We start from the raw sequence: 71,425 nt of genomic DNA, 5'->3' as shown, positions 1-71,425 counted from the left end.
CCTTCCTCCATCAGGACCCAGGGACTTAAACTCGGGTCATCAGAACACCTTATCATTTTCACAAACTTAAAACTAAGTCAAATATTGTGGCTTGGACCTATAATCTGAGTACTTGAGAAGCTAAGGCAGGAGGATTTCTGTAAGTGTAAGCGTCAGGCCAGCCAGCCTAAGCTACAGTGTGAGACTTTGCCTCGGGACTATCTAAATAAAAATTAACATATCCTAGTTGGGACAGGGCAGAACAATTAATATATCCTAGAGAGAGGGCAGAATTAACTTTACACGTGCCCACACGTGCCCACCCTGGGAACACGAGATTGCCTCCTTACGTGCCAACCTTGAAAAGAACTCAAGCTGCTTTCATGAAAATTATCTCATTTATCTTCACAAAAACACCGAACAATTAGACGAGGGCGGAGGGGGTGGAGATGGGAATCTGGGTTCGTTAGAGGGTTGGTACATCATGTGAATCAGGAATAAGATGTTTTCTCTGGCTAAGGGGTGGCAAGGGCACAAGGGACGCCGTTAGGAGAGAGTGTTAGATTCAACAACAGAGGAAAGGATTTAAATCAGAATGCAGCAAAAGCTGGGCCTGGCGCCGGCAGCAGGGCCTGGCGTGCGGGTCTGCAGTCCTAGTTACTGCAAGGCTGAGGCAGGAAGATCATGAGATCAGTTTCTATGTGGCCTACATAGTGAATGCACTGCTCCTCCTCGGGACAATTTAGTGAGCCCCTACCTCAAAAATAAAACCGGAAAAGAGGGCCGGGCGACAGAGGATGGGGGTCACACACCAGAAATCTCAGCACCCGGGAGGTAAAGGGGAAGAATCGTGAGTTTCAGGCTAGCCCGAGTTACAGTGATTCTGTCTCTAAAAATAGCCCGGTATGGTAGCACACACCTTTAATCCCAGCACTCATGAAGTAGAAGTGTGTGAATCTCTATTTTTAAGATCAGCCTAGTCCGCATAGTAAGTTCTGACCAGTCAGGGCTACAAAAGGAAACAAATTGGGCGTGGTAGTGCACACCTGTAATTCCAGTATGTTGTAAGTAGAGGCGGGGATTCAAAATCATCCTTGGCAGTCAGAAATGGGTGTCCCCTGAGAGATTCTGCCAGAGCCCTGCTGATACAGATGAGGATGCTTGCAGCCAACCATTGGACTGAGCATGGGGACCCCAACGGAGGAGTTAGAGAAAAGACTGAAGGACCTGAAGTTCAAAGACCAGCCCAAGCTACTCATGAGGCCCTGACACCACCCCCACAAAGAAAAAGAAAGAAGGAAAGAAAGGAAGGAAAGAAACATGTAATCAAAGCCAGCCCCAGTGACCGCAGGCCTGCAGTGACAACTACTCCAGAGGCTGAGGCTGGACGATGGAAAAGTTCATGGTCTGCTTAAGTACAAAATGAATTCAAGCTCAACATGGATAGCTTAGTAGAACCCCGTCTCAAAATAAAGAGGAGAAAGATGGGGCTGGAGAGACGGCCCAGCAGGTAGGAGCATTTGCTGCTTTTCCAGAGGACTCAGTTCCCAGCACGGGGCAGCTCCCAAGCCTGTGTAACCGCAGCTCCCCGGCATCTTTGACTCTGACCTCCAAACCCATGCGCACCCATGTTCACATAGTCACATGCAGATACACACCCCTACCTTTACTTAAGGTATACAAGTGTTTTATCCACACATATGCGGCATACCCCACATATACCTGGCACCCACAGAGGCCAGAAGAGGGTGTTGAGTCCGCTGGGAGTGGGATCACAGATGGTCGTGAGCTGCCATACGGGTGCTGGGAATTGAACCTGAGCCTTTGGAAGAACAGTCAATGTTCTTAACCACGGAGCCATCTATCTCTCCACCCCTACCTACTTATCATTTTAAAAAGTAATCTTATAAGAAGTTTTAAGTCAGCTGGGTATGGTGGCTCGCACCTTTAATCCTGGCACTATAAACCCTGTCTTGAAAAAGCAACCAAGAAAAAGTTTTAAATTAAAAGAGGAATGTGGTAGAGGGCTTGCCTAGCATCCCCAAGGTCCTGGGTTCCATTCCCTGTAAATAATAATAATAAAAAGGAGGAGGAGGGGAGGAGGAGGGAAGGGAGGGTAGGGGAGGAGGAGGGGGAAAGGGGAAGAGGAGGGGGAGAGAGGGGAGGAAAAGGAGGAAAGGAAGGAAGGATAGAAAGAAAAGGAAGAGGTAGATTGAAATGGTTTCCAAATGACATTTTTAACATTTCATATTTTCCACAGGTATATGTATGTTGGCGTATAAAATATAAGGGAAGGCCTGAGGAAGACAATGGAGTGCTAAGAATTTTGACTTCCTAGGATGGTAAAAGGGTAGGATTGTTAAAGGGGACTTTAGCCTCTCCATGTCTTAAATTTTTACAAGGCAGTTAAGTGGTTGCTTTCAATGTTTAACTGCCTCCAGGAGAAGAAAAGCTGATATCCTTGTCCAGGGAGTTCCTGACTTCTCACAGACTTGCTCAAATACAGTTCAGTGTGATCTATGCAGCAACCGACCATTTTTAATTGTATCTTCTATCTACCCATCTATCAACCATCTATCAATCAATCATCTATCAAATATCTATCTACCAATCATCCATTTGTCTATCATCTATGTGCGTGTGTGTGTGCGTGTGTGTGTTCATAAGCCTGTGGTCAGATTCCATTCAGTGTTAACGCATGGAGCTTAATAAGCATACTGGGGATATACAGGCCGATACTTAGGAAAGGCCTTAGTCGGCCTGGTTTTGAGTAGGAAGTGTCTGCCACCTTGCCCTCAGTGTCCCTAGCATCTCCAGCTCAGAGCATGTGTCACCACATGACACACCACCATTCGGAACTCAATACACAAGAAAATGTGTACTTGGGCCAGGGATCTACGGGATTGCACACCTTTTTAAGCAAAAGCATAAGTGAGCAGAGTGTGACGCCACACACAAACGTAATTCCTGGTGCTCAGGAGGCAGAGGCTGGAGGATCAGGTGTTCAAATCTATCCTTGGACACAAAGCAAATTCCAGGTCAGCCTACATGAGACCATGTCTCCAAATCCCCAACCTTGAAGGAAACCTTGGGGAGAGAGAGAGAGAGAGAGAGAGAGAGAGAGAGAGCGCTTGCTAGAGAAATGGGCGTGGGTCCAGGATTCAGGGCTATAGATCTCAGTCTACTTATAGCACTGGTAAGTGGGGGGCAGGGGAGCATGGTGTGAGGAGGGGGAGGGGAAGGCTGCTCTTGACAGCTGTTTGTTTGAACCTGCCTAGGCAGCTCCCTCAACATTTGTTTAAACAGCAAGCTAGGAACTGGAATGGGGGGAGGTGACTGAGGAAATCTTGGGAGAGAGGAAAACATCTTTTTTTCACCCTCAGTGTGTGCCTTAGTTTGGGTTTCTCTTGCTGTGAAGGGACAGGACAACCACAGCAACTCTCTTAAAAAACTAGTAATAATCTATTTCTTTTTATTTTATCGGCATTAGTGTTTGGCCGGCATGCGTGTCTGTGTGAGGGCGTCAGATCTTCAAGTTCCAGACAGTTGTGAGGTGCCATGTGGGTGCCTGGAATTGAACCCTGGTCCTCTGAAAGAGCTAACCACTGAGTCATCTCTCCATCTCTCCAACCATGGCAACTCCTAGTACGGCAAACATTTAACCGGTACTGGCTTAGAGTTCCAGAAGGTTGGTTATTTATTACTGTGGGCAGAAGCATTGCAGCACACAGGCAGATACTGTGTCCAGTGAGAGGCAGCTGAGAAGTCACATCTGGATCAGCAGGCAGCTGGAGAGTGTGGACAATGGGTCCGCCTTGAGCTTCTGAAACCTCGAAGCCCAGCCCTCAATGGCACATGTGCTCCAGCAAGGCCACACTTACCAATAGCATCATTCCCTATTGGCCTATAGAGGCCGTTCTTATTCAAACCACCGCAATTTGGAATCCCGAAGCTTAAAATCCCAGAGGGTCACATTTCTTCAAAACAATGGGACTGTTTTCACATGGGCCAAATTTCTCCATATGTGACTCCCTGAACCCAACTACTTTTAGTCTCCTCATAGCCAGAGGAGAAGCCAGAGAAGAATGAGAGGCCATTTTGAAAGTAGCTCTGGTTTCTTAACGTTGCTGTGATAAGCCACTCTCATCAAAAGCTACTTGGGGAGAAAACTTCTGGGTCACAGCCTATTACTGAGGGAAGTCTGGGCAGGGATCTGGAGCAGGCACCACAGGAGAATGCTGATTGATGGCTCACTCAAAGGCCTCAGCACAGCCAGCATTCTTACACTGCTGGATCACCTACTAAGCCCCATGGCTGGCTGGGCCCTATAAAGACACACACAGGCCAATCTGAGGCTATTCTTCAATTGAGATTCCCTTTTCCCAGTCGACTTTTATCTGTCAAGTTTACACCTAAAAACTAAACAGGATAAAAGTCAAAGTTGGGGGTAAAAGTAAAAGGAGATCATAAAAGAGACAAGCACACTAGTTCACTGACGTTGAAAAGGAAAACATTTGGAAAAGTGAGACAGTCAAGCTCTTTGAGAGGGCAAGGAGGATGGGGATGAGATCAGTTTACCAGGTAGGTGTGTAGGCAGCTGGGTTTGTCCACTCTTTTTTGTTGTTTTGGGGATTTTTTGTCTTGTTTTGTTTTGTTGTTTTTGTTGAGACAGAGTTTCACAGTGTAGCCCTGGCTGTCCTGTAACTCACTCTGTAGACCAGGCTGGACTGGAACTTACAGAGATCCACCCACAGTGACTACCATCAACCTCAGGCTGTCCACCCTTTCTTAACGTCTTGCTGTGAACAGAGGGCAAATACACCAGCAGCTTAACAGTGATAAACTTGAGACGAGGAAGGCAGGGTTTGCCTAGGGGAAAGTAAGCCTAAGACACCAGCTGGCTGGGAGTTTGGTGTTTGTGACAGGATACACCACACCCTCTACCACCCCACCTTAAAGCCTCTGCTTCTTCACTTTGAGTCAGTCCATCTCCTACTGCTTTTGTGGTCTCCCAGAAAACGTGAACTTCAGAAGGACCCTCTTTAAAAGGCAGAAACCAGCAGAAAATAAGGGGGAAGTGGACACAAAGTTTCATTCCTAACCAAGAAACTATAAACTGATACCTGCTGGGACAGGAGAAGCCGGTGTGCTCCAACAGATCAACACTAGGTACTTCTCTCCACTCCAGCAAAGGAGGAGTTAGCCAACACAGAACAGACTCCATGGGGTTTTTACGTGTTTTTTTTACTTTGCCTTGTTTTGTTTTATTTTGGTTTTGTTGTTGTTTTCGTAGTCTTTTTTTTTTTTTTTTTTTTTTTTTTTCGAGCTGGGGACTGAACCCAGGGCCTTGTGCTTATAGGCAAGAGCTCTACCACTGAGCTAAATCCCCAATCCTGTTTTCGTAGTCTTTTTTTTTTTTTTTTTTTTTTTTTTTTTGGTTCTTTTTTTTAGGAGCTGGGGACCGAACCCAGGGCCTTGCGCTTCCTAGGCAAGCACTCTACCACTGAGCTAAATCCCCAACCCCCTGTTTTCGTAGTCTTAATGTTATTTTGCTTGGATGTTTTATTTTTTGAGATAGAGAAAGAAAACGAACAGGATGAGTGAAGAGGTGGGAGGAGTTGGGGCATAGGAAAGAACATGATCAAAACATATTGCATGAAATGAATTAATTAAAGATCTTATTCGCTAAGGAAAATGGCTGTTAACAGAAGTGCATAGTATTCTGCTTGCTTTAAACGTTGACATTTGAAATAGTGACTCTGAAAACAGACAAAAACAAACAAACAAAAACCAAAACAAAACCTGAAACCAAGGACGTAAACTCATAATGGTAGTTGCCAAGTGACCAGGTTAATGTGCCCATTTAAATTATACTATGGGCTGGGGATATAGCGCTAAGTGGTACAGTATTTGTCTAGCATGCACAAGGTCCTGGGTTCAATCCCCAGCAGCTTAGAATAAATTAAATAAAAAAATACTATGTAGGCAACACTGTACAGTCAGACCTTGATAGAAATTTGAGAGTGCTTTCCAATTGGCTGGGAAGACGCAGAAGCCTAGACCTTGAAAGTTGGGAAAGCATGCGTACCATCCAATCCAATGTTCTTTATAACTAAGAAAAGCAAAGGTCGGAGAGGAAGTGAGTGATCCAAGACGCACACCTAGTTTGGGGGTTGTAAAAGCAAACATAGGGTGTGTACATCAGAGCTTATATGTCACCTCATGAGATCCTGGGAGCTGGATTCTCTGATAGGCTAAGAAATTAGCATCAGTTCGTGTAGACACTTGAGGGCAGAACTGAGACTTGATGGTAAATCGTCTGGCTCCAAATTTTGCTTGTGTGCTTAATTACTACTTTTAATTCCCCGAGTGGCTTTTTCTCTGCCATCCCAGAAAGTAGCAGCAAGACATTGGAGTTAGGAGGAGTGATGGTTCAAATCTGCTTGCCCATTCTGTGAAGAGTTAGGCAAATTGTCCTTTCTACGGCTTTGGTTTCTTCCACAGTTAAGCAAGGGTAATGTACCTCGCACACAGATGCAGGAACAGTATAAAACTACCTGCGAGTGACTCAGGCTTGTGACCAGCTCGCCTACACAGTTCCACATCAATCCAGGAGACCAGCAACCTTGGCCTTGGGTCCCAGTTTTAAGTCACAGAGAAGACACACAAAAGTTTAGGTGGGAGCCGCTGGTTGGTAGGGAAACCTCGGGCATTTGACTTGAAACTTGGCTTACACAGCAAGCACGCTTGCCAGTGCTCTTTAATTTGCTTTAAAAATCATAGTTGCTTAAAGGTGTGGTAGGGCACACCTTTAATCCCAGTACCCAGGAAGCAGAGGTAGGTGAATCTCTTGAGTTCCAAGCTAGTCTGGTCTACATAGTGAGTTAAAGGACAGCCAGGCTATGTAGAGAAGTCCTAACTCAAGATAAAAACAAAACTCTCAACAGATGAGACAGTACCCTGACAGGGCCTCTTGGGGAGATGAACTCTGTCTAGTTCGAGGGTTGTAGATGGAGATCAGTAGCAGTATATGTACTGAGCCCAAGTTTGATTTCCAGTTCTTGGGGGGAAATAGGATGTTTTTCCTCCAAAAACCTTCCTATTAAGAAATGCATTTTGTGGCCACCCAATAACCAACCCACCTTGAGACCCATCCCATGGGCAAGCACCAATCCCTAACACTATTCATGATACTCTATTACCCTTGCAGACAGGCCTCTGAGAAGCTCCACCCAGGTGACTCAGACAGATACAGACACCCACAGCCAAACAGTGGATGGAGCTTGGGGACTCTTATGGAAGAAAAGGAGGAAGGATTGTTGGCCTCAAAGGGGATAGGAACTCCACAGGAAGACCAAAAGAGTCAACTAATCTGGACAAACCAAAGAATATATATGGGCCAGACCTAGGCTTTCCTGCACAAATGTAGCAGATATGCAACTATCTTTCTGTGGGCTCTGAACAATTGGAGCAGGGGCTATCCCAAAAGCTGTTGCCTGAATACAGGATTTGTTCTTCAGGCTGGGCTGCCTTGTCTGGCCTCAACGGAAGGGTAAGCACCTAGCCTCACAGAGACTTGAAGTGCCAAGGTGAGGGATATATAGGGGAACCTCAACCCACCCAGAGGAGAAAGGGAGGGGAAACAAGGGAAGGCTTGTGTGTGTAGGGGGTTACAAGGAGGAGGCAGTAAGCAGGATGTAAAGTGAATACGTAAAAAAATTAAATTAAATTTTTAAAAATGAATTTTGCTGAGCAATGGTGGTGCATGCCTTTAACCCCAGCATTTAGGAGGCAGAGGCAGGCAGATCTTTGGGAATTCTAGGCCAGCCTGGTCTACAGAGTAACTAGGCCAGCCTGGTCTACAGAGTAAGTTCTAAGACAGCCAGTGCTACTCAGAGAAACCCTATCTTGAAAAATCAACAATAAAACAAAACAAAAGAAGGAAATGTATTTTAAGCCAGGTGTGGTGGCACACTCCTTTAATCCCAGCACTCAGGAGTCAAAAGCAGGTAGATCTCTGTGAGCTGGAGGTCAGCCTGATCTATACAGGGAGTTCTGGGACACTGAGACTCTGTCTAAAAAACAAACAATAAAAATATAGATTTTAAATACTTCTTTTATAAAATAATATGTTGTTAAACATTTAGGAAATGGTAAAATAAGTTGTAGTTCTAGAATTTAATTTTAACATTTAAATAATTTTTCTAGTTTTACCACACTTTGCTTTTACTTTAGTAAGATGCCCATTAAACGCGCGCGCGCACACACACACACACACACACACACAGACACACACACACACACACACACACACTTCTGAAGTGGAAGAAATGACTTAGCAGCTGTCTTATAGTCACTGTTCTTTCACTGTGAAAAGACAAGACACCGTGACCAAAGCAACTCTATAAATAAAGGCATTCGATTGAGGGCTTGTTTACAGTTTTGGAGGGCTAGTCCATGATCATCCTAACAGGAAGCAGACAGGCATGGCCTGGGAGCAGTAGCTGAGGGCCTTACATCCTGATCCACAGGCAGCAGGTAGAGCGAGAGATGCTGGACCTGTCTTGAGCTTTGGAAAACCTCTAAGCCCTCCTCCCGTGAAGCATCTCCTCCAACAATGCCACACCTATTCCACAAAGGCCAAAGCCTCCTCATCCTTCCCAAACAGTTCCAGCATTCAAACCTGTGAGCCTCTGAGGGCCAATCTCATTCAAATCACCACACTCCACTCTAGCCTCCATAAACTTGCAGCTTAATTATAATGCAAAATACATTCAGTGCAACTTCAAAAGTCTCTATAGTCTTTCAGCCTCAAGATTGTTTAAAAGTTCAAAGCCAGGGGCTGGAGAGATGGCTCAGTGGTTAAGAGCACTGACTGCTCTTCCAGAGGTCCTGAGTTCAAATCCCAGCAACCACAAGGTGGCTCACAACCATCTGTGATTAAAGTCTTTAAAAAAATTAAAAAAAAAAAGTTCAAAGCCTCTTCTGAGACTCAATCACTTAACTTTAACCCTCTGTACAAACAAAAATCAAGTTACATGCTTCCAACATACAATAGCACAGAATATAAACACATTCCAAAAGGGAGGAGAAGGGACAGAGTTAGGAAATACTGGACCAAATGAAGACCAAAACCTAGTAGGGCAATCTTCAAACTCTATCTCTGTGTCTGGTGGCAAAGGACTTGATGACTACCAGCTATGTTGACTACACACACTTCTCTCTTCTGGTCTGGTTCCGTACCCTGTCTGCAGCTCTCCTTGGCAGATGTCTTAGGGTTTTACTTAGGGTGCTGTGAACAGACACCAGGACCAAGGCGATTTTTATAAGGACAACATTTAATTGGGGCTGGCTTACAGGTTCAGAGGTTCAGTCTGTGATCATCAAGGTGAGAGCATGGCAGTGTCCAGGCAGGCACAGTGTAGGAGGAGCTGAGATTTCTACAGCTTCATCTGAAGGCTGCTAGGAGAATGCTGGCTTCTAGGCAGCTAGCTTGAGGGTCTAAAAGCCCACTCCCACAGTGACACACCTACTCCAACAGGGCCACATCTTCTAATAGTGCCATTCTCTGGCCCAAGCATATACAAACCATCAAAGTGGGTATCTCACATCTTCATTATCTTGAATCTCCAACACAATCCAGGCTTTTCCTTCACAGCGTCTCATAGTGGTCTATCTCTCTTGGACTACATGCAGGAACTCCCTTGCCACATGACTGGCCGTGGAGGATGATTCCATAACTCCTGTCTTGTATCCTTCCTGACTCTAAATTCAGAATCATGTGGCTGAAACTGCCAAGTTCTTCTGCTTGCTGGATCCATTTTCATTCAAACCAACAGCAGCTAAGAACATTTTCTGTTCTTCGAAAGGACCTGAGTTCAGTTCCCAGCACTGACTTAGTAGCCTACAAACCATCTGTAACAACAGTTCTAGGGAAGCCAACAGCTTTATCTGTCTTCGTAAGTCCCAAATATATATTCAGGCAGGTTATGAACACACATAAAATAAGGACAAATCTAATTTTTTTCTAGGATTAGATTTTTATCGAGTCTGGTCTACATAACAAGTTCTAGGACAGCCAGAGCTACACAGTGAGACCCTCTCTCAAAATCAATCAGTCAATCAAACAATCAATTGATCAATTAAAATTAGGAGCTGAAGAGGTAACCCAGCCATTAAGAGTATCTTCTGCCCTTTCAGAGGCTCCAAATTCTTTATAAGTTCCCACAGCAGGCAGCTTACAACTAAGCGCCTGGAACTACAGCTCCAGGGATTTGGACATTCTCTTCCAGAGATACCCAACCCATGTGGCACATGTGCAAACAAATAAAATAAAAGCAAAGCACAAAACAAAAGTCTTTAATTAAAAAGTAATGGCTATCCTTCTTTAAAAGGGGAACAAGAATACCCTTGGCAGGGAATAGGGAGGCAAAGTTTAGAACAGAGGCAGAAGGAACACCCATTCAGAGCCTGCCCCACATGTGACCCATACATATACAGCCACCCAGTTAGACAAGATGGATGAAGCAAAGAAGTGCAGGCCGACAGGAACCGGATGTAGATCTCTCCTGAGAGACACAGCCAGAATACAGCAAATACAGAGGCGAATGCCAGCAGCAAACCACTGAACTGAGAATAGGACCCCGTTGAAGGAATCAGAGAAAGGACTGGAAGAGCTTGAAGGGCTTGAGACCCCATAAGAACAACAATGCCAACCAACCAGAGCTTCTAGGGACTAAACCACTACCGAAAGACTATACATGGACTGACCCAGGGCTCCAACTGCATAGGTAGCGATGAATAGCCTAGTAAGAGTACCAGTGGAAGGGGAAGCCCTTGATCCTGCCAAGACTGAACCCCCAGTGAACGTGATTGTTGGGGGGAGGGCGGCAATGGGGGGAGGATGGGGAGGGGAAGCCCATATAGAAAGGGAGGGAGAGGGGTTAGGGGATGTTGGCCTGGAAACCGGGAAGGGGAATAACAATCGAAATGTAAATAAGAAATACTCAAGTTAATAAAGATTAAAAAAAAAAAAGTAATGGCTTCCTAGGTAAGCACTCTACCGCTGAGCTATCCCCGGCCCCAAAAAAAAATTTTTTTAAAGTGTAACCAATCTTTTAATTACAAAAGCCAAGCACAGTGGTACACACGTGTAATCAGACTGAGATAGGAGGAGAGGTTGTACCTGGTCTATAAAACAGTGACAGAGAGAGAGAGAGAGAGAGAGAGAGAGAGAGAGAGAGAGAGAGAGAGTGTGTCAAGGGCTGACTCTGTGATTCTGTAGTACAGTACTTGTGTGAGGTTCTTGGCTTGAGCTCCAGTGCCACAAGTGGGGGGGGGGTTGACAGAAAAGAAGGACGCTCATGTAAGTGTGGGGACCTTGGGAGTCCAGACTCTGCTGAGTAAGCCTGGCTGCAGACTCAGGGAAGAACGGCCATCTGAGTCCAGAGGAGGTCAGGTATCAGCTTGCTGAGGGTGGAGGAGGGGGAGGCTGGGGTAGGCAGGGTTTGGTTTGAGTTTTGGTGCTTTGCTCTCTGAGGGGGTGAGGGGGTGGGGGGATAGGAGGGGTTTGGGGTGGGACAAGTTCTCTCTAGGATAGCCCAGTCTATAGGTGTGCGTCAACTCCCTCAGCTTAGTTTCTCTGAGGCTTTAAACTGGTTGGGTGAGGCCCACACACAAGGAGGAGGGAAGCCTTTCATTCGATGTCTACCCGTGCAAATGCTAGTCTCATTTAAAAAAAAATAAAAAAACCACCTTCACTGGCAAAATCCAAAACTGTTGGCCAAACATCTAGGCATCTGTGGGTCTGATACTTAAAGTTTGCCCAACACACTTTCCTAAAAGCTTTGTATAAATAAAAACTATGAAGACAAAGAGAGCTTTGTGTAGTTGCTTCTCCGGCCTTCTCAATGTTTGCACAAAGCTTGGTAGAAACCATCTGAGGTGTTCAAGTTCTAGCAGGCTGAAGGAGTTTCCAGGCAGTTGTAACTGAACTCATGAGGTGAGTTTATTATTGTCTAGGGCAGTGGTTCACAACCTGTGGGTTGCAACCCCTTGGGGATGGAGCGACTCTTTCACAGATGTCCTTCATATCAGATATTTACATTATGATTCATAAAGTAGCAATATTTACAATTCTGAAGTAGCAACAGAAAAATAACTTTATGGCTGGAGGTCACCATAACACGAGGAACTGTATTAAAAGGTCGCAGCATTAGGAAGGTTGAGAACCACTGCTCTAGAGAAAGCAAGGACGTGGTAAGGGTTTTTGATGTTGTTGTTTTCTGCTTTGCAGTACTGAGAATTGAACCTAGAGCCTTGCACAGAGATACACATTTTCTTTGCCATGATACAGGGATGGGGAGTTGGGGGTAGCGGGGGTTGAGCCTAAGGTCCTGTACATGTAAGGCGAGCCCTCTCCCACTGAATGAGAGCCCTAGCCACACACCTTCTCCTTGATTTTTGTTTTGTTGTTGTTGCTGCTGTTATTGTTTGGAGTTGATTGTCTTTGGAGACAAGGCCTTGTACACCCTAGGCCAGTTTAGAACTGCCCAGATAGCCGGAGATGACTTTGAACTTCTTTTTCTCCTGCCCCCCCCCCCTTATAGGTGTGTACCACCTTATCTGATTTTATGTAATGCTAGATAAAATAATCAACATCCCAGGCACAAACCATTAGCTCTTTTCTAAATTCTGTCTTGATACATTCTTGCTAAATCGCACAGGTTAGTCTCTAACTCTCTTCCCCGGGTGGCTGGGATTATAGACATGCGCTAGATTTCTATCGATTTTTGGTTTGGTTGTTTGGGGTTTTTCTTGTTTTGTTTTGTTTTTTGTTTTTGTTTTTGGTTTTGTTTTTTTTTTTTTTTTTTTTTTTTTTTTTTTTTGAGATAAGGTTTCTTCGTGCAATCGTGCTGGAGCTCACTCTGTAGACTAAGCTGGCCTCAAACTCACAAAGATCCGCCTGCCTCTGCCTCCCGACTGCCGGCATCAGAGGTGTGCGCCACGATGCCTGCTGGCTTAGTTTATTCGATGTGCCACGGTGAGTCAAGGCGAGAGTATAGTGAAGGTTACAGAACCCTGGATTTCCCAGGAATGCTAGCACAGGTAGGTAAGGGCGGGAAGGTCTGGAGACCAAGGTCATCTTCAACTATGCCGAGTTTAAGGACAGCCCGCACTACATTAAAAACATGCCCGAAGCAAAGAGCCCTTCTTTGGGTGGCATCTCTGAGTTTGCAGGAATAGACAAGAAAATGGGCCTCTGGCAGTGCCTCTGAAGGAAAGGATGAGACGGTTTTTCCAGATCACAGCTTTTCTGGAGCGCTTGTCTGCCTGCCCATAGTTACTTCCCTGACAAGGCTCCATGACCCTCAGGAGAAGGCTCTAGGCAACAAGAAGGAAACCAAAACTGTAGCTGCACTGGCCAAAGGGAGGAGGGGATCTGGAACCCGAAGCTGCTATTTTTGTCTTCTCCAAGATTGCTGGCAGGCAGGCATCTCCAGCAGGAGAAATCTGCGGAGCCCAGGAGCCAGGAGGTCATGTGGGTCTGACCAATGCAGGGCCCCACCCCCAACACACCCCCAGGAACCTCCTGTCATCGGCCATCTTCGTCATCACCAGCCTAAGATAGAAGCATCCTGGAGCCTTGGCAGGAAAGGTCAGTTGACTTAAATAGCTGTCACCAAAGGGACAGCTTTCCTGGCTGGAGAACGGGGAACTCAAGCCGTGAAAGACGAGGTGCCACGGGGGCTCTGCCCACCTCCAAGGGAGGGGAGCGGAGGACAGAAAGAGGAGCCTAACAAGATTTGTCAGACATCTGCTATGTTCCTGACACAGGGCTTTGGCCAGCTGCAGATGGCCTTACTTAGTCCTGAGGGCTGTACGTCGACAGACGCACTCCAGAGGAGATGAAACCGAATCTCGGGGAGATTAATAAAGTAACGTAATTCTCTACCACCTGAGCGTCCCAGTCTGAAAACTACAAACTGCAGAGAAAGATGGTTACAAATAATTCTTCTCTACCCCCGACTCCAGGTTCTCTCCCTAAAAACGTCAGGCTATCTGTAATTGTTATTTTGTTTTTTGATTTTCCTTTGGGTTTGGGTGTTTTTGAGGCAGGGGCTCATACAGAGCTGTTCTGGAACTCTCTCTTTAGCTGATAATGACCTTAAAGTCCTGACTTTCTTGCTCTGCTTTCCCAGCATTAGGGTTATTAGCATGTGTCTTGGTTGTTGGTTTGTTTGGTTTCTTCTTTTTCCTCTCTCTCTCTCTCTCTCTCTCTCTCTCTCTCTCTCTCTCTCTCTCTCTCCTCTCTCTCTCTCTCTCTCTCTTCTCTCTCTCTCTCCTCTCTCTCTCTCTCTCTCTCTCTCTCTCTTTCTCTCTCTCTCTCTCTCTCTCTCTCTCTCTCTCTCTCTCTCTCTCTCTCTCTCTCTCTCTCTCTTGACACAACCCAAGAGTTAACTTGGAAGAGAAATCATCTCCGTTGAGATTGACCTGAAGGCAACTCTGGAGAGCATTCTTGACCAATGACTGATGTGGGAGGGCCCCGCCCCGCCCACCTTGGGTGGTGCTATCCCTAGGCAGGTGATCTCGGTGGTATGGGAAAGCAGGTTGAGCCTTAGTGGACCGTAAGCAGCAGGGGCTTCCTGCTTCAGTTCTTGCCTCAAGGTTCCTGACTTCCTTCTCTTCACAATGGGCACAACCTTAAGCTGAAGCAAACCCTTTCCTCCAGCAGTTGCTCTTGGCTGTGGTGTTTCTCACAGCAATGGAAACCTATCTAGGAGAACATGTACACACCATCTAGTGTAGGTGCCATAAGTAATTGCATAAATACCAGGGATGATTTATGAATGAAAGCATATATTATTATGTCTGTATAAGAGTATGTATATACATATATTTATATGCATGCAGTAGAACATATTTCTTTTTAAAAGAATATTTTCTTATACATTCTTTACATATTTATATCTTTATGTATTAATATGCTATACCTAAATAAATTCTACTGTATATAAATAAGTGCATATGCACCCCCACCCCCACGGTTGCTCTCTCATCCAAAGTTTCAGTCAGCTGAGGTTAACCTACATCTAAAAACACTGAAAAATCCTTGGCTGCAAAAGGGAGATCCTGGTATGATGCTTACCCAGCATGCGTGAGAGCCTGGGTTTGACCCTCTTTATTTCCCAAAGTCAAACAAGTTCTAGGCATTAAATTGTACGCATGGCATTGTGGGTAGCAGGAATAGCCTTCCTACACTGCCTGCCTGCATCATGAATCATCCTTTGTTCAGTATTTGTGCTAGCAATGCTAATTAGCAACTGAGTAGTAGTCCCTATCGTCAGATCACAGTGCTAGTGTTAAGTACCCCCACCCACGTTAACTATCCCATGTTAAGTTAGTAAGATCAGGAGTGGTGGCTGAATTTGGATAAAGTGGCAAGATGAAAGTTCTTAATCAGTGACTGGGGGGGGGAGTGCTGATGTAATTAAAATATATGGTAAAAACAAGTCTTCTGTCTGTAATGTGAGCTCTTTTTACTATAAGGTCTCAAGCTATAAACATTCCAGAGAGAGCAATGTCCGCAGTTAAGAAGAGCAGACTAGCCTTGGGCTCACACTGAAAACCCAGTTTTTGAGAGCCTGCCACAGGAAGATTTCCTCTGCTTTGAGTTCCAAGGGGAAGGGTTTTATTTTTCAAAGATTTATTTTTAGTTATGGAGACAGGAGGTGGGGGGGGGTGCTGGTGTGGGGTGGGAGTGAGGGATGAGGTTGGTGGGGGAGGTGTAGGTCCCTGAAGAGGCCAGAAGGTGCGGGTTCCCTGGAGTGAGAGTTATGTGAAGGGTGTGAGAGTGGTGTGAACTACCCTGGTGGGTGCTAGGAACTGAATTTAGGTCTTCCCTAAGAGTAGAATGTGGAATGTGCTCTTAACCACCGAAACATCATCTGGGTCCCTGAGCATTGAGTTTTATGAGACCATATCAAAAGCGGGAAAGAGACAAAGGCGTGTATGTTTAATCAAAATATGGTATATATGGAGCATGTTGCCATCTGGATTTTTAAGAATCCGTCTATCTGTGCTGACGGCCCTGACCTTAACCTGGAGTGTCCCCGGACTCTTAGCCCCCAGTCCTGTCTGCTTATATGCTGCTTTCTGGGAGTTCCTAGGGTCTCGGGTTTTGTCAGAACCGGAAGTAAAGAACTACCCGGAAATGTGGCTGCTGCCACCGGGTTCCCACCTCTCAAAAGGTGCTTGCTTGTCTGGCTTTCTCAAGGCTCTGCTCTTGCCCCTTCCGGTAAATCCTACAATCCTCTCTTTAGGAGGGTCCATTGTCTCCAAAATAAGTCCTTGTCCTTTCTGACTTCAGGAATACCCTCTCTAAAGCTCCTTAGGAACTCCACTTCCGGCTTCCTTCCCTGTGTGTTCCCATGTTTGTGTTTCCTCTAGGGACTGTTGGAGAGAGGTTCTGTAGAGGTCTCCAGGGTCTACCTAGCATAACTGCTAGTTGTGGTGGTACAGGGCTGCTAATGTCATTCTGGAACCATCTTTAGTAAACTTGTGGTGACACCAAGAACAGAAGCTTGTCCAGGATATGATGCACTGCCTGTGTGGTGCCCTGGAACTTGCTCTGTAGACCAGGCTGGCCTTGAACTCAGAGATCCGCCTGTCTCCTGAGTGCTGGGATCAAAGGTGTTGTGCCACCACCACCACCACCTAGCTCCATTTTTTCTTAATCCGGGTAACTTTAAGTATTTATTCATGTATGCGTGCGGTATGTATACACCACAAGAGTGCAGGAGTCCTTAGAGGTCAGAAAAGAGATTAGGATTCACAGCCAGTTGTGAGGGTTTGGATGAACTGAGGGCAGGACTTCTGGAAGATTAGAGAACTTTCTTAGCCATTTGAGTCATCTCTCTAGCTCCTTTGTTTTGAAAGATTGACTTATTTTATATGCATAAGTTTTTCTTTTGCTTGTATGTATGTATGTACATATGTATGTATGTACATATGTATGTATGTACAATACCACATGCATGTCTGATGCCCATGAAAGACAAAAACCGTTGCTGGATCCCCTGGATCTGAAGTTTCAGAGGGTTGTAAACCATCATATGGGTGAGCAAACGTCTACTCACTTGACATAGTGCACCAACAACTATTCTACCCAGGTGGGGCTTGGGGAACTAGTGAGCTAGTGGGTTTGCAGGAGCAGGGGTGAGGGTGAGCTTAGTGGGTTTGCAGGAGCAGGGGTGAGGGTGAGCTTAGTGGGTTTGCAGGAGCAGGGGTGAGGGTGAGCTTAGTGGGTTTGCAGGAGCAGGGGTGAGGGTGAGCTTAGTGGGTTTGCAGGAGCAAGGGTGAGAATGACAGCTTCCCTGTAGCTTCTCAGGTGGAGCTCTGATAAGGTCTAAGTACTGGCAGGACAGCATTCCACAAGAGCAGGCCTGTTTTTTCCCTATTAGGGCCACTAGGGATGCATCCTATCAGCCTGCCGCTGACCTTGGAATAGACCCTAGGGTGTTACCTGCAGGCTGCTGGCATGCAGTTCAGTACACAGAGTGAGAGCTAAAAGATGACCTAGTGCCCAGATAAAATGGAGAGAGTACTTTTGAGGATAACATATTCTGTCCCTCGGGACCAAGAACTATGAAGCAGCAGCAGATATTAAAGAATCTCACCCCATTACCACCCTCACCTCTGTTTTTCTTCTTCTCCCTTCTTATCCCCCTTCCTCATTCTCTTTCCATTCCCTTGAATATCCTCCTTCCCCCTTTCCCTCCTGATGTGACCTCTAGGTTGGCTCAGCTCCACGGTCAAGATGTTAGTTACATAATATGGCTGACAGAAGCAAAACAACCTGCTGCCCTCCCTGCCCGGCTCTGAAACCCAGCACGGAGAGGAAGAGCCCGGCTGCTGTGGAGGCCCGCGGCTGGCGGGGGTGTGTGGGGGTGTGGGGTGCGTGGGTGTCGGGGAAGGGCTCATGGAGATTAAGGATGGACACGACTTGGAACCAACACTTCAGGTTCTACTGTACCAGTCTCTCTCTCTCTCTCTCCTCTCTCTCTCTCTTCCTCTTCTTTCCTTTTCTCACTCCCTCTCTCCTTCTCCCTCTCCCCGAGGTTTCAAGTAGCCCAGGCTGGCCTTGATTGATTCACTGCTGATTTTCCTTCTTTCATGAGTGCACACGCAGACACACACACACACACACACACACACACACACACACACACACACACGCACACCTGAAATTACAGGTGGTGTGACATCAAACCTGATTCGTGCAGTGCTGGACATGGAACCCAGGGCCTAGTACATGCATGCTAAGTAGACATTCTACCAAAGTAGTTATAGCTCCAGTTCTCCATCTCTTCAGAGGGACTCTGCCCGACCTGCAGAGGGAGCCTGACAAAGACAGGAGGTAAAGAGAAACCGGGGCACCGAGGAATATAAGAACTAGGGCAGTGTCTCATGCTCATCCATCCTGTTACTGTCTCTGGAAGGCTCCCAAAAACTTTACAATAATCCACACTAGTTCAGTAGTACCTAGAAGTCTCCTGTGTGCGTGTGCATGTGCGTGTGCATGTGTGTGTGCATGTGTGTCTGCCTTTCTACACGAGCACTCTACCACAGAGCTACAATCCCTCTCCTCATGGTTGTTCTCTGAGCGCAGGGCAGAGCCTCGGCAATATTTACAGATGCCCAGGAGGGACTTTCAGTTACCAAACCCCCCAGGGAATGTCCATGGTTCCCAGATCCTGGTTCTTCAAACAGAAATTTCAATAAGGTCCTCTAAGAGTCGCTCCTGAGAACACTTCAACAAAACCACACACAAATTTGCATTTCTTGGGTTTTTTTTTTATATATATATATAATTTCTGCAGAGGATTTAGCTTTCTTCTCTGAGGAACAGGAGACCGACCTATAGAGTAGCTGTTTAGGATCTAGGGTACCAAAGGAATTAATGTGTATGTCTCTCCAATTAAAAACTTTTCCCCCCGAGACAAGGTAGCCCTCCACCTCCTTCCTGAGTGCTGGGATTACGGGAGTGAGACCCCTCAACTGTCTATTCATTTGTTTGGGTTTGTTGTTGTTGTTGTTGTTGTTGTTGTTCTTTTTTTCGGAGCTGGGGACCGAACCCAGGGCCTTGCGCTTCCTAGGCAAGCGCTCTACCACTGAGCTAAATCCCCAACCCCTTGTTTGGGTTTTTGAGATAAGATTTAACTTTGTAGCTCAGGATGCTCTGGAAATTGATTGTCTAGCGCAGGTTGGTCTCAAACTTAACAGCAACTTATTTTAGCTTCCTGGGTTCTGGATTTGAAACACGAACCGCCATCCTCAGTCTGTCCGAATATTGTAACATGGATAAAGTTTGCTAACAATTCAGATCAAGGGAGTCTTGGGTGGGAAGGAGCTATCTCAGGGAAGAACTGCAGTTCGAGATCGGACTAATGTGGATATAGAAATTACGACTGGATTTGTAAGCTACAAGTGTCTAGTTTACTCACTCAACGCATAAATACGTGGGGGCCTTTATGCTTTTCGGTCCTCCCTGTTCCAAGTGTGTTAAGGAGCCTCTGGCGGACCCTCCTGGTGCCTGAGATGGAGAATTCGATAGAGCTCATCAATATGTTCGCTCAGACACAGAGCTGGAAATGCTTTGTGTGCTGTGGCGTTGGCGATCTGACCGTCTTGAAGCTAGGCACGCTACACGAAGCCCTGAACAACATTGGAAGGGCTACATCAGAAGCCCTGAACTGGATACCCTTAATCTCATTCTCCGACAGTCAAGAGAGTGCAATTAAAGGAATTATAGGATTAAAGGAATTAAAGACATCAAAAGAAATCAGACACTTTAAATAATAGGCTTTCTCCAGGGTAACAGTTTAGCCTAGGCTATGGTCTCAGGGCCGAACTGCCCCTTATAAATGGAAAAATCTTCCCGGATTCTTTGATAAGCCGTCTGAACGAACAGGAGGACATGGCTGTTCCAAGATACAGTTGAGGAGAGGGTTTTATTGTAAGTATGGGGGAGAGTTCAGCTAGAGGCATCTGAAAGGGTGCAGGCTGAACCGGAGAGAAGAGAAGAGAGCCCCAGAAGACCAAGGTACACACCGCAGAGATGGCAGGTTTAATTAGGAAAGGGAAGTCCAGCCCCTGGGTAAGGGGCGGGCTGAGAAGTGCTGGGAGGAGCCATAGATACCCGGAGAGCCTAGCCCGGGATTTCTTTGAGACCTGACACATTCCATCTTTCATAGGGTTTTCCCTTCCTCTTAAGTGGACTCAGTTTAACCCTTCTCGTGCCCTGCCTAGGATCACAAATCGGGGCAGAAACTTACCAGGGGGCAGCACTACGGAAGGGCCCTTGTAGCAAGGAACTGAACCCAGTTCTTCCGAGGTTGCGTGTGGCGCCCACAGATAACCTGTGGCCTCTTAAGAGACCCCAAACAGAGCCACTCCTCAATAAGATGTTTGCACATTCCCGATCTTCAGAAAGGGCATCAGGTGATGCGCGTTTGTTGCGTTAAGCTGCTGTTTGAGGGTAATTTGTTAAGCGATGATAGAAAACTCATGATGATTCAATCAATAGTATAGATTCCCCAAAAACAGAAAGGGCTGGGTTAAGCGCTTTGGCTTATTTAGAAGTTTCTTCAGCACGTAGAGGCAGAATTCTCCGGGAAAAATGGACCTCCCTGAAGGAAATTCGTCAAAGTGCCTGTGGTCATGCACTCCTTTTCCTGCTAACAGAAGATACTGGCTCATAAAAAATTTTCCCCCAAAAGAAAAAGACAGCATTATAAATTGGCAAAGCATTCTTATCCTCCAAAACACAAATTTGACTCATCGGTTTCTTTTCAGTGTGGGTATGATGGCTCATGGAATGGATTTCTAAATCTAGAAGGAATTTGGGGGCGGGGGTGGGGGAGACGTTCAGGCTTACGATAGTCAGAATCCATAAGGATGTTACCAATTTCTGTAGAAATTAATCAGTTCATGGGTCAATAACCACGTTTGGAATCAGGGAGAACAATTCTGTTCTGGGTAAGATAGCTGGTATTAAGTCCCAGGACTCAAGCATACACTGTGAATACCAGAGACCGTTAATACTTGTGAGTTAACCGCCCCCAGCCCCCTGTACACCGCTTCCCTGATATGATATGCTTCCAGGAGTACTGGTAATAGCCTTTCTCTGACAATTTGTGTTCACGTTATTAAAGTTTTCCTTGACTGAGCAGTCAGCCCCAAGTGTATTTATAGAAACGTTAATAGGCGAGGACATTCTAGATCCTAAATTCGATTAGGAATGAACCTGTTTGCAAAGGCCTCTACAAGGAAGCTCTGATCGGATTCTTCTCTTACTGAATTGTGTTTCTAAATTTAGCTCCTAGTTGGATCACAAGTTCCTTCCCAGAGACAAGACTCATGTTGACTTCCATGTAAAACGCCCCTCTTTCCCCGGTACGGCAGTGTCCCACTTTCTACAGCATCGAGTAGTTGCCAGAAGGGCCACGCACAATCATTTGAAGGTTAGCCTGCATATACAGCAGGAAGCTCCAGAGACCTTATCCTTCTTGGTCGTGCCAAAAAAATGTGCAGACCCTGAGAACGGGGCAGAAGAGGAAGGGGAAGTAAAAAGAGGAAGAGAAAGAATTATCTTTGTCCCCCTCCCCCACTTCTCAGTGTCAAGCTCTCATCAAATAGGGCCAAACTTCAGCCTCAGCATGCTTGTGTGTTTGGTTGGTTTAGACAGGGTCTCATGTAGCCAAGGCTGACCTCAAACTGCCTATGTCGCAGAGCATGACCCTGAACTTTTGAGCCTTGTCTTTACACCCTGAGCCTGGGTTCAGGCATTTTGTAGCACTTTGGAATTTTGTTTTTTAATGTGGTGCCCAGGGCTTCCTGCCTGCTAGGCAGATATAAACTGGATCATATTCCCACCCACTCCATTTTTATTTATCATTTTTATTTTATTGTTTGTTTTCTTATATATTTTAAATATATTTAATTAATATATTTATTAATATCAGGCATATACAAATTATATAATATAGTATGTACTATGTAATATAATACATTATTATATACCATATTATATTATATAAATGACTCATATGTAATATAAACAGTATATAGATTAATAACATATCAATATTAAATATATATTTATCTAATACATATAATTTATTATTTTATTTATTTATTAAGTCTTGGGCAGCATCTTGAATGCCTCTCTAATGTCAATAAGGCAGAATGGTAGGAGTTACAAAGGAGTAGTTATCTTAAACCTTAATTAGAAGGCAAATGCAGAGAGCCCTTAACACCACTTCCATGTAGGGCTGAGTGTCCAATGAGTTAAATCACTCGGTCTATGAGCCACTCAGTAGAGGAGCTGGCCAAGCTGAGACACATCAGGATACCAAGACAACCCAAGTAACTAGCTGAGGGACGAGGCTCCCCAAAGAGCAAATCGCAGGGCAACAGTAGGACTCCCTCTGCCACATAGGACTGAGACACCCTCTCTTGTATTAGTGGGGCTCTCTAATCACCACAGACAGGGTCTAAGAACCTCTTACTGACTAGACACAAGAGGAGGAACTGGGAGCCTTGCTTTTACAAGGATTAGAAAGCTAAGTGATGGGCTGGAGAGATGGCTCAGCGGTTAAGAGCACTGACTGCTCTTTCTGATGTCCGGAGTTCAATTCTCAGCAACCACATGGTGGCTCACAGCCATCTGTAATGAGATCTGATGCCCTCTTCAGGTGTGTCTGAAGACAGCTACATTGTATTCATATATATATATAAAATAAATAGGTGGTTTGTTTTTTTTTTAAAAGAAAGCTGAGTGATAACACAGGTCTGAGTTATCAGCTCTCAGGAGGCAGAGGCAGGAGGATGATGACAGATGTAAGTCCAGCCTGGACTATCTAGCAAAACCCTATCTCGAAATAACATTTAGTTTGTCTTTCCATTCCTAGTGGCAGTTTTCCAGCTCAGCCAATTTCTAGAAGATAAACTCACCAGCCCCTTGGCTCTTTATAAAGGTGCTGTCTCTTGAGGGAGGTGGAGGTGGGGTAGATCCTAAATAGGATGTGATGGTTTGTATATGCTCAGCCCAGGGAGTGGCATATTAGAAGGTATGGCCCCATTGGAGTAGGTGTGTCACTGTGGGTGTGGGCTTAAGACCCTCATCCTAGTTGCCTGGAAGTCAGTATCCTGCTAGCAGCTTTCAGACGAAGATGTAGAACTCTCAGCTCCTCCTGCACCAGGCCTGCCTGGATGCTGCCAGGTTCCTGCCTTGATGATGATGGACTGAACCTCTGAACCTGTAAGCCAGCATCAATTAAATGTTGTCCTTAAAAGAGTTGCCTTGGTCATGGTATCTGCAGTAAAACCTTGACTAAGACATAGACCAGTACCATATATTTAATGTGTGTATATAGCATGTGTGTGCGCGTGCATGTGTGTGTATGTGCGCGTGTACATGCTCTCACCAACTTGTCATGGGCATATGCACACATGCATTTGTCTGCACATGTAAAGTGTAGGCTGTCTTTAATCTTCACCTTTCCAGTGCTCATCTTTTCTATGCTGATTGACCTAAGGCTATAAAGGATCAAGCTTCTAATCTGCTCACGTCATTTACGGTAGCAATTTGCCTGAATTCTTTGGGGTTTTATGGGGAATGGCCCCTTTCTATTAGTTATAGCTCCTAAAGCGACATGAAGCTCATGACAGCTTGACTGCAGCCAGAAGCAAGAGCAAGCAGACATTCTTTCCTTCCTCAGTGGAGTCATGTTGTTGGTAGTGAAAAATACCAAGTTCGATCCTTTACGCTCATTACACAGCCAGACAACCGGGGCCTCGTAGATTTCACTACCACCCAGAGGAGTTGCAGATTTAAACTGACCGACCCTTAAACACTGCACTGGCTGGTTTTGTGTGTCAACTTGACACAAGCTGGAGTTATCAAAGAGGAAGGAGCCTCCCTTGAGGAGATGCCTCCATGAGATCCAGCTGGAAGGCATTTTCTCAATTAGTGGTCAAGGGTGAGAGGGCCCAATGTGGGCGGTGCCACCCCTGGGCTGGTAGTGTTGGGTTCTATAAGAAAGGAGTGCAAGCCAGTAACATCCCTCCATGGCCTCTGCATCAGCTCCTGCTTCCTGATCTGCTAAACCCTAAGACAATCATTAAAACAGGCTGTGTTGGCAACACGGACAGGTCTGGGAACACGGTGGTGAGCAAAGGAAGCAAGTCCCTGCTTTCCGGGGTTTACACCTTCAAGGCCCTTCTGAGTGAAGCATCTGCTTTCCTGGGATAGCACCTTACTCCCCAGACTTCACACTGCACTGGAACAGGGGTCAAGCAGGAGCTTGAAAAAACTTGTGAAACTTTGGGCCAGCTATTTGGAGTACCAGCCTCAAGCATCAGGTCAAACCACAACTGACATGACACTAAATACATGTTTTTTTGCTTTGTTTTTAAAGAATGTCTAAGGTAGCCTAGGCTGGCCTCAAACTGGCTACGTAGTGGAGAATGACTTTGAAATGAACTTGAAGTGGGCTGGGATTGCAGGCACGTACCACCATATACCTGACTTACATAGCTTTCTGCTTGCTAGGCAAGCCACTGGCAGCTAAGCTCCAGCTTTGGGAAGTCGTGTTTAAAGAGTTGGTGAAGAATTTCGGTTGAATACCACACAGAACTGAGAGAACTGGGACCTCACACACCCCAAGGGATCATTCCATTGAGCTTGAGCCCCAGTCTGTCTCTTTAAGGCTGAAAGTTTGTCAAACATTGTTTGACATAGCCCCTCATTCTGTTTAATCTATCACCGATAAAGTTAGCATGTAACTGGGTCTGTTAAATGAGCAATTTTAAAAAACACTTAGAAATATAAAGGGGATTGAACTGTGACCGGGAGGGCAAATCTGATTCTAGGTTCCAGGGTGGAGAAGGAAACACTTCCCACCCAGAATCCTGATGCTATTAAGTTAGAATTCCTTCTCCAGTAACCAAAACAATGAAAACACCCAGGTCATCGAGTCTCCGGTCCTGTGGATGGCCCAGGGAAACGCCACTGGGGAGGAGGAGGTGGGAAAGCCAGCTGGGTACCAGATCCCCTGGAACTGGAGTTACAAGTGGTTGCCCGCTGTCTGAACTAGCGTCCTCACAAGAGCTACTTTTTACTATCTGGCCATATGCAGCGGAGGGAAAGAGGAAGCGCCTTTCAGCTTAGTGAGGAAAATGCTGAAATAGCAACAGGACAAAGTTAAGGACTCGGACAGGCTCGCTGGCACAATATGGGATCAGGATCAAGACTTTAAGACCAGCTTGGTTTGAACTCCAAATTGGGAGCTCCATGGAGCCGAGCACGGGGTTTAAACATGGAGGTTTGGAACCCAGGTTCAGTGGTCCACGTCCGTTGTCTCGGCTGTCTTAAAGTCTAGGAACCTAGGCTGGAAAACTTGGGGAAAACCAGGACAAAACAGAGAGAACTCCAAGTTCACCAGCCTAGTGTTCGGTTAATTAAAATCTAGGACAAGACACTGCCCTGGGCACACCAGCCTTCAGTGGCTTCCACGGGGAAGCAAATCAACTGTGTAAATAGCTCATGGCAGCTGGACGGAGGAAGAACTCAAGAACAGGAACAGTAATGGACTGTACCGCGCCGTATTAACTATCCAGAGAAGCCAGGACTGTCAGTGTCAGATAAACCAAGCCCTGGCACCGGAAGTGAAGCAGAGGTTCCCATTGGCCAGGAAGTTCTCGCTGCCTAGAGACAGAGGGGGGCAGGGGGATGGGCGGCGGCGGTGAAAGTGGCCAGGCCCAACACAAAACCTCAATACGTCTGTGTTTTAGACTTTGTGTGTAACTTGATAGCATGATTCTTGAGCCTGAATTCTGTAGACAACACTGCTTTTAAAATATAAGACCAAATATGAAATTGGGAGCTGCCAAGACTGTGTAAAATATAAAGGCCAGACTGGTCTACACAGTGAGCTCCAGGCCAGACACTAGGACCAAGTATCAAAAAAAAAAAAAAAAAAAAAAAAAAAACCAACCCTAGTCAACACGACATTTTAAAAACAAAAGCACAGGTAAACAAACTTATTTTGCCTGTAAACAAGAACTACCCTCCTTTCTTTTGCTAGAGAAAGAAGGAACGATATAGCACTTAGTTTTTGAGGTTTTTTTTTTTTTTTTTTGAACCACAAAGAAACAAGTCAGAGGAAATCTTATAAACGTTAGGTTGATTTACAAGCGCTACTCTCAGTTACAGTCTGTTTACAGTGAGTTATCTAACTGAACATACTATACATGGTAGTTAGAGTCATCGTGGCAAGAGAAAAAAACCACAGCTGGCCTGCTGCCGACACAAACAACCAGAAAACTGCAGGGCAACAAGCTGGGATGGAGGTGGGGTGTGTTTATTATAAAAGAAAAATAAAACAAGACTCTATCGGCTTTTTCAGAAGGAAGGGGACAGTCTGCCGGAGGAAGAGGACACTAGGACACAGAATGACAAGTGTATTAACTCCAGGCCTGTCCTCAGTTCCCCTAAGAGCCAAGTGGAAGGAGACATTGAAACAAACAGGCAATTCTGTAAAATTAGAAACCCTACGAACTTGATTAAAATCTAAACTTGTTTTGCTTTAAAAAATTTAATATATCAAAAGGCCCGCTTTAGTGACATGCTAGTCCCACCAAAAAATAACCCCCCAGTAACACCCACCCGCCTGTAACAATGTTCAAGTTGACCAGCCAACTCATACTTCTAACTCGTGTGTGGATTAGGTATACACGTCCCCTTAAACCTAAGCCCAGGGACAGTGGCGGCAAGCAGTGGCATCCCACTGGCTACCTGTCCAACATCTGCTCCTGCAGAGTGGGCAGGGAAACCCTAAGTAGTAATGAAGCTGAACCCCCAAGATAACCAACTTTCCCAGTACTGCATCCCCACCCCTACCTCAAGAGTGCCTCACTTCTACACCGAGCTCCTCACTCAAACTTGGCACCCAGGGAAGAGGATGGTTTTCTCAATTAGAAAAGACATATATATCCACACACCCATATATATAACTTTTTTGTTTTTAACATTTAAATATAAAAATACTACTCTGCTTTGAGTTATAAACGGAGGACCAAGAAATGCCAACTTTTTCTTCCTTTACAGTAGGGCCATTTGTCAGGTGAACTGTGTTTCATGAAGGGAGGGTGAACTCCCCTTCCCTAAGCTAAGGAAGTCAAGAGACCAACCTCCAACTCCTCACCAGACTTCAACAGAAAGTTGGTTTCACCGGAAGAAATAACAGCTCTCTACTGACAGAGGAAATGTTAATCTAAGCTGTTGGGCCTGCCCTTTCAATTATCCTGAAGGAAAAAAAAAACAGTCCTCCCCCACCACAAGTACACCCGGATTTGTGACAGCTATGCCTACAGGACATGCATTCCCGCTGAGATGAAGCAGTGGGTTACCCTTCCCCACCCCCTCCCGTTCCCCACTAGAAAGCTAGCTAGGAAAGAAAGGGTTGGGTGTGTAGAGATTAAGAACTTGACCCCTCTATTCTGACCAATAAAGGCAAAAATTAACTGGGCGCAAGGAATAAAAAGACCTTGGTATTCCATCCTTTTGAGTTACAGTGGGGACCAGTAGGAGAGGGAACAGTTGGGAGTGGGGTGAACTAGGAAGGGCTCAAGATCACTGGAAGTCGAGTCCGCTTAGTTCTTGTATTGGAAGGGCTCGTCGCCAGTTTCGTTGAGGAGACACGTGCGGACGATGGCTTCCGTCACCGCATAGGGGTCGCAATTGGCAGAAGGCCGACGGTCTTCAAAGTAACCCTTCTTCTCCTGGCCGACAATCCGGGGAATGCGGATACTGGCGCTGCGGTTGGCAACGCCAGCGGAAAAGTCGTTGATGTTGGAGGTTTCATGGAATCCAGTCAGACGGCGGGCGTTGTCCAGGCCCCCCTTGGGGTCGTAGGCACGGATGTGGTACTGGTGCCTCTTGCTCAGTTTATCAATGGCCTCCTCAATGCACCTAGGGCAAACAGGAAAAGATGAGGGTCTATCCATGTGGCAGGAGGGAGCAGGCCTGAATCCCAAGGCTGTGTGTCTGCCTCGTGGCCTCTATCTCAGGACCTCCCTCAGGCCAGTCCTAACACGCAGTGCAAATTATCCACAGGATGGAAGAAACCCCCACCCCTCGCCTCCTCCCACCCCTAAGAATTAAGTTACCCATCTGCTTGTAAAGTTCAAATGCCTGAACCCACTGTCAGCTTTTCCGATATCACTCCTGCAATTCTATTCCTATAAAGTATTACTCGCCTCTCCAACGGGTACAAATGACAGGCTTATGACAAATCTGCAGAGCATGGCATGCAGTCACTGAGAAGCCCAAGTACCCAAAGCCCTTCCACCCCATGAGAAGAATACGGATGGCTCCAGAGGAAGGTACTTACCTCAGACCATTCTCCTCCCGCATGGCCTTGGTGCTAAAGTTGGTGTGGCAGCCTGCCCCATTCCAGTTCCCTGGAATGGGCTTGGGGTCAAAGGTTGCTATCACCCCAAAGTCTTCGCATACCCGATGCAAGATAAAACGGGCTACCCAGAGATGATCTCCCATGCGGATCCCTTCGCAGGGTCCTATCTGGAATTCCCACTGGAGAGAAGAAAAAAAAGTTTACTTTTAAAATAACGCCAACTGGCTGCTCTGTCCACTCAAGCTCCTAGCTTGTTCCGCTCGCCTGTGATCCACCCTCGCTAGCCAAAGTCCCCACCACGTGCCTATCTACCCAAGTCTTCAGAGGGGAGGGAAAAGTTGAGCGCCATTTACCTGGGCAGGCATAACCTCGGCATTTGTCCCTGTGATCTTGATTCCAGCATACAAGCAGGCCCGGTAGTGAGCCTCCACGATATCTCGGCCATAAGCCTTGTCAGCTCCCACACCGCAGTAATAGGGTCCTGAAGGAGTCAAGACAAAGCAGGGAAGACTCAGGGAACCCAGGAAACCCCGAAGCCAAAAGAAAAAAATTGTGGAGGTCCTAAACTTGCTTTCCAGAGTCACAAGTCCTGCCCTCAGCTGCGGGCGGGAGAATTTAGGGATTTAGGGTTATTCCTTCTTTGCCACGGCCTCAGTAGAGCCTCTGCTTACTTTAAGTGGCTTTTCATGAATTTTTGTGCGTCCATGTGAATTTACAGTATGGTCAGAGGGCAACTTGAGGGAGTCGTTTCTTTCTTGCCTTCTACTGCATGGGTCCCAGGATGAGATTCAGGCTGTCAAGCCTGGTGGGTAACCACTGAGCACATCCCACCACCTTCTGTCACTTTAAATTCTAACCACCTCTGGATGTGAGGGATGCAAGGGGCATCTACTGTTAGATCCCACTGCTGGTCTCCATTTTCTGATTCAGGAGTTGTTCCTGTCTCTGGGGAGGGGGCTTTCCTGGACAGTAACAACTAAGGGGAGCAAGTTTCACTTTTCCACCAGGAGGACTTACCTTGGGGTCCAGGGAAGCCATTAGAAGGCCAGCCGAAAGGGTGGCCGTCTGTTCCCATGAGAGTATACTCCTGTTCCATTCCAAACCAGGGGTGCTGGCTGCACACCATGTCCATTATACGCTTACAGCTGTACCTCAGGTTGGTCTCTAGAAATAAAAAAAAAAAAAATGTCGTCAGGAACAGAGCCCTCTCACACAGTTCATGTGCCTATTAGAGGATGGACCAACCCAGGCCTAACCTGAGTTCTATCACCAAGGAAAATGGAAGAAGTCCTTTTGCAGGAAATGGCTGATAAGACTTTTTATAATTAAAGTCAGCCACGAAACCTCACGGGAAAAGCATCCGAGCAGAAAAGTTCACCCCATCTGCATGCTGGCCACCCCTAAACACCTCACCAAGCACTTACTCCCTCTACTCAAAAGACAACTGCTTCTAGTGGTCAAATGTATTCCCTTGTTTCTCAGGCACTTAAGGCCAGATCTGTCATTTTGCTGAGAATAACTTGTCCACTGGGTTTACGTGCCAGGTGACTTTAAGTGTTAAGTTATACAGGATTGACGACTGGTACAAAAGTAGGTAAGTAGACAGACAGATATACATAGGAGCATGACCGGAAACAATTCCTAAGCTAGAAAAAAATAATCATTTGAGTCTGAGATGAGAATTAACAATCTTCACTTTCACATATGAGAAAATGAAGCCTTGAGAGAGGGTTGTAGGTGACACACCCAGGTTACAGGGCAGGCGGCAGAGCCAGAAACCCCATGGCCGCCATGCTCAGGGCGCATACCCTTTACCACTAATACTGCTTTTCAAGACAGAAGCACGGATGGTCCAGGGCCGCCGAGCTTTCCTGGCAGGGCTGGGAGAGGCTGCTCAGAAGCGGAGACTGCCCGGGTTTAAAGCTATCTGCGACTGAGATGGGCAGCACGGCGCAAACCAGACTCCACAGGTGCCGGTAAAGAAAGCGCCAAGGCAGATGGTTCCTCCAGAACCATCCTGCCGCCCATACTCGTGAGTCCACTGCCTCAACAAGCTGTGTGGGCTAAACCAGTGACCAACAGTTAATGCACAACACTCCCCAGGGATTTGCACATGGTCGTTCGTTTGTGATTCCAATGACTTCGAGATGGACTTTACCTTAAAAAATGAACTGTGGAAAGGACCACTGAGAGACGGCTCAGTGGGCAAAGGTGTTGCCACACAAACCTGGCAACCCAAGTTCTGCCTCCAGAACCCACATACGTAGGTAGGAGAGAACCAACTCCAAAGCTGCCCACTCATGTCCACATACCCAATATGGCACGCCCTCAAGCATGCTCCCCTAGTCTCTTCACATACAGCGCGCGCGCGCGCGCGCACACACACACACACACACACACACACACATACACACACACACACACACACACAAGCACATAGAAAAGGGTTTCCCAGGGCACTGGCAGTTAAGTGGAAGTTCTAGTGTTTTAAAATCAATAACTAGGTTGGGGATTTAGCTCAGTGGTAGAGCGCTTGCCTAGCAAGCGCAAGGCCCTGGGTTCGGTCCCCAGCTCCGAAAAAAAAAGAAAAAACAAAACAAAATAAAATCAATAACTACAGAATGTTTTAAAACACAGGCTTTTTAAATCAGCAGGTAGAGGCTGTCACTGGGGGCCCCTGTCAACAAACGGAAGATTCAACACTGTTTATACAAACAGTAAAAGGAACCTCGGGAGGATGGACCACACTGTTTTCCACAGGAACGTGTTCAGGGTAGAACAGACATCCCATCATCCCTTGATTCTTAGGGATCGTCTTCCCAATTCACTCCGGAATGTCATCTCCCTTCTCAGAAATGACAGACAGACAGCTACACCCATCATCCCCCCCCACACACACACACCTGCGGGCTTCCGGTTATACTTGTATACTTCGCAGAACACCAGCTTGTTGGGGTCTCTGCGGAAGGGGTCTCGAAACATGGCCACAGGATGGAGGTACATGTCGCTGTTGGAGCCTTCAGACTGAAACGTACTAGAACCATCAAAGTTCCACTCGGGTAAGTCTGGGCAAAACAAAGACAGAAGATTAAATTAACTTTATGTTATACATCTATTGAAGCCTGCAGAAGCCAGACGAGGGGGGGCTGGATCTGCTGGAATTGGAGTTACAGATGGTTGTGAGCCACTATGTGGGCGTCGTTAACTGAACCCAGATCTCCTGTGAGAGCAACCAGTGCTCTCGGTCCCACGAAAGCCTGTCTGTAACTTCAGTTCCTGGGGGTTCTCACACGCTTTTTGACTTCTGCTGGCACTGCACACACAGAGAACACATACAGTTTAAAAAGTTCTCGGTGCACGCACCCGAAGGCGGTCAGGTCAGCCTCTATCTACCCTTCCATTGTTCACCGCCGACTTTATCTTTATGAGGAGTGAAGTGCATTCAAATGCATTGTCGCCTGATGTCACCTACCCCTGTTTCTCCTCATCTGAGATTCCCAAGAACCACCTGAGCAACAGACCATTCCTCTCTGTGGAAGTCTACCGTGCACAGTGTCCCCTGGTATCACTTCCGGTGTGTCAGACACTCCTTCGCTAGGCCATCATTTCCCTTCTCCTGCCCCTCACAGGCCTGTTGCAGTTCAAGCTATGCTTTATAGATGAGCAAACGGTTGCTTGCCCGTCCCTTGGTTCTTTCCCTACAGTTTTAGCGGCCGGTTTGATGTTCTCAGAAGGCAGAGACTGAAGAACCTGCCCAGACTCTTGACAAGTACCAAGTACACAACCTAGCTGTCATCTGGCCATCCATTCACTCGAACAGAAGCATCCTTAGAAGAGTAACCCATCCTAAACTAGGTAGATGGTGGTGGTGCCAAGCCTCCCCTCAACAAAAAAAAAAAAAACGAAGGCCACACTAAAATAAAACAGGTCTTAGAAGTATATAATTATAAAGTAGTATCAAAAACAATTTAACGGTTGGAGGTTGCTACAACATGAGGAACTAACTTCATTAGGAAGGTTGAGACGACTGCTATAAACTAGATAACATATACCAGTCCTTTCGACCTAGGTTCCTGGGGTTGGCCAGGTTAGCAACACACCAGCCTCTCAATCCCCTACAAACATGACCCAGTGTTTTCCCTCAGTGTACCAGCACACGCAAGATTCTATTTAAACAAAAGCTTCCATTGTTACTATGCCTCCAGACCACACAGCAGCTTACTTACGGGTAACTGACTAAGGTCTGAAAAGCCTTGCAAAGCAAACAGAAGGGAGGTAGGATCCAAGGCTGCGCTGCACGCACACTCTCTCAGGCACATGCTCTGCTTCCTGCCCACACTCACCATCTACGCACTTGGGGTCACACTCCAGAGTACGGGTCTTGCAGCGTAGCCCTTCCCCGGTACCATCAACCCAGATATACATGAGTTGGATCTTCTCGCCCTGGGGCAGGTTCATGTACATCTGCTTGATGCCTTTGTTCAAGTGGGAACTTGCTGAGGTGGCCATGGTGGAAGGTGTTCTGGAGAGAGACGAAAATCGTTCGGTTAACATCGACTCCAAAGGGATCCCCTGCAGGAGCGACAAAGGAGTCAGACTGGATGGAGGGCACCGTGCTCTCTCTTCTTTGGGACTCAACACATGTAAAAGGTGCTCTATTCACTCTGTTTGCAAGAGGTTTAACGTTTCCTACTAGACAAAGATCGTCCCCCTTAGGGGGACTAGTTAAGGGATTTTAATAACTGTTAACCTTGAGATACATTAGTAAAACAGAACAAAATATCAAAAAGCTCATTAACATAACTCATTCCACCCAACAGAACTACCTCACTGCCACAGAAAGCCTTGACTAATGGACTGTTGAGCCTTCCTTTGTCACCTCCTATTCCTGTTAACAACCTTAAGGGACACGCATCATGACCCCTAGTCCCTGCATTTAGATGGTTTACCTAGTTGTGTAGCCCTGGGATTTGCGATGTAGACCAGGCTAGCCTCATACCCACATCAGCCAGCCTTGGCTTCCCGAATGCTAAAATTAAAAGTGTATGCCACTGCCAAGTTAGACTTAACAATGATACACTGGAGCTAGTAAGATTTTACACACTCACATACTCCTCGGAGAAAGAAAAACAACCCTGTATTAAACACCACCACTAATGTGGTGAAAAGTAAAAGCCATACTTGAACGAGTACACTGCTGATTTGGGGGGGAGGGGGGAGACGGAATTCTCTACAAGCCCTCTCTGTCCTGGTACTCATTATGAAGACCAAGATTTCCTCGAAATCAGACAATCTACCGGTCTCCTGAGAACTGGGATTAAAGGTGTTCCCCTCCACACCAGGCCTCAATGGCTGACTTTATTACTGGGATGAAAAGTCCTTCCTCCAGAGACAGATTTCAATGCGAAAATTACAGTATTTGAGAAGATCCCACCAGATGATATTTTCTGGTGAGTAGAAAAAAAAATCCCACCTCTAATAAAGACCCCGGGGGCACAAGATTACAAGTCACAGGAGCAGGGGACAAGATCCTCTAAGAATCTGAGCCTGCAAAACCAGCCTCAACCCAAGAGGAAACATCCCCCTCCCTAATCACCCAGGATAGATGGAAAGGGAACATATTGTTCTCCTCCCAGCGACTTGGGCAACTTTCTGAAGTACAGTGGCAAAGTTTCTACGGGCAACTGTCCATGTTTGCCCAAGTGAAAACAAGTGCTTCTCCCTCCAAAAGCCTAACCCTTTCCCTAGGGAACAGATGAATCTCTGCGGTGGATTCCTACACAGACCCAGACCTCTACCTACACCACTCCGAGGCCTGGACTGTAATTCCAGATGGCTTCAACTTACACCACCCAATTCTCTCTCGGCTTGCCTCTCCCGTGGCTTACACATCCAGCATTTAACAATCTTTAGGTGAACCTGGGTTCCTCCTCTGTTCCTGGAAACCAGTTGGGTACCAGCAGCCTAGTGTACCTAGCACCAACTAGTGTCCCTGTGGTGCAAAGTGGAACGGGTTCTTAAGATTCTGAGTAGTTGGGGTTGGGGATTTAGCTCAGTGGTTAGAGCTTGCCTAGGAAGCGCAAGGCCCTGGGTTCGATCCCCAGCTCGAAAAAAAAAAGAACCAAAAAAAAAAAAAAAAAAAAAAAGATTCTGAGTAGTTTCTGCTTGTTGCCAGATGCACCCGGGTCCTTCTCCCTGCCTTTTTACTCACCCCAGCCAATGTGAATCAAATACATTGAGGTTGTACTCTCTAATCCTCCTCTTTTTAGAGTAGTATTCGTCCCTCTCCTCCAGCTCCATTTCACGCTGGTCTAAGCAACGCTGCTTTCTGGGTGAGGGCGTTGGGATGGGGGACCCAGATCGTTCGGAGTAGGAGGTGCTGGAATAAGTAGGCTGGTGGGATTTAGCCCTAGCCCTCGACTTCTCCTCGTTGTTCACAGAGTAGGCAACGAAGCCGTAGGTATTAGAAGGGGACTCTGAGAACCGAGAATCTCCATCGTCTATGTCATCATCCGGTGCTTTCTTTGAGTATTTGCGGTTGGGGGAGGATCCCCGCCTCCCGCCCCCGGAGGAGTTGGGGTAATCCACTTTGAGAAGCAGCCCTTCCCACTAAAAAAACCGGAAAGTCGGCGCCCCGACTCTCGGACCCCCGCAGATCTCAAGGCCTCTCCCAAGGGGCCATACCCCGGCGAGGACAGAGGCCGGACGGCGAGAGTGGAGCGACGGCGGGAGGCACAGCGCGCTGCTGCTGCTGCCTCCGCCCGGCCCCGCCTCTCCACTGCGGAGCCCTCCGGCCACTCCGGGGTCCCGGCTCTCCATTGTTCGGTCATACCGTAAAGGCCCAGGACACGGCGTTGCGTGCTGGCGAGTGGTGCCACCAAAGCTAACGACCACCAGCCTCAACCAGACCACCCACAGCGTGACAACTCACCCAATCGCGCCGCCCAGAGAGGATCAAGGCGCCGGCGCCCACTTAAGGCAAGAAGAGCGCACTCCCGCTGGGACCACCGAGTCGCCCCCGATCTCGGCTTGGTAGCCAACCCTGGACGCCCGCCTCCCGGGGCGCCGCCTCCCGCCTCAAGTAAAAAACAGATCATAACAACCCGCAACCCCGCCCTTCCCGGAGCCTGGCTCACAGCGCGCCCTAGGAACGCCAAACAGAGCCGGCCCGAGCCGCACGCTACAAGCACGCGGGAGGCACGAATGCTGCATCCCGCGCCAAGCAGCAACAGACTGGAGCTGGGATCTAGAGTGCGACGCCACAGCCCGGGTGGCTGTGCACCCCTGGACCCTCCGTGCGCTTACCAGAGCGGTGGCCGGCCGGATGATGGATGGGTGGGCAGGCCACGAGAACGAGACGAAGAGCGGAGAGGAAATGGGTGTGCTGCTCAAACACTCCGCCCTACTCCCATTCTCTGCTGTGCAGGATTGCGGGCTGCTCAGTACTTTTTATTGGCAGCTTGTGCCCGCCCCCAGGCGCCCTGATTGGCTGGCCTAGGCCTGGAACCCCGTGCCCATCAGTTGCTGTGCACCGGGGCCCTGAGACCATTGGCCCAGGAGCCGTGAGGAACCGCGGGGTGGGGCGAGCGACCCAGAAGAAAGAAAGAGAAAGGGGAATGGGGGAGGGGAGGCAGCGGCGGCTGGGGGTGCCGGGGCCGAAGGTGCTGTGCGCCTTTGCAGCACGCGTTCTTTAGCGACCTCTGGACCCTCGGACCCAGGCTGAGACTGTCTCAGCGTCATTTGGCCTTGGTCCTTTGCTACTTTAACAGTACAGAGGTTTTCGGAGAGATCTGTCGGTGAAAATCCAGAACCCCAGAAGAGAATTTTACCCATTGTTGAGCGAGCCAGAGACAGACAGGATTCCCGGAACCTGGAGGACCCCATGTTCCTGGCTTCCTGACTGGGTTTGGGGGATGTGATCAGGCTGTGATTTCACGGTTTAAATACAAGTGTGACGTTTCTATAAAGAGGAATTTTGAGGACCATAGACTGACTGACGTTGCCTTGTGTGTCTCGCAAGTCTCTGAGCCTCTCAGTGCCCTGAGTTCCTTAGATCTGCAAAATAAAGCAGATGGAAGGACTTTCAAAGCGGCCCACCAGACTTGAAGTCAGGATGCAGACCGTGTGCTAAAGAGTGGTGATGGCACATACCTTTAGTACTAGCACTCAGGAGTCAGAGGCTGGTGGATCTCCGGAGTTCGGGGCCAGTCTGGTCTACAGAGGGAGTTCCAGGACAGCCAGGGTTTCACAGAGAAAACGTGTCTCAAAAAACAATAAGAAAGCAAGGGAAGGGGCTGGGGATTTAGCTCAGCGGTAGAGCGCTTACCTAGGAAGCGCAAGGCCCTGGGTTCGGTCCCCAGCTCCAAAAAAAAAAACCAAAAAAAAAAAAAAAAAAAAAAAAAAAAAAAAAGCAAGGGAAGAAAGAAATCCCTGGTTTTGCTTCCTGTTTGTTTTTAAGTATGTGGGGAGCGGGGCAGGGGCGGAATGAGTTTCTCTTTCCTTTCTTAACCCTGCAGTGTTGGCTGAGATAATGTGTAAACACTGAGACAAACTGAAAATGTGCACAGAAATTACCTGTAAAAATAGACATGGCCCATATATTATTAATGCTACGTTCTGAGCAATCTGTGTCTAGTACATGAAATCTACCTCATGTCCGGTCTTTATTATATGTTTTCAGGAGCCCTGGTGTTTGAGATGGAGATTTTCTAACACCAGAAATCCATGCTCTTGGTGCCTTTGGAAAGAGGAAGGGATGGAGTTTGTTCTTCTGGTTATGTTTTGCACCACAAATATGAAAAAGAAATGTTGCCTGTGACCACACACACATAGCTCGGCCTCTTAAGTCAACCTCTGTCAACTCCCCTAAGTGTGTCTAACACTGTGGCTCACAGAAGCTGCATCCACCTCAAACGGGCTTTTTGGTATGCTTTGGACCAGAAAGACACCTTGCAAATCCAGTGTCCTATTCAGCTGTGTGAAGCGTTCTACTCGCACGGCGTTCGGCAGCGGGGTTTCATATCAGGCAAACCCAAGTCCAGATTCGTACCTCACCTCTTGCCACCTTGATTAATAGCCAAATTAATAACTACCCAAGCTCTCTTAGCATTTGTAGCAGTGGGAACTGGACCATGAAGAGTATTAGGAAAACACTGTCATCTCACAGGGCAGTATAAGCTGGAGAGACTGGATCATTTCTTTCCATGGTTAGTCTCTCTCTGTGTATGTGTGTTACTTGTTGCATCCATGTACACAGAGGTCAGAGGCTGACTTTAGGGTGTCGTCTTCTGTCACCCTGTCACTCTCCACTTTTTTTTTGAGACAGGGTCTTTCATCGACCCAACTTATTAGACTGGCTGTCTGGTGAATCCCAGGGATTATTCCAGAGCTTGAATACGTTACCTGCATTGTGGCTGACTTTTTACATGATTGCTGGGAATGGACTCGGGGGCCCTCAACTGAGCCGTGGCACTCTGAAATGCAGCTTCCTGCCTTCGTATCACACTGTGCCACTATTTTTTACTTAAGGAAGTAAGGGGTAGACCCAGCAATGGGGTTAACTGTCTTCCCATTTCTTTTAACTCTTCAGCTTGGGGGTTGGGAAAGGGATCATCAGCAGGGAGAGATGGTGTTCTCATGTGAGAAGACAGTGTGAGTTTCAGATGGCAGCTTCAAGTCATCAAATAGAGTAGCCTTCAGCAGTCTTCACCAGGGTCCAGAATGAGGCCGGGGGATCTCAGTAGAAAAGGTGATAACCCTGAGCAAATGTGTGGTTTTTCCTGGGTTTCTTGCATTTCCGCCACAGGAGTGCTGGCTTCCCTTCCTAGACACGTTAACCTCTTTTGCTGCTTATTCTCCTATACCCCACCCCACCCCCAAACAGTTTCCAGACTGAGTGTTCGATAAACACGAATTGACCACACAGAAACAGCGGCAGCATCAAGAGAACATTTGCTCTGTTTCCAAGAATAGAAGCAGGCTTGCTTTGATCCTTCCATGTGACCAGGAACATCTCATGTGACCACTGACTTTCAGGGGTAAACAAGAAGCTTTGCCCCCTTGGTCAGCCCCACATGTGTTTCAAACAACCAAAGCAGGACCCCAGACAAGTCCAAGGACTGGACCGGGGAACTTTGAATGGACGGTGGCAGAAGAGTCCTTTAACCGGTGTGCCCTCTCAAAAGCCACCTGTACTCTTAGAGAAGTTAAAAGAACAGCCTGTCCCTCCACTTCGACTTTGATATGTCTCTCTGCGTCCTTTCTTCTCCCCTAAATGGCCACTGCCTCCATTTTCTGCCCCCTCCGTAAAGGGCGGCAGGGCAATTGAACTTGTGAACTTTCAGTCTAGGCCCACACAGTAGCCAGGCTAATGGGGTTCTGATGACAAGTGCTTTGAAGTTGAGCTTCTCACTGAATTGAGTTCCTCTCGCCCTGAAGGTGGGTGGAGTGGGAGAGCAATATAGCAGGGAAAGAGCTTGGATCAAATTTGCAGAAGCAGCCCAGAATGAAGCCTGTTCCATCAGTGGTGCGCCGCTGCCTAAACCGATGGCTTTGTCTTGAGCAGGCTGTCCTGCCCTCTTACACGTTCTTTCTCTGCAGCTCCGAAGCTCTTCACCTAGTGTCCTAAGAGGACAGCTTGCACGGTTTACCTTGCACCCATGATGCAAAGTTTGGGATATTGGCTCCACTGAACCCAAAACTTCCACCGTAGCACGCTGCTGGGGGTGGAGTCTGCCGCCCATGCGGCTGATATCAGTGAGCAATCTTGGTTCTTTAGAAACCCAAACTAGATCTGGCCAAAAGAATAGAGCAGAGCATAGCAGATGTTTAAGCTGAGCAACCCCCCTCCCCCCCCCAAAAAAAAAGAAAGGAGAAAGGGAGATCACTGGGAGTCGGTGGGGAAAGCTGTATTAAGTCAGCCATTCTAACTTCACTCTGAAAGAAGGAAGGACCAGCTTGCCCATGAATTTGACGGCCTAAGATCAGGCTGGAGATGGAGTTTCCTTTGCACGGCTCGACCACTCAGTCTAGATACCCGTCAGTCTGGGAGAAGACATTCAAAGTTGGAGTGTCAACTTCTCCCCAGATTTGGGTTTGGTCAATGCTCGGTGAAGATAATCACACAGAGGGAGCACCCATTTCTCAACCTGCACATTAGCGGAAGGTTTGGGTCTGTTTGAGCTCTACCTCAAAGCTTGCCTCTGCTAGGAAGGCCTGTGAAGGGTTTGGGAAGAACCAAGTTCATCTGTCAGAGCGTGGGAAAGCGGGGCTTCCTCTCGAGACTTCGAGAGCTACCACCGCCGCCACCACCCGGCTTAGAGAAACGATGACTTTTGAGTAAGTTTTCACTTACAATCGTCGGACACTAATTAACTTAATTGATTTACTGTGTGTGTGACGAAGGGGCACACATGTGACATCAGGGCACAGCTTTCAGGAGTCAGTTTTCTCCTCCCGCCATGGATTCCGGGACTAAGCCTGTCAGGTTTGCACAGTGATTGATGCCTTTACTCACTGAGCCACCTCACCGGCCCACACATTTTTGCTTTTATTTCTCAGTGTACATACAGCTCTGTTTTTGTTAACCAGAGAGCACCTAGATGGTTTAGAGCCTTATTGGAGCCTCCTTGAAATTTTAGGGGCCCGTGGTAGAAACATTTCTTGGGTTGAAATGTGTCCTTTAGCTGGTGCTTTTCTCAAAGGAGTCCACAGCTGGACCCGCACATGGCCTTTTATCCCTCACCCCTGACCCCATTAGCTGGTTTGGATCTCTGTTGATTTCATGTTTGTCAATTTTTAACTGGAAACACACAGCCCTATGGTATGTATTTTGGATTCTTGGGCAACATTTAGCCTGCTCCTGGACTTTTTCTCTCCTCCCCCATATCTTCCTTTTCAAACTGTTTTTTTTTTTTTTTGAAAGGCTTGTTTACTGGGGCTGGGGAACGAAGTGCTGGGACAGAGCTATGGTGACATAGTGCCCTCTGGTGGTAGCTTGTGAGAATTTCAAACGTCTCCCCAGAAGGCTTGAGCGTGAAGGGTTTTTTTTTTTTTTTTTTGCCTCTTTATTATATATGATAAATTAATAGTGCCCAAGTGCTTTGCCTACGTTGGCTGTTTGAGAGATATTATACTCATATCACTGCCTGATTACTGGACGTTTGTCATAAAACTTAGTTTTCAGATGCCCAGAAATGGGCAGCCAACTCGGCTTGCTCCTCACCCCACATCATCGTGCAAGGAAGGTGGACAGAAAAGAACTCTGAAACACTGACTGAGACGAGTCTAGGAATGAAGGATAAAGGGAAAATGGATTCAAAGGCTTGATCCTAAACAAGCCTTATCCTCAGCCCTCACTTGGATCTGAGCCCAGAAACATAAGCCAAGCCAACAGTCGAGAGTACGCCAGACTTTATTCTTAGGGGGATGGGATCTGGGCAGAAAGTCTAACGTGACTTGTCCTTTAGGGGCGTCTCAGGTATTTACACTGTGCCACTTTTCCTCTACCAGGATCTCTGGTTGGCCTCACCCACTCTCCCTCTGCTCTTCTTCCCCTGAGATCTTGTTTAATCTTGAGGATAACTTCCTTCATCGCCATTAGGGAGGGACTGATACTCTTATTATTATATTACTCACTCTGTAGCCTAGGTGACACTGTCAGACCTGAGTCGGACACGAGGCTTAAATCGCTGACTTATCTCTGGCCTCCAGCAAGTGGACCCACAACAGCAGGTTTTCTAGAGTTTCCTTAGAGAAATCCATACGATTATAGCAAAAATAGCAAAAGCAGGAGTGTGGCTCTGTGGGCGAGCGCTAGCAGGCTTGGGTCTCGCCTTAGTACTGAACAACACAACCAAAGCACCACTACTAGCAACGAAACTTAGTTCCTAAGACTAAACAACTTAGGAACACATTCTGTGTCTTTACTCTCCCCAAGGACAAAGAAAAACGAGCAAGATGATGACCTCAGACTTGAGGAGGGTTGAAACTGCCCAGAGATTGGCAGAGCCCCTTACCTGTTGTGTAACACAATGAGAAGGAAGGATGGGTGGGGGTGGGAAGCGGAACTAGATGAACCTTTACTAATCAGGAGCTGCCATACGGTTGGAATACACACGAGGAATTGTGTAACTTGGATACAGCAAAGCCCTTACTCTGAAACCTACGTATCAGGGAAAGAAGAAGTCCCCAAGGGAAATTATTTCAAAACCAGGACAAAGTCAGACATGTCAGCTGTTTAGGGAAAATAACGTTGAGTTCCTGCAAGTGCCCCAGTGCTAGAACAACAAATTCCATTTGAGCTCTCTGAGAAACCTGCCTCGTGGGTGCTCACTGCCTCGGCGGCAGAAGGTTACAGTCCGTGTGACGCGTGAAAGACAAAATGGAGACGATAGAATGGCGTGTGGGATTCGAAAAGTTGCAAAACCCAAGGATAAGTTCCGCGTGTAAGGGGGGTAAAGAAAGCTTTTGCTAGAGTATATATACTAAAACACAGCGTCGGGAAGGCACCAAGCATGGGAATTCTATAAAATATTGGATAATGTAAATTCATGCGATTATTATATTATTTTTAAAATGACTACGTAAAATTTGAAATGAAGCCTATCATTAAAGATCAGGGAAGAGGCAGTAAAAAAGGAAAGGTGAAATTTACTTATTTCTGAAATATAGGATTTACCCCAGCTGATCTCGGATCCAATATGCAACCAAGTATGATTCTGAACTCTTTCTTGATCCTCCTGCCTCTGTCTAGCTGGCAAGGATTGTACGTATGCTTTTTTTGTGGTGCTGGGAATTGAACCCAGGACTATGTACATGCTAGGCAAGCATTCTGTCAACAGAGCTTTAATCCCTGTATCATATCCACCTTTAATACCAGTGCTCAGGAAGCAGAGGCAGGCAGATCTCTGAACTTGAGGCCTGCCTGGTCTACATATATTGAGTTCCAGGCCAGGCAGGGCAATGTCATGAGATCCTGTGTAAAAAATAAAACAATACAAAGAATCAATCTACTTTATCAGAATGAGACAACCGATTCCAGTTTTGAGCTGTGAGGAATCTTTATTCCCTCAGGTGAAGCATTCAGAGAAACAGCTCTGAGTACAGAATTCTGGGCTCCTCTCTCCAACACCATTCTGCTTCACACACACCCTCCACCACCGGTTTTGCTTGTGTGTGAACCTATCCCCCAGTCTTCTTCCCATCCTCTTCTTAAGTCCCATCATTCTGGGGCCTCTTCTCCTTAGCATTAACTGCAGGCTCAGAGACAGGGAGTGCAATGGCTGACAGGGAACCAACTACCATCCTCCAGGGCCGTTACCTTCACCAAGGAGCAAAGGGTACATTGCAAGTGCCCAGGAGAGCCCACAGGAGGAAGATGGCATGGTATTCTAGGCTCTGTCACAGGGAGAGCTCTTTGAAAGGAGAGGAGCCTGGTCATCTCTGTCCTGCTGCTCTGCCTTCTGCAGCAGCTTGTAGAAGGTTCCTTCAGAGCTCTTGTGAAACAGCACTTCCTTGAACCCCATCGGTATCAAGCTGGGTCTGTAACAACGGTGCCAAAAGGAAGAGATGCCATAGATTCCCAGCATGCATAAGGCGTTGATCATCACGTGCCAGCAGAAGAACGTGGTGATAAACATGATGTCACTGATGTCATCATCCTCCCACGGGAAGCCAGAGACTGGTCTAAACAGAATGAAGGCTGCCTGCATCAGCCATGAGCCCATTGTCAGGAACAGGAAGGTCTCTATCACCCAGAGGTGGACCATCTCAGGAGCCCACAGCTCAGCGGTCAACACCAGCATCAGCAGGAACACCACCAAGATGAGGAGAGAGTGAACCTGCAGCTCCACCCCAGATGAGTCTTTAACGTGGGACACCAGCAGCAGCAGAAGCACGTAGACACCCAGCACCGTGGCGCCTCTTTCTAGAAGCACCAACCTCTGCTTCAGCACACTCTTGCTCACCACTTCCACACAGCCATCAAGGGTGAGGAGGATGAACATGGTGAGGTGCTGCCACTCCTTGGGGTACATAAACCTTGGTGGTATCAGTTTGGTCATAAATGTCAGCCCTTCATCAACACAGTTGAGCTCATAAACTATCAAGAGGGAGCCACTCACAACCTTCAACCAGCCCGCATGAGCTATTTGCCACAGCCTGGCCCATTTCCCCTTATTCTTGGAAAGGTAGGAAGGATACAGGAGAGAGTCGTTGAGTATCAGAGCTCTGGAGACTATTATTGCTTGATACAGACCATAGAAGACCAGAAACAAACCTGGAGATATATGGCCAATAAAGTCTCCCATTGAGCTATTAATGTAAAACTCAGGTAAACGCTCCAAGTTCTGGGCTATGGGAAGACTTGTCCTCCACTTAGTTTTATCACCTCACTTCACCCACTGCTCGCCACAGAGGGGAAATGTGTCTCGAGATAAGCCTACACAGTTGGCAGGGATGTGGCCTTCTTGTCCTGTTCTACTCTGGTGCGCTGGGAACTGAGTGGGTTCTTGGGGGGCTTCTCCGTATCTCCTGAGCACCTTTGGCTCATGCTTGTCCCTGGCTCAGGCTTCCTTCCTCTCATCCTGTCAGGTGCTCAGTGGGAAGGAGAGGAAGGAAATGGTGGGGCGGGTTGCACAGAGAAAACCTGTGCTCGATTATACTCCCAAGTGCCGGCTAGTAGTTCTCAGACCTAAGTTCGGTCTACTTGTAAAGGAGGATGCCTTTGTTACCAGCACAAACACAGAAACATTTAGATAAGAGACATATAACAGCATCTACCTGGTTTTTCTAGCCTTCTGTAGTAGACATTACCTTGAAGATCACCTAGAGAGTTCCCTCTCCTCCTCTTCCACCCTCCTCCACCCCTCTCTGACTACCAAACCTGCGGAGGTACAGAGATGGTGGCGAAACTAAGCTTGAGTGAAGTTTCCCAGGATTCCCACACGGCTCCAAGAGAAGGTCGGCTACAGGTGGAGTTCTCACAAGTCTGAAGAAGGCAAGAGCAGACAGTGACCCAAGCACACTGACAGAGCACGGTGCCAGGCACCACTGCCACCCCTACTTTATTATTCACCTGTTAGGTTACTTCCAGGGGTGGTGAGCAGGTGGACCTGGAGCTCCCCTTGATTCTCCTACTGTCTACCTTCCCTTGAGGGGTGACGTGGCGAGAGGCAGGTGCTGGCTCCAGTTGATCTTGAAATTACTACAGGCCCACCACACAGCATGGCAGCAACACCCTTCCCTAGGCTTCCTCACCAGCTTCCACAAATATGCAAAGTCTGCCCTTTAAGAAGACATCTACTTCCTATATCATCCTGAATCCCTCTGCTTCCATAATCTAGTTAGAATATGAGAAGTTAGAGATTGTCCCTAAAATGTGGATAATATCAGCAGGAGTGACCCCAGCAAGCTGGCATTAGCCATTTGGCGTGTACTGGGAAACAGTTCACCTGCCTCATTTCTCTCTGATACTGGTTAATGGTCAGTGAGCATGGTCAGAGGGGATTGTGGAGAACAAAGTGCAGGAGATTAGAAGTATGTGCATAAAGCCCTGGCTTCATTGCAGAGGGTGCATGGAATAGGAGTTTTCTAGGGAGACTCTGTGTCCTGAGTGACATAGTCATTTACCTTCACACTACCAGCAACTGTAAAACGGAGGCCACCACCCCTGTACGATAACAGTACCCAGGTAGGGAGGAAGGACGTTTACACTCAACACAGCGCCCGCCTGAGTCCTCAATTCCTATCCAAATAGGATGTTCCTTAACTTCTGGTGGAATCCCATCCTGATAAACCTCTCACTGCACGTGTGACCCTAGCCTACAGAACACAGGGCTGAGGGGACAGTTCAGTTGGTGAGGTGCTTGCCACCCAAGCATGAGAACCTGAGTTCAATCCACAGAACCCATGAAAAAAAAATGCTTGCATGATGGTTTAGTACATGTAAATACTTCAGAAGCAGAGACAGGCAGATCCCGGGGGACCGATGGTCAGTCAGCCTATCCAACTTAGTGAGCTTCAGAACAATAAGAGAGCCTGCCTCAAAGAACAAGATGGGTGCTGAAGAGATGGCTCAGTGTTTAAGAGCACTGACTGCTCTTCCAGAGGTCCTGAGTTCAATTCCCAGCAACCACATGGTGGCTCACAACCATCTGTAATGAGATCTGGTACCCTCTTCTGGTCTGCAGGCATATATGCAGGCATAACAAATAAAAACTGAAAGAAAAAGAAAAAAAGGAAGGATGTGCCTCTTGAGGCAGCAGATGGGGAAGAGCATCTTCAGGGTAAGGCTTGGTCTTCTGAGATATTTAGGGTTGCTGTATAATACTAAAACATTTTCCTGCCTGAAGTCTAAGTCACTTAGCTCAGGTAACTGATCTGCCTGTCTGAGTCCCGCTGAGGCCAGAAACTGTTTAGCACCTCCTCATAAGACAGCAGGGGGTAAGTGAAGAGATTTATTGCCGGTGCTCCTTTTTCTGGCCAGGCAGTCAGAAGCTCTTCATCGGCTTGGCTGGTTAAGTCTTTGTGAACCAGAGAGGAAGGAAAGGAAAAGAATTAAGATGCTCTGTACAGGAAAACATGCACAGGCACATATACTTTCGAACACTCATACACCCACACTCTGGCCAGGCCCGACTGTCACAATCAACTCCACAAGTATTCATGCATGCTTTCATACAGACACATATACCCTACACACAAAGATAGGGACAAACGGGCGGATGGATGGATGGATGGATGGATGGATGGATGGATGGATGGATGGATGGATGGGGCAAAGCTCCCCAAGCAAACCATTTAACCAACAACCAACCACTTTATTTCTTTTCTCTGGTCATTTTATAACTTCTTAGAGGAAAAAGTTCTCTAGAAAATTACCTCAGAGAGAAAATGTCACATAGACTGTTACAGAAGGATATTGATATTAAGTTCAAAGCCGTGTTTCATTATTATAACACGCTCACTATAAGTTGAAAGCAACAGTTTTTACATGGCCTCGCCCTATCACAGTACACACCTAGGACTCTATCCTTAGATCTAAATGTTTTTCCTTGAACACAAAATTGTCCCAAGTCTATTTCTCTTTTTAGTGCAATTATGAAAGCTCACTGTATTCCTTACTATGCAGCATTTACTTATTATTACAAGGAGTGGGCACATTCTCTTCTTGATTCTAACCTTATTGCATCTTTCTTTTTTTATTTTTGTTTTTTGTTTTTTGGTTTTTGGTTTTTTTGGAGCTGGGGACCGAACCCAGGGCCTTGTGCTTGCTAGGCAAGCGCTCTACCACTGAGCTAAATCCCCAACCCCTTATTGCATCTTTCTAGCAACCAAGACCATGTCTAAAATTATTTGAATCAAATCAGGAATTCTATAGACTCATTATCTGTTTGTCTATGCAGCATCTCTACAAGATAGTCCATTTTTGTAATTCTGCAGAGATCTGCTCAAAAGGGTGGGCTAATACCTAGTGATAGTTACATATTTAATAATAACATGAGACACGTATTAATAGAAGGAATCTTTCCCAAAATGAATTTCTCCTGGGCCTTGCCTACTGGAGCAAATCCACCATGGATTTTAACCTAAGGAGGACTCATCTCAGGAAAATCACCTGCTAGGTATTAGCTTCTCCTATGATGGCTCCAGACAGTGCCTAAGGAGCAACACCCAATATGGCCTTCACATACACCTGGGCACATGTAGCTACGTATATATACCCACACGCGCCACACACACCACAGAATGACATCAGAGCTACCAAGTGCACTGTAGGTATCATTATATGATCTTGTGATTTAAAACTGACTAGGGGCTGTCGGTCTACTCAATGTTGAAAAAGAAAATCCTAAAATCAGCCCTTGCAAGACAGGGTCTCTGTATTCTGTTCTTTCTCAGTGTGGCTTGATGTCAGAAAACGGAAACATCTCCTTCTGCCCTTAAAGATGCCAGCCATTCAGATCGCCTCTGCCTGCCGAGATATTTTGGTTAGCTGGGGAAATGGGTGTGAAGACAAATAGAAAAATAGTGCTTCATTCTGCCTTCTAAATGGACCCACCTTATTTGAGTTTAAAATTGCTTAGCACGCAATCACTGTAGGAAAATCAGGGAAGCTACACAAGCAAAGGAATGCTGTAAATCGCTTTTGTTCCCAGCTCCCCTCCTGATTACAGGGAGCTGTTGCTTCTCAATAAACTTTACTTATTTTCCTTTCAAGAAATAAAAATCACCTGCAACCTTACAATCTTCGTGACCGTTGTCACCGATGAGGTGACAAGCAAGCAGAAGATGAATCTGTATATTTGTCTGGAGGTTAGAATTTGGATTCTACTATTAGCTCTCTCATATATCTGTCAGGGTCCTACTGTGTAGCTCTGGCTAGCCTGGAACTCAACATATAGACCAGGCTAGCCTTGAACTCAGAGATCTGCCTGCCTCTGCCTTCCAAGTGCTGAGATGGAAAAAGGGGTGGTGGTGGAGGGGGAGGAGGAGGAGGTGGAGGAGGAGGAGGAGGAGATGGAGGAAGAGAAAGAGGAGGTGAAGGAAGAGGAGGAGGAGGTGGAGGAGGAAGAGGAAGATGAGGAGGTAGAGGAGGAGGAGGTGGATTGGACTTCATTTTCTGTGAAGTGGAAGCAAAGGAGGTATGGGAGTTGCTATGTAGAGGTGAGCAGTGACTTCTCCTTTGGGTGAATTATGGGAAATACCAAGCAAGGCACAGCTGAGTGCTCAGAAGGAGGCCATTCAAAGGGAAAAGCAATAGTGACACATCTGAAATTAACCAGGGGAGGGAGGGGACTCCTTGGTTCTCTTCAGTTCTTGTGTTCACCGTGGAAGAAGCACAGAACTCTTGTTCTGAATACCTTTAAGGCCAGGCCAGGGCCTGTGGGAATAGGGTCCCATGTAGCCCAGGCTTGCCTCAAATCCAAGTCTAACCAACAACAGGCCTTGAACTTCTGATCCTTCTGGTTCTCTCCCGTGTGCTGGGATCTCAGGCATGCACCACCAGACTAGGTTTATGTGATGGCCAGAGAGCACACCCTGGGCTCCATAAACATCAGGCAAGCACATTACCAGCTGAGCTACATGTCCGCCCTTAATGTTGCCTCTCATCTGCCAGGGCTGTGGTAAGATGGGAGCTTCAGAGCTTACTCCCATCCGGCACTCATTTCTCCAGCCGTGCCTGACAGCTGTAACGGGAGCATCAGTGGTCAGAGGGAGATGGACAGCAGCCCTCACCTCACAGCATCGAGAAGCTGGAACCAGGCATGTATGCAGGGCACTCTTGTCCCTCTGAAGCTCCCATCTGGGCTGATCAGATCCCCATTTTGGCCCAACATCAAAGAACTCAGACTGCTTATTAACACACGAGCATCCTGATCCCAGGACTTCAAAGAGAGGACTGGTCCATCCCAAACCAGACCTGCCCACAGTCGTGTGGAAGGAAGGCCAGTATGGTGAATGATTTGCAGAACTTCCAGACAGCTCCACAGGCTGGGAACACAGAGTACCTGAGAACTTGTTCACTGGGGCCACTGGGCTGGCGACAAACCCGCAAGTGTCTATCATTATTCTATCTGCTCCACACTTAGACCCAACTCTTCTACCAGAGGGTCTCCACTTCCTGAGAGCCCCTCAAGTGGCTGGTGCCTGGAATCCTGCTGTGCGGGTGAGGGCATGTAAAGAGCTGGGTGATAAAGTTCTTACGCTCAGGCACACAATGTAGCCGAAAGTACAAAACAGTTTTACACACACGAATACCTCTAACACCATCTAGACGGTCTCTCTGCCGTAGAATTCAAATATTTTAAATTTGTGGATCCTCCTGCCTCAACCCCCTGAACACCGAGGTAACAGGCAAGTACCATCATGCCTGGCTTTCACTTTTCATTCAATTTTTAAATTGCTTTTTAAACGTCTTTAAATCACAAAATAAGTAGTAAATGTGTATTCCATAATTTCATCAGCCTCTCAGTCCCCAAACTGAACACGCTGTTCTAAAAAGTACTCAGTCACCCATATTGATAATGGTAACAGGAATATGGATCAATGACACAATCCCAACATAGCAAAGCCTACCCCTGTTGTCATGGCAACACCCTGGAATTCTTTTCTGTCGGGTATGGGGGACATCATTCAGGCAGTCAAGTCTAGCCCTTCCTAAAGTGTGGACTCAGAACCTGTCACTGACTTACACTACCGGTCCTCATCCTTGACTGCCTGCCCCAGCACCACTTCAGGAGTTAGGGATCTTTCCAGGAGTCTTAATTCTTCAACTCAGAAACCCTAAACCGTAAACCCCTAAATTCCGTGGGAGAAATTCAACCTTCTGTCCACCAAAGATTCTCAGTCCCTCCCACAGGGTGGTCTTGCTGGGAGCAGGTACACAGGTTATGTCTCCCAACCTCCCAGTGACAAAGTCTGGTCCGCCCAGGGATCTCTCATAATTCAGAGTCAACTGATTAGTGATTATTTATATGAGTGCGTGGGATGTAGATTAGTTGGTAAAGTGCTTGCATCGGGCTGCTTTGATTGCCAGAACCTCTTTAGAGCCACACTGGCTGTGCCAGGTAGTTCTCTATTCACTGCTGTTAGCTCGTGACGTAATGTATACCTTTTGTTTCTCCATTATATTGCTGATTTTTTACATGCCACCCAGAAAACAGCGCCTAAGGATTTTCTAATAGATTAATTTATTCCTCGGGCCTTTTGATAGAACGTGGAAGAAATTTATTTAACCATGTTTACAAGCGAGCCTCCACTGTGAGTTCACCTTTGTGAAGAAATTTAGTTGTAGAAGGCACGTTTCCGGGCTGGAGAGATGGCTCAGTGGTTAGGAGCACCGACTGCTCTTCCAGAGGTCCTGAGTTCAAATCCCAGCAACCACATGGTGGCTCACAACCATCCGTAATGGGATCCGATGCCCTCTTCTGGTGTGTCTGAAGACAGCTACAGTGTACTTATATACAAAGTAAATAAATAAATCTTAAAAAAAAAAAAAGGCACATTTTCTGACGGCTACTGGTTGAATCTTGCTCAAGGCTCTTGTCTTCTGAGCAATTTCTTCACTGCTATCTCAGGGAGGGGGCACAGAGGGGAACACATGGAAACCTAAATGGTAGATTGAAGAGTTATTCGATAAATACTTCTTACATAGGTATAAGAAAGGAGTAAGGAGGTAAGAGCTAGCTGGGTAGCAGATAGAATGGTTGCTGTCTCTAGGCTCCAAGGGACATAGAACAAGACTGGGAGAAATTCCTTACATGTGTGAGCATGAAGATTCATGAGTTGGCCTGATGCTGTTCATATTCTAATGCTAACATTGTTTCCTCAAGACCTGGCTGCCCCAGAGACAGACCCAGGTGCCTTGCCCCCAACTTATTTCTAATTGGTGAATAAAGATACCAATGGCCAATAGTTGGGACAGAAGAGACATAGGTGGTCTTTAGGGTTCCTGGGTCTTGGTGAGGGGTATAGGAGTTGGAGGAGAACCATAAAGGAGAGAAAAGGTGAAGGAGAAAGGAAAAACCACCATAGGTCAGGTGAGTCTATGGAAATGTGGCCCCGAGGGCTGGCCATTTGGAGTTAAGAGCAGCCCAGATAAAACATAGTAATAACTCAGTTAGCTATAGGAAAGCAGACTCTAATAACATAGATATCTGCACTGCGCTTGTGCTGTTTAAGGCTTGTTGTAAATATAAAGGTTGTGTGTGTGTCTCTTATTCAGGAACTAAATGGTCAAAGGCGAGATAGAAATCCTGGATTGGGATTTAAAATTTACACAAGACTCAGGTTGAATGGTGGCTCACAAACCGATAAGTCCTAAAACCCAGCCATTGTACAAGTGTCTTTTTCTTTAAAACTCCCTTTCATGCCTAGTTAAGAGTCTCGAAATGGGATCATCCTGGTTTTCATGTAAGTCATTAGTCTAGTAGCAGGTGTCCTCAAAACAACAAAAAACAAAAACAAAAACACAGAGGGAGATTTAAAGTACAAAGACACATAGACAGTGTCTTAGTAGTCTCTAGCGTCACAGAACTTATGGGTAGTCTCTTTATAGTAAGAGAATTGGTTGATGACTTACAGTCTGTGGTCCAACTCTCCAACAATGGTCAGCAGCAGCTGTGAATGGAAGTCCAAGGACCTAGCAATGGCTCAGTCCTACGAGGCAGGCAGGCAGGCAGGCAAAAAAGAAGCTCTTCTTTCCAATGTCCTTATGTAAATCTCCAGCAGAAGGTGTGCCCCAGATTAAAGGTGTGTACCACCACGCCTGGATCTGGAACTTGCTTTGTCCCAGGTGACCTTGAACTCAGAGATCTCCATGCCTTAAGCTCCTGGGATTCATAGCCACTTTGCCTCAAGATCTCCATACCAAGATCCAGGTTAGAAACTTGTATCTCCCAGACTCAAGATCAGGATCAAAGGTGAGCCTTCCAAGTCTAGATTATAGTTCATTCCAGATATAGTCAAGTTGACAACAGGAATAGCCACTACAATTAGGCTGTTGTAGTTTCCCATTGAGGGACATGGTAGTACTAAGAGATGCCCTAAGGGATCTCCTGCACTCCAGACATAATCCCTACCTCCATTGTGGAGAGGCAATCCAATTTCCTCATGGTAATCTGGATCTATCACCCCTCCTAACACTGCTATTCCTTTCTTAGCCTGTTGGTTTAAGGGGTTTTGGTTTAAGGGGTTTAGAAGGCCAAAATGACCAAGGGGGAGTCTGAGCTTCCAGTTCAATGGAATGTTTGTTGTGACTCCGGGTAGAAGCCCTCCCCCCTCTGGAACCAAAACTTCCAGGCCAGCAGAACCTAGAGTTGTGGAAGCAAAAGTTTTCCTAGAGGGTCACTAGGAGTGATAGTGAGTGGAACTATTCCCTTTTCCACCCCTTGATTCCTGGACCCATGGATTCTGGCTATGGGAGAAACTGTACCATATATCAGATGCTGATTCAAAGCATATACTACCTTCTGAAGAACTCTGCCCCAGCCCTCCATGCTGCTGCCACCTAATTGGCACTGTAACTGTGTCTTTGAAAGGCCATTCCACCTTTCTATCAGACCAGCTGCTTCAGGATGATGGGGAACATGGTAAGACCAATGGATTTCATGATCATGGGCCCACTGTCGCACTTCTGTGGCTGTGAAATGAGTTCTTTGGTCAGAAGCAATACTGTGTGGAATACCATGATGTTGGATAAGGTATTTTATAAGTCCATGGATGGTGGTTTTAGCAGAAGCATTAGGTGCAGGAAAGGCAAATCCATAACCAGAATAAGCATCTACTCCAGTAAGAACAAAACACTGTCCTTTCCATGGAGGAAATGGTCCAATGTAGTCAACCTGCCATGAGGTTGCTGGCTGGTCACCTCGAGGAATGGTGCCATATCTGGGGCTCAGTGTTGGTCTCTGCAGAGGATGGTAGAGCTTTGCTCCAAAATCCTAAAGGTCCCTTCTATGATTGACCCACAGGGGCCTTCCAGAGGCTCCAAACAGCATCTCTATCTGCCTCTGACACCTTAAGTACCATTGGGTCAGCTGGATCATATGGTCCATGGTAGAGCAGCTGCACAGCAGCCTGGACCTGACAGTAATGCAAGGTAGAGACAGAGGCAGAAACTGGAGTGATGGGTCTACAAGCCAGGGTGTCAAAAATTGGCAACAGCCACCAGAAACCAAGACAATATGCTGCAGAGTCTTCTTTAAAGACTTGATTTCAGACTTCTAACACTCAGAGGTGCCAGGGCTTGCTGCCCAGTTTTTACTCTTTTCCCACCAGCATTGTGGCAATGCTGTGGTGTCCTGTGAAACCATTCCAGATGGTATCATGGTGACAGGACAAGTCAGTCACATGAGAACTCCTTGGCCTACTACTTACTTCTAGGTTCCTTTTGGGGCTCATTACTGTCCAAGACCTGTCATAGACGAGGGGGTCAGGTAGCTCGGTGATGTGCTAGCTTCCTAGGAGAAAGGACGGGATGGAAAAGAATTGGCTGTGTAATGAGTGCAGTTCATTTCTGTTGTATGGAGAGTAACCATAAACCTCCATCTCTTCGGAGCCATTTGGCCTTTTCTCAGTTCCTCAACTAAAGAGGTTTTTTTTCCCTCCCTCACTCTAAGTGTCCAGGATTGAGTGACAAACCATGTAGTCACTTTAGTTATAGTTGACAATTCAGTTATGTCACTATTTAAATAGAGGCAGGGCTTTCTATAGGATATGGTGAATCACATCGCCACAATCATCAAAATGAACTCTCTCTTTGACTGTCCTATAGTTCTCAACCTTTCCTGATGGCTTTTATGTCTTGGAGGTAAAATATGCCCTCTATGCTAAGGCTTGGTGCCCAGTGACACTATGTCAGGAAATTGGATACTCTGGTAAGCGGTGCCTAGCTGGAAGAAGTTGGCCACTGTAGGCATGGTGCCTCTGTCCTTTGAAAGGGATTTGTCCTGGCCTCCTTCCTCTTCTCTGCTTTCTGGCTGCCATAGTTAAACAGCCTCTCTCTGTCCTCCATGTCTTTACATGCTGCTTCACAATGGCCTAGAAACAAGGAAGCCAGATGCTCATGGACTAAAACCATGGGTCAAAAAAATAAATCTTCCTTCTTTTAAACTGTTTCTCCTCAGGTGTTTGTCAAATAGGTTAAAAGTATGACTAATACATAAAATTGGTACCAGAAATGGGGTCTTTTCTGTAACTGCCTTCCCATGTGGAAGGAAGCATTTGAAATTGTTCCAAAGAAGGATTTGCAAAAATTTAAAGATAAGGGCTAGATAAGCCTTAGAATGCATTTAGTTCACAGAACTGAGAAGACAAGAACACATGAAGCAGGCCTGGATTACATATGGGAATGAGGACTCTACTGTAGACTGGAGTGGAGGTCATGTACACTAAACTAGTGGTGACAACTTGGTTATTTTTGTATATGCTCCATACCTTGCCTTTTGACTGGGTCTCATCTAGCCAAGACTGGCCTTGGCTTCACGATGTAGCCAAGGCTGGATTAAAAATGTGTGCCACCATACCTGGCTTCTCTTCTTTCAAGTTCATAATTCTGGCTGGCAAACATTTTATTATTTAAGCTTTCCTATGGAGATGGTTCTAGTAACCATTCTGCTACATTCGGTTACATGCCGTGTGTGTGTGTGTGTGTGTGTGTGTGTGTGTGTGTGTGTGTGTGTGTGTAATAGATATAATAGGGTTATCAGCCACAGACTATAGTGAGAATTTTAGTTTCTTTTAAAAACACAGAACTATTATAATAGGTTTTGTTTTAATCCCAGGTGTGGGATATGGGGCTGCTTCAGATTATCCACAGCAAGTGACTGTGATTTGAAGGGGTTTTCAGGGGTGGAGAGGGTGGAAGAAAGAATAACCCACAAAGCACCCAAAGAACAGACAACAAGAATCTATCCTGGCTACTTTAAGAGAAGGGGTTTATTAAAACAGACTACTTTACAGTTATCATTGTGTAGGCTGGATGAGAGTTCCAGGTTAAGTCTGAAAAGACCGATGTCTGGCAGCAACTTACTATTGATTGACCTTAAGCTCATTCCTCTGCTGGCCCCATGGACCACCATGCACTATGGAGAAGCCAATTTGGTGAAAAAGAACCTTTAGATGTTGCCATCTTGGCCAATTCTGGGTATCAGAACCAAAGTCCGGTGTGGGTTCTGTTTCCTCATATTGCTTACTTTTAGATTGGAATCTTGAGACTGTATAAGCAGATGGGTCATGTGCCTTTATGTTAGCTAAGATTATTTTACTAAAATTAAATTCTACCGATGTCTTCCTTTACATTGCTCAGTCCAGATAGATACTTGGCAGAATGACCTAAAGGAGGAAAGCTTCATTTTGGCCTGCAGTATCAGGGGTTCAGTACATGGTTGCTGGGCCCTCGTGCACATGAACAGAACATCGTGGCAGAAGAAGACTGTTCATATCATGATGGACAGAAAGCAGAAGGTCCAGACAGGGACCAACGCCTGGACATGACTTTCAGAAGCATGCCACAGCTATCTACTTTGTCCATTGAGATTCCACCTCCTTAAGAATTTCACAGCTCCTGAGACAGTCCTGTAAACTCATCACGGCAAACTGTAACAACAGCCGGGAAGGTGGCCCTTTCAGTGTGGAACTGACAAGAAATGGAGTTGTTTGCTCAAACAATATTTGTATCTAACATTTTGACATGCTGTCACGCTGACTTTAAAAAATGTGGACCAGTTTCCATTGCTGCTTACACTGAAGGAGTCCCTCTCCCTACATTTTCTCCCATGATAAATAAAACTCCTTTAAGTATTTTGATAACGTGATAGGGAAAAAAGAGATCTCAGTTTATTAGACTCAGTTTCCTCCCAAATGAATTAGGTTAGAATTATTATTATTAGCAAGGCCTAGTGATACAGGCCTGTAACATTAGTTGTTCCAGAGGCTGAGGCAGGAAAACCACAAGACAAACCCTATAGGAAGAGTACAAGGTCAACCTAGACTACTTAGTGAGAGCCTAACCAAAACATAAAATAGAAAGTAAAATAAAATAAAAGTACCAGGAATTCAAGTAGGCTAGGGAGACATGGCTTAGTGGCTTAAAAGCTTATCTTGTTCTTACAGAAGATCCAAGTTCATCTCTCAGCATCCATGTCCACCATCGACATCTGCACTCGTGTGTGCATAACCTCATACAGATATAGACACATACACATTCCTAAAATGAACGATAGAAAACTGTGATCGAAGCAGCTGGGGATGTACCGCAGGGCCTGGAGTGCTTGCCTAACCTAACCCGCTCAAAATCTTGGCTCGATTTTCCCCATCACGATAACAAACAGAAGGACCATTGTAGTGGCTATTCCTGGTTGTCGACTATATCCAGAATGAACACAATCCAGAATTGGAAGGCTCAACTAAGATCCTGATCTTGAGGCCGGGAGATACAAATTTCTGACCTGGATCTTGGCATGGAGATCTTGAGACATAGCGGCTATGAATCCCAGGAGACTAAAGCAAGATCTCTAAGTTCAAGGTCATCTGGGACAAAGCAAGTGGTGATACATGACTTTAATCTGGGACATACCTTCTGCTGGAGATCTGCATAAGGAAGGACACTGGGAGAAGGAAGACCCTCTCTTCCTTGCCTGCCTGTCTCGTGGGATTGAGCAACTGCTAGATCCTTGGACTTCTGCTACTGCTGACCATTGTTGGGGAGTTGGACTACAGACTGTAAGTCATCAACTTCCCTTACTATATAGAGTCTACCCATAAGTTCTGTGACCCTAGAGGACCCTGACAAATACAACCACCAAAGATTACTGTTCTTTTGACATGTCTACTTATGTTTCTGTCTTTCTTGGGTTACCTTTCTTATTGTTGATATTTGAATACATCTATGTATTTGGGGAAAAAAATTCTTTTTGCCTGCTGTGTATGGTGAAAGCATTTCTTCACAGTGCTCCTGTTAACTTTTTGGTGTTTTGTTTTGTTTTGAGACAGGATCTCATTATATAGCATAGGTCGCCTTGAAACTCACTGTGTAATACAGGCTGTTCTCAAACTTGCAAGCTTCCTGCTCTGTTTCCCAAGTGTTATAGTTAACAACCACATGCTACCAGCTCTGGCCATAGGAAATTTAAATATAATTCTTATTGTTTTGTAAGTATTACATTTATTGTACAGTTACATATACATTTATCAAAACTCACACAATTTATTTTAAAATATATTTTTCTTTGACAGTGTTATATACATGTTTATAATTATTTTGACTATAATCACACATCCCGATTTCCTCCCCTCATCCTGCTCCAGCTGCCTCAGGAACCCTTCTTCTCTCCAATACACCCCCTCCTACTTTCAGTATGTTTTGGGGTAACCCACTGTGTGTAACTTAGGTTGCTTGCATGTATGTGAGTATGGGGTCATTTACTGGATCATGAGGAACTTGCCAGTGGCTACATCCCTGGAGGAAAAATATGACTCCCATTCCAACAGAAACTATTAGCTACCAAGAGCTAGCCCCTCACCTTTGGGTGAGCCCTCGTGCGTGTCCCTTCCCCATCCATTCTGAAATGTGGAAGGCCTCCCTCTAACTTGGGTAGGGCCTTCTGCAGGTAACCACAGCTGCTACAAGTTCATGAGAAAATGTGCAATCTTTCTTATTGCTCAAGAAAACTGTTCATGTCTTTTATTAAAACATAAATTCTTTCCAAAATGTATTTAGAGCCTGGTTACTCATTCTTAACCTTTGATCCATCTGAAGCCTCTTGCCAGCTGACAAGCAAGAATTCCAGAACAATCCACAACTCTACAACATGCGTGCGCGAGAGTGTGTGTGTGTGTGTGTGTGTGTGTGTGTGTGTGTGTAATGTATATAAATTTAACATTCCTTTTAGATACAGATGTTGTATGTTAACACAACAATGACGTAGGGCCAATTGTATTAATGTATGACTTTGGGTAGAGAATTGTACTAATGTATGACCTTAGGTAGAGGCCGTGCCTGGGAATTTCAAACAAAATAGCTTTGTGTACAGCAGACACCCTAACTTCCTGAATCCTTGCTTCTCAGACTTTTACCTCAATTGTAATCCTGTCAGGTACTCTTTGGGAACCTCCCAGAGATAAGATAACTGCAAACCCCACCAAAATCCTGTGTACGACTATTGGAAAAACATTGAGGAGTCTGAACCCTTTCTTGGGTTGGTCTTTCTTTGTGAGTGCCGTCTCTGAGAAGGCCATGCTCATGCCCTTCAGAGGTTTTTTCTCCTAATCCTTCTGTGTAAGCCTACATTAAAACATCGTTAGTAAGATCTGTGACTGGGAGTCATAAACAGTCTAGTCCTCAGATTCATCTTAGCCGTAAAGCCACTAATCATGGTTTGGTCAGAGTTGAGGCCTCCAATCTCTAGGATATTTTCCAGACTGCGGTGGGGGAACATCGCACATTCTTTAAAACAGTGGTTCTCTACCTTCCTAGGGCTGAGACCGTTTAATACAGTTCCCCGTTCTGTGATGACCCCCCACAACCATAAAATTATTTTTGTTGCTACGTTATAAATGTAACTTTGCTACCATTATGAATGGTAATAAAAATATGTGTTTTCCAATGGTCTTAGACAACCCTGGTGAAAGGGGATTTTTGACACTGTCCCCCCACCGGGGTCATGACCCACAGGTTGAGAACCACTGCTTTTTGGATGTCCTTGAATAACTGCACCATCCTATTTCTGCGAACTAAGGCGTCTTTGCCACCTGCTTTCTATCCATTCTGTTCTCTAAATCACACCTCCATCCTCAGCAAACAAGCCCCTGGGGCCAGACAACAGAATCATTTGAACCATATCCCTGTCACAGCCCTGACCATAATTCATTGCACAAATTCAGCTGTAGGAGTCTTTGACTTTCTCCTATGGAGAAAGAAATAAATACTTCTTGAAAGTCGGCACACCTCGGGAGCGCTGTGAAGTGATGGTGGAGCGAAGAACATCCTAAGCAAATCAGTGGATTTTACACACAAACAAGGAAGCCCATGATTTATTTACATTGTTAGAGTTCACAGAGTAGTCAGACAATCCACTTAGAAGGGAAAGAATAGGAAGCCCTAGAAGTAAACTTTATTAAGCACAAACTATATATGAAATATGTTTTTAAACTAATTTTTTAGTTGTCCTAGAAAATAACGGTTACAGTATAAAGTTCTCATATAGAAATATCATTGTACTTTGCTTATAATTACCCCCTCACCACGCCCCCATCTCTCCTCCTGCCTCTCTCTTGTTCCTTCTTCCACCCAAATCATTCCCCTATCAGGTAATAGCATATGACTCCAAAACATGCAAAAGAAGTTGGGTAACAATAAGCTATTTATATCAGTATGTTGCTTACTTGTAAAGGGCCACATTTTAGGTGATGAGACAAAACCTTCCCAAGAGAAAGACAGAGGAGAATGTGTTTATAGCATGTGACATGGATGTAGGAGAGGTGCTACGGGGACCCAGATCAAGGGAGTATGAGAATTTGGTGGAAGGGACCATTATGATCGTAACAGTATAGGAGAAGTTGATTCTTGTATAGGATCGTATACTATTCTATGTTGGACAGTATAGAAGAGCTGTGGTAAAAATGTGACCAACAACACGTTCAGTTGTTGGGAAAAGACTCACATATGAGGCACAGTGAATTATATCCTAGTAAGCTCTGGTGGAGCTGGCAGTGAATGAACCACTAAGCACTTTGCTTTGGTCTGATTAGGGGTCAGGAATAAGTATGGTAAAGGGGTCATGAGAAATTGGTTCATGGAAACTTAAGATACAGAAGTATCCATTACTTGTTTTTGAAACAATGCTGCTGTACCCACATTAAATGATACCCATGTGTCATAAATCATATGTCAATTCTTGTAATTCCATCCAAATGGAGTAATGAATTGTACTATATGTCATGCTGTCTCCACAGAGCATCTCCACTTTAGTTGGCCAACAGGGACACCCTCCACTGTCACATTCCTTGGCTAACTTAGAGCTGCATTAGAGCTGGAATCCCTGATGAACTCTGCCCCTCTTTTCAGAAGTTCCCTGCCGTTCTCTTCCCATGGTGGGTAGTTCTTATAGCCTACTCTTCTCAATACTCCTGTCCTCTCTCATTCCTCCTGAGTAGCCTAACCTAGACTATGTCACTTTTCCAGGTCACCCTTTTATGTTATAGGGTCAATGACCGGCGTAACAGTTGGGACCAACTACCATCCTCCAGAGCAATTACCTTCACCAAGGAACAAAGGGTACATAGAAAGTGCCCACAGGAGGAAGACAGAGTGGTGCATATGTCCAGGTACTGTAGGCCCTGAGTCACGGAGAACTCTTTGAAAGGAGAGGAGCCTGGTCATCTCTGTCCTGCTGCTCTGACTCCTGCAGCAGCTTGTAGAAGGTTCCTTCAGAGCTCTTGTGAAACAGCGCTTCCTTGGACCCCATCATCCTCAAGCCGGGTCTGTAACAACGATGCCAAAAGGAAGAGATGCCATAGATTCCCAGCATGCATAAGGCGTTGATCATCACGTGCCAGCAGAAGAACGTGGTGACAAACATGATGTCACTGATGTCATCATCCTTCCACGGGAAGCCAGAGACTGGTCTAAACAGAATGAAGGCTGCCTGCATCAGCCATGAGCCCATTGTCAGGAACAGGAAGGTCTCTAGCGTCCAGAGGTGGACCATCTCAGGAGCCCACAGCTCGGCGGTCAACACCAGCATCAGCAGGAACACCACCAAGATGAGGAGAGAGTGAACCTGCAGCTCCACCTTTGACGAGACCTGAACATGAGACACCAGCAGCAGCAGGAGCACGTAGATGCCCAGCGTGGTGGCGCCTCTTTCGAGAAGCACCAACCTCTGCCTCAGCACACTCTTGCTCACGACGTCCACACAGCCATCAAGGGCGAGGAGGATGAACATGGTGAGGTGCTGCCACTCTTGAGGGTACATAAACCTTGGAGGCATCTCTTTGTTGATCAACACCATCCCATCATCAAGACAGAAGACCACGTAAGACGTTAAGAGGGAACCCGTCACTATCTTCAGCCAGCCTCCATAAGATATTCTCAGCTTGGAACATCTGTTTTTACTCTTAGGAAGGTAGGAAACACACACAGGAGAGTCACTGACTACCATGGCCTTGGAGAGCAGGGTTGCCTGATACAGTCCGTAGAAGAAAATGTATAAACCTGGGTAGAAATGGCCGCCAAACTTCCCATTCCCCATGAAATTATAGATCTATCTGTATAAAAAGTAAAGAACGGAACTCAGGACTTCTCGGCCTTCCTCGCACGGGCCCATCAAGTTTTGGTTGTGTGCACGGAGGTATTTTTATCATCTCTTTCTGCCCACTTCTCTCTCCCACAGAACGGAAAGTTCTGGACAGGAGCCCTACGCCTTGGGTGAGGGGTGTCTCATCATCTCTTTCCCTTCTAGTCCGTGGTGAATTGAGCAACTGCTGCCAAAGGAGGGGGCATGAATATTTCTGAGCGAGCACCTGTGGGATCCTGTGCTCTCATTAGCTCTGCTTTGGGGCCCTGCTGGGAGCCTCTCCTCAACCCTGACCCTCACGGCTTGGTTTCTCCTGAGCCTGTTTAGTTCTTGGAGCTGGATAGAGGTGCCTGAGCGTGGAGAGCATCTGGGAAAGGACTGGCTAACTCAGGGCGCAGCCCTGAAGACTCCTCACTTATTGGCCCATGTACTGAAGGCAAATATTTATAGCTCTTGCCTGGCCTAGGCCTGGCTGTGTCGCCCAGACTAGCCTTTAACCCACGGTTACCCTGTCTTAGTCTCTCCAGTACTGAGACTACAGGCACACCACCACAGTCAGAAAATATCTGGGTCTGCGGTCACATAAGTAAAGCTCCTCCTGAGCTTCTACTCCGCATCTTTCTTCTTTTGCAACAGGAAGCTTAAGGGCCAGCAATAAAGCCACTCACCCGCCCCTCAGTGTTTCTCGGCTGGATAACAGACGGACTCACAGAGGCACAGTCCGAGATGGGTTTTGGAGCACTGCGACAGGATGTAAAATGCAGATACAGAGGTCTGAGACTTGTACATCTCTGGTCAGCCCAGCTGCTTCTGTTCTAGCATGAATCAGCACCTCGACTTTATTCTCTCTTTAGTTGTAATAGTTATGTATCTAAAACACACAGCCCTCGGCACCACACGTCAGCCATCTGCATACGTGAGATTTTAGCCAAGCCAAGAGTCTTCAAACTTTTGGAGATAGTCTTAGGCTGGACTCAAACTCCTGATCCCACTGCCTCTACCTCCTAAGTGCTAAAACAGGCATGCACCAAAACCATGTATATGTGTATGTATATATACAAGGAGATCATGTGTGTGTGTGATCTTTATGGTATAGTTACTATAGTCAAAATAATTGATCTGTTCATCATCGCACATAGCCACATTTGTTCATGACTAGACCACTTAAATCTACACTCAGCGACTTTCAAATGTATAATATGATATCATGTATGAGCCGTGATGTAAATTAGAGCTCTAAAACTTACCCATCTCCCGTTATTGAAAGTCTGCTGCTTGACCCGCATCTCCCTGTTTCTGAATCCTTCCCACTGTCCCTGGTTCTCTACTTCTGTAAGTTCAACTTTTTAAAAGACTTTGCCTGTAAGTGAGTCATGCAGTATTTGCCTTTGTCTCACCTGCTTGACTTAACGCAGGGCATTCGGGCTTCATTTGCATTGTTAAAGATGACAGGCTCTCCTTCTTTACATAGCTGAATAAGATAGCATTCCCTACAGCACCTCTGTAACCGAAGCTTTACCTGAATAAGGTTTGATTCTATCCTCTCAGATCCAGGAGCACTAGCGCAGACCCCCACAGGGAAGATAAACTACTACACCATTAATAGGGCTCTTGATGTCCAAGGCCACCTCTTCCATCCCATTCACCAGTAAAAGTACATTCGAGTGTGAAAATATCATAGGAGAGGAACTCGCCTCTCTTGTTCTGCTGTATCCTTGAGTTTCTTTTCTTTCTTTTCCCACTCAAGTGTGGTGTAGACTGGCAGGTTACAGGATTTCTTTCCTTTCTTAAAAAATGCATTTTTACTGCTTTAAATTATATGTAGGTGTATGTGTGCCTTCCGAAAGTGATTGCGTGCATGTGAGTGGAGGTGTTCACAGAACCCAGAGACATCGGATCCCCTGGAGCTACAGATGGTTGTGAGCCACCTGACGTGAATGCTGGGAACCACAGGTGGGTCTTACAGAAGGGACTAAGCCATCTCTCCAGGCCCTTACTTAAATATGTTGCATTGGGGGCTGTTCCCACATGCGATGATGCATATGTGAGCCTCAGAAGCTCACTTGCATCTCCTTCCACCACATCAGCCCCAGAGACTGAGCTCAGATAGGGTTGGCAGCAAGTGTCTTTAGCCAGTGCAGTGGTTCACAACCACTGGCTCTTGATGCCTTTGGCAAACCTCTAATCCTCAAAATATTGACATTGCGGTTTCTAACTACCAAAATTACAGTTGGAAGTAGCAACAGAAAATAATTTTATAGGTGGGATCACCACAGCATGTATTAAAGGGTCACAGCATCAGGAAGGTTGAGAAGCACTGAATTCCCGTAGATCCTCTTACAGACCCCCCCAGGCTCTTTTCTTCTGTATACCTATTGACTACCTTCCTTTCCCCTTTGCAGTTACAAGTATCTTCTCATCTGAGCTCCTGCCAGTAGACCGTGAATGTGAGTGACACACATCACTGTCTGGTCTCACCCATGAACTCCTCCCTCACATTTCATGGCACTTTCCTCTCTTTTTGCTTTATACAGAGTATCTCGCCTTAAGAGTTAAATGTTGAGCTCAGCATAGCGGTGCACACCCTTACTCCCAACATCCCGGGGGCATAAGCAGTGGATCTCTATGAGTTCCACTCTAGTGGACATAGTAAGTTCAAGCCAAGCCAACCCTGTCGATAATAATAATAATAATAATAATAATAATAATAATAATAATATCATCATCAGTAATAACAACAATAAAAACAGCAACAATGATACTAAAGTTCTATGCTTTTGAGGATGGGGACATCCTCGATGGGGCTATTTTGGGCTATCTATGATGTGATGGATAATCTTGATTGTCGATTAAACTGAGAGATGCCTAGGAAACCAGTGAAGTATATCTGTGGGTTTGTGTGTGGTAAGATTTCTAATATAGGTAGTGTGTATTCACGTGTGTCTGTGTGGGGATACGTGAGTGTCATGACGTATACCTGTAGGTCAGAGGAAACTTACAGGAGTCAGTTCTCTCCTCCCACCGTATGGACCCTAGGGATTAAACTCAGGTTGTCGAGCTTAGTACAAATACCCTTACTTGCTGGGCTATCTCACCATGTATGTGATGGCATTTCCAGTGACAATCAGGTCACCGGCACTCTGACCTAATCAATGATTTAGTTCACTGATGGATTTAAAATATAGACTATCGGTAGAGCTGGGTAGGGTGGGGTCACGTAGAAGGAAGTGGGTCCCTGGGGCCGATCTTTCAGCAGCTGTCTTGTCTCTGGTTCCTTATTGTTTCCCATTTAATTGAGGTAGGAAGTGAACAACTGTTTTCTATCCCCATTCCACAGAAACATTCCCTGCCCTGCCTCTGTCAAGCCAAACTTAGTGGAAACCTCGGAAAACGCGATCCTCCTTTAAACTGTTTAGTCCCAGTGTTTGCCACAGCCGGGGAGCACCGGACAAACATGGAAATGAAAACTTTTGTCGGCATCGCTGCGCAGTGGAAATGATCACTTTGCTAGAGCGGTGAGCTCACTGAGGCTAGCGCAAAACGGACACAGTCTTCCAGAAAAATCGGATGGACGAGTTCACAAGCAAAAATGTGATGAAAAAAAAAACCCATTGTGGTCTTAGCCTTTTGTGGTAGGAATCCAGCTTTAGGATGGTGGAACTATGAAACAAAAAACAAACAAGTGACTAGAAGTTAAGAGATCAGGTCCTGGTTCCAATTTCTCCTAAATAGCAAACTGCATCTTTTTTTTCTTATCTTTTTCTGCTTCTTTACCATAGGAGGGAAAAAGTTCTGGTATCTGTGTTCTCTAGTGAGAAAGAGTGATGTCGTTTTGTTTTATTTTGTTTTATAACAGGATCTCACTGTTCCGGCTAGCCTAGAATTCACTGAGTAGACCAGACCACCTCCACCTTCCGACACACATTTACCTGACTTCTCCTTCTGAGTGCTAGGGTTAAAGGTGTGTACCTCATGCCTAGCTAAATAAGTAAGTGTTAAGTAACCTTAAGAAAAATGATATGGAGGTGGGGGTGGGGACATCCTCTTGGAGACAGGGAGAGGGGGAATGGGAGGAGGAACTGTGGGAGGGTGTAATGACTGGACTGTAAAAACATAAAGTAATTTTAAAAAGAAAAAGAAAAGAAAAACAATATGGAGAGAATGAAATGGAGTGCTTATCACTTTTTGAAAGTTTTCTTTTTTAGTCAATGAAAAGATAGTAAGAAAACCTCATGATCATAATGACCAAAAAAAAAAAAAAAAAAAAAAAAAGGTGGGGAGGGACAAACAAAACTTCCACAAAATGCGTCCAGACAGAAGTACAAAGGGATATGATGGCAGAGAACCAGAGAGGAGAGTTCCCTGGTAGTTTCTTTAGTTGTTGTCTCTGCTCTGGGAAATCCTGAGCTACTTTGGGTGGCCACATCTGCGGTTCCACTGTTTTCCATGAGTAGACAGACAGCCAGTACACGCTTCAGAGCATCCCAGTTCTCCCTGTTTCGCCCTGTAACACAAGGAGTAGTGTTTTCCCATTAGCAATGGCACTTCGTGTGCCTCAGGGCTGTAGGTCTAAGGACACAATAAATGTGAGGACACAGGTAGATATCAAACATCTCTTGACCACTGCTTTTATCTCCCAACTTCCTGGAAGCTGGGGTGGGGGTGTCGGCAGTCGGAGGAGGAGAACAGAACATTCAGCAGGGCACCAGAAGTTCAAGGTTGGAAGCAGCACAAATGGAGAACAAGCAAACCCACGGGACACGTTCCCTCTGTGAAATTTAGTTCTGCGCCTTGGCTTAACATCAAGGCTGTGTGCTGTTCTTTCAAACACGAGCATCCTGGGCTTAGGACTTTGAAGATAGGAATCACTCATCCCAAACCAGACACTACCCACGGAACCTGAGCAGGAAGCCAGGCATAGTGAATGATTAGCAGATTGGCCAGACACCACAGAAGTCCATGGAGGTTCTCCACTTCCATCAGACCTCCCTCTCTCATCTGAGAGTCCCCCATATATCTGAATACCCCAGGCATAGCCAGTGCCATCTGTCTGATTCCATTAGGTGATAAAATGGGGAGAGGGTCCTCAGAATTCATTTCAAATGAGTTTATTAACTGCAACAACACACTCCTGTCCTCACAGAGCCTAAAGAGTATTCCACTGGCCTGAGTTAGTAATGGGAGAAGACACAGGTTAGGGTAGTTGCCGGAAGCAGCCGGGCTATGGTGGCACATGCTGGCACATACCTTTAATCAAAGCACTTGGTAGGTAGAAGCAGGCAAATCTGAGAGTTTGAGGCCAGCCTGGACTACAAAGTGAATTCGGGGACAGCCAGGGCTACGTAGAGAAATCCTATCTAAGGGGGACAAAAAGAACGGTTGCCAGAAATGCATACAAAACCTTGGGGTTGTAGTGTAATGCCATTTCAGACTCATCTTTTAGTCTGTCTGTCTTTGGTGGCTTGGGTTGTCATCATTAGCACCACCATCTTCATCAGTGTTTGGAAGTCATTTTGTTTCATTGGGACATTGTCACAGTGAGAAGACAACTGGCTGTGTGACCAAGGCTTACTTAAGGACTGACAAGTGGTGGTTATCTTGCTTACTGTTCTAGAACCCTCTCCATCCTGTCTACTTCTGTACCTCAAGAGGCAGTGCTTATTGGACAGCAGTGACAACCTTCACTCTGTGCTTCTTCTTGGGTTTGCTAATGAGAGGAACAGGCAGAACTCTGATGAAATGCAGCCTTTCCCTGGAGCCCCTCCCCACTGGTTCATGGTAGGCTGTCTATATCATTGAAGGCCAGATCTCCAGCAGGAGGCCAGCTCCCATAGCCCGAGCTACCCATCTCCCTGGACATCAAGTAGAAGTGGTTAATAGCGCTTCACTATTGCTAACCCCTGAGTGCTTTTAGCATCCAGGCCAGCATGCCTTAGACGGTTCTTTAGTTAATATATTTAATACTATTGTCCCATTGGAGTGTGCAATTCTGGACCAGTGGATGATACGGTAGTATACATCAAGAGTCGCTTTAGAGTGACCCTCAGATAAAATTCTAGAGCAAGGTCCCCTGTCTTAGTCAGAGTTACTATGGCTGTGATGAAACGCCATGACGGAAGCACTTTGGGGAGGAAAGGGTTTATTAGGCTTATGCTTCCACATCAGTTCATCACTGAAGGAAGTCAGGGCAGGACAAACAGTAAAGGAACCTGGAGACAGGAGTTGACCCAGAAGCCATGGAGAAATGCTGCTTACTGGCTCATTCCTCGTGACTTGCTCAGCCTGTTTTCTTATAGAACCCAGGACCACCAACCCAGGAATGGCCCTACCCATACTGGGCTGGGCCCTCCCCCAAGAATCACTAATTAAGAAAATGCTTAACAGCCAGATCCTACAGAGACGTTTTATCAATTAAGGCTCTCTCCTCTTTGATGACTCTAGCTTGTCTCACGTTGACATAAAACTAGCCACTCTAGTCCCTCCTGGATTTGAGAAATACAAGTAAAATCTCCTTCTCAGGGAAAAGTGAGACTTTAAATGTTTAGCATGTAGTGACATCACAGTTCTCCCTAGAATGCAATACTTGGTTGAGCTGTAAATGAGAGGGCTGGGGGCAGGGAGAGGAAATGACTCTGGCAATTTGATGATACAGTAAACGACAGTGATGAGAAGGTTGGGTCAGCTTCTGGTGTTCAACAGTTGTGCTATCCAATATGGGTAGACACTAAGTGTGACTATTCACACTACAATTAATTAATTAAAATCAAATAAAATGTATGAGGGAGGGGGACCTATTAGTACAAGGTAATAATAATATTTATATATAAAAATGTCACACATGAAGCCCATTACTTTGTATCCTAACCTAAAACATTTATTTACAGCTGGTGAGATGACACTGTGAATTAATAAACGACTGGCTATACAAACACGAATAGCCAGAGTTCAATCCCTGGGACCCACAGAGAAAGACAAAAAGTAACTCTTGAAAATCGCCCGCTGACTTCTACACTCAAATAAATAAAACAAAGTTATATTAATTTAAATGTGAAATTAATATAAAACTCAGTTACTTTAGGGCCAACCAAATTTTAGTGTGAATGCCACGTTATAGCACAGCATAGACACGGAACATCTTTATTACGGCAGCGTTACACCGGAAAATGCAATCTACGACAGTGCAGAGGGCAAGGAGACAGAGAGAAGGCCTTACACACACCACTCAGAAGAGGAGCAGAAGGTGAAAACAAATGAATGCAGCTCTCAAAGGAACTGCTCACTTCTTGTAGGGCAGACAAGGTAAAGAATAATACATGTCACTCGGGGCAAAAACGGCAGATCCAGGTACGTGATCTACTCTGCCCGTCTCTACTGTCAAGTGGAGGGTGCTCTGGTGGGAGGAGGAGGAAGATCCTGAGATGCTCGAACTCCTCCGTAATTCCTCCAGGCCTGCTCTTTCTGATTGAGCACACTCCCTGACCAGGGAGAGAAAGCCTTCCTCTAGCTAAATGCCTCCTAGCAGCTGCAGACCGGACAGTGACTCAGGCAGGAATGTAGCCTGGAAGCAGGAGCCTCCGATATCCCGCAGTGACAATGGGTTCCAGCAAGAGCCAAGAAGCCAATGTTTAAGGCCTGGTCTGCAGTGAGATAGGAAGTCAATACACCAAAGTAAGGATGAGACCTCCATGGCCGGTGTTAGCCAATGCGGCCAGCATACGTATGAGTGACCTCTATGAATGCTTGACCTTGCGTCGTGAATCTAGGGAGTTGATGGGGCCACATTTACCAACATGAGGTTCATTTCCAGAAACTCTAGACTTAATATGTTGTCTTAGACACCTAAGAGTCATCATCGAGTGGATCAGTTAAAAGCTGCCTGTCTACATTTCGTGAAACCAGCATGTCAGCTGCCTCTTGTCAGAGTTTTCTGCAGTTATGGGAATTTTTCTAGTATTTATACTGCTTCAAATCTTGGAGCTAGAGTGGTTATTGAACAAGTAAAAGGTGGCCAGTACAACTAAGGGATCGAATTTTACATTTTAGTTCATCGTAACGAAGTTGCTTTTGTCTTGTGTCTCCCAGCTGTGCTGGATAGCGGCGCTCTAGTTTAAGGAGTGAGAGAACTCAGGAGAATGGACTTATATGAAACCGCCTGTGTGCCCAGCCACCCCTCACCCCAATCCTGGGGACTCAGAATACTGTTTCTTCTGACTCCATTCTGGCTTCACCAGACAGGTTAATTTTTGCTATTGTTTTTGTTTTAATTTCTTATAAAGAATTTGCCAACAACAACAAAAAAATCATATAGCAAAATTAACCAGACCCAAAGTATGGGCATTTCAATGAACAGTTAGAATAGCTATCAAACTATCTAACTTTCCTTTTTTAAAACTACTTTATAATTTTTAATGTCTGTCTGTCTGTATGTATGTATGCATGTATGTATGTATGTTTGTGCGCACATGCTAGAGATCACATATAGAGGTCAGAGGATGACGTGTGGGAGTTGGTCCTCTCCTTCCACCACCGTATGAGTCCTGGGGATCAAACTCTGATGGTCATGCTCAGCAGCGAGCACCCTTCCCCAACAAGGAGTCATCTCACTAGACCTAGAGGAATATCTTTGTTTAAAAATAAATTGTGGGCTGGAGAGACGGCTCTTCCAGAGGTCCTGAGTTCAATTCCCAGCAACCACATGGCAACTGTCATGGGATCTGATGCCCTCTTCTGGTGTGTCTGAAGATAGTGACAGTGTACTCAGATACAGAAAATAAATACATCTTTGAAAAAAAATAAATAAATTGCAGTATCTCTTTTTCTGTTCTTTTTATATTGTTGTCATTTCTTCATTTTGGAAATACACATATTGCTTTTCATTACATCTGTTTCTTGAGCAATATAAAAATCATCTATGTTCATATTGGCCTTTACCTGATATATTTAAGCCTGGGGGAGTAGGCTCTGCTCTTTGATGACGGCTCTCGGTTATTCCTTTCTCTTTGTATTTTTATCATTTTTCATTGTTGTGCACAAATATGCTTATATTTCCACTTTTTTGTGTTCCGTTGTTTTAAGCATATGTCACACAAGTATTATATAGTTTGACTTAGAACTTTTTGACCTTGTTCTAAACAACCATGTTACTTTGACAGGCGAATTTAAGATACTTGAATTTATTAGGATTACTAGAGCATTTGGATTTACTGTTTCATTTTAAACCCCAATTCTTCCTTTAAAAACTGCTCCACAAGGTAGGGCATCGGCGTTCACAGCTGTAATCTTGGCTCTGGGAAGACAAAGATGGGCCAACTTCTGTGACTGTGAGGCAGCCTTATCTTATCTACACAGCTGTTCCAGGACAGCCAGAATTACACGGTAAGACTCCTATCTCCCACTCCCCAAAAAAGAGAGAGAGAACATAAATTTAGACTAGTTACATGTATTGCATTTTAAGATATATTTATTTGATGTCCATTGATGTTTAGCCTTCATGCGTGACTGTGCGAGGGTGTCGGATCCTCTGGAACTGGAGTTAAAGACAGTTGTGAGCCACCCTGTGGGTGCTGGGAATTGAACTTGGGTCCTCCAGAATAGCAGCCAGTGCTCTTAACCACTGAGCCATCCCTCCTGCCCCATGCTTTATGCTCATCACGTTTCCCCATCTGCGTAAAACTTTATGTCACTCAAGATTATATGACACATCATGTAGGTAGAGACATCCTTAGCATTTTAGGACACCAGTAATTTATGCGACAGTCTCTACTATTTTGTTCCTCAAATCACTGAAGCTTTTAGGGACTTCAGAAATGGTTCAGCGGACACAAGCACTTAATATGCAAACATGAGTTCAAACACCCAGCAGCCCTCTGATAAAGCAAGGACATCTGGAATTAGGGGAGGGCCTTCTGGGACTTGCTGGCCACTAGCCTAGCTCCAGATTCAGTAAGAGACCCTGTCTCAAGGAATAAGTTGGAGGGTGATAGAGCGGGACACCCAATATCACCTTCCTCCTCCTCTTCCTCCCCCCAATTTTAAAAAGATTTTAAACAATGGAATTAAATAAAAGCTTATGCTTCACTGTCACCTAAATTGGAGCAGCAGCCCAAAGTACAGGCATTACTAGTTAGGGTCCTTCCTGTCATTAAGAAAGGCTGAAATATTCTTTTTTTT

General features: G+C 46.1%; 3 protein-coding genes across 3 annotated transcripts; all 3 read right to left on the bottom strand.

Annotated features, from left to right (window-relative positions):
• Positions 1 to 26,211: 26,211 nt before the first annotated feature.
• On the bottom strand, positions 26,212 to 35,898 carry Glul (glutamate-ammonia ligase). The gene is made up of 7 exons (XM_032914642.1): positions 35,763 to 35,898; positions 32,801 to 32,979; positions 31,361 to 31,522; positions 29,475 to 29,621; positions 28,811 to 28,938; positions 28,437 to 28,636; positions 26,212 to 28,015 (listed from the first exon to the last, which is right to left on the bottom strand). The coding sequence occupies exons 2-7, from the start codon at positions 32,964 to 32,966 to the stop codon at positions 27,697 to 27,699; spliced, it is 1,122 nt and encodes a 373-aa protein (XP_032770533.1). The 5' UTR covers positions 32,967 to 32,979; positions 35,763 to 35,898; the 3' UTR covers positions 26,212 to 27,696.
• Positions 35,899 to 42,506: 6,608 nt separating this feature from the next.
• LOC116911786 (transmembrane epididymal protein 1) lies at positions 42,507 to 43,765 on the bottom strand. The gene has a single exon (XM_032915781.1). The coding sequence runs from the start codon at positions 43,763 to 43,765 to the stop codon at positions 42,848 to 42,850; it is 918 nt and encodes a 305-aa protein (XP_032771672.1). The 3' UTR covers positions 42,507 to 42,847.
• Positions 43,766 to 60,301: 16,536 nt separating this feature from the next.
• Positions 60,302 to 61,210, bottom strand: LOC116910876 (transmembrane epididymal protein 1-like). Its single transcript, XM_032914641.1, has one exon. It carries the CDS (start codon positions 61,208 to 61,210, stop codon positions 60,302 to 60,304), a length of 909 nt encoding a protein of 302 aa, XP_032770532.1.
• Between the last annotated feature and the right edge of the window lie 10,215 nt (positions 61,211 to 71,425).

The sequence above is a fragment of the Rattus rattus genome, chromosome 10 (genome assembly GCF_011064425.1).
Source record: "Rattus rattus isolate New Zealand chromosome 10, Rrattus_CSIRO_v1, whole genome shotgun sequence".
In the NCBI taxonomy this organism is placed as follows: domain Eukaryota; kingdom Metazoa; phylum Chordata; class Mammalia; order Rodentia; family Muridae; genus Rattus; species Rattus rattus.
Note: the sequence above shows the minus strand (reverse complement) of the source record. Positions and strands in the feature narration are given on the sequence as shown.

What these genes read in the sequence shown, in the direction of transcription:
- Glul (XM_032914642.1), bottom strand. Translation starts at nt 32,966, where the DNA reads ATGGCCACCTCAGCAAGTTCCCACTTGAACAAAGGCATCAAGCAGATG. An exon ending in CCGAGGTTATGCCTGCCCAG is followed by an intron (nt 28,637 to 28,810) that starts GTAAATGGCGCT and finishes TCTTCTCTCCAG; the next exon opens with TGGGAATTCCAGATAGGACC. An exon ending in CGGGAGGAGAATGGTCTGAG is followed by an intron (nt 28,016 to 28,436) that starts GTAAGTACCTTC and finishes TGTTTGCCCTAG; the next exon opens with GTGCATTGAGGAGGCCATTG.
- LOC116910876 (XM_032914641.1), bottom strand. Translation starts at nt 61,210, where the DNA reads ATGGGGAATGGGAAGTTTGGCGGCCATTTCTACCCAGGTTTATACATT.
- LOC116911786 (XM_032915781.1), bottom strand. Translation starts at nt 43,765, where the DNA reads ATGGGAGACTTTATTGGCCATATATCTCCAGGTTTGTTTCTGGTCTTC.